The sequence below is a fragment of the Watersipora subatra genome, chromosome 8 (assembly GCF_963576615.1).
Source record: "Watersipora subatra chromosome 8, tzWatSuba1.1, whole genome shotgun sequence".
NCBI classification, from domain to species: domain Eukaryota; kingdom Metazoa; phylum Bryozoa; class Gymnolaemata; order Cheilostomatida; family Watersiporidae; genus Watersipora; species Watersipora subatra.
In genome coordinates, this window is record NC_088715.1 from 26554601 (window position 1) to 26626689 (window position 72089).

At 38.5% G+C, this 72089-nt stretch overlaps 9 non-coding genes across 9 annotated transcripts; all 9 read right to left on the bottom strand.

Annotated features, from left to right (window-relative positions):
• Positions 1–3837: 3837 nt before the first annotated feature.
• Trnan-guu (transfer RNA asparagine (anticodon GUU)) lies at positions 3838–3911 on the bottom strand. The gene has a single exon. It is a non-coding gene; the product is annotated as a tRNA-Asn (tRNA).
• A 10753-nt stretch (positions 3912–14664) lies between these two features.
• Positions 14665–14738, bottom strand: Trnan-guu (transfer RNA asparagine (anticodon GUU)). Its single transcript has one exon. It is a non-coding gene; the product is annotated as a tRNA-Asn (tRNA).
• A 581-nt stretch (positions 14739–15319) lies between these two features.
• Trnan-guu (transfer RNA asparagine (anticodon GUU)) lies at positions 15320–15393 on the bottom strand. Its single transcript has one exon. It is a non-coding gene; the product is annotated as a tRNA-Asn (tRNA).
• A 9763-nt stretch (positions 15394–25156) lies between these two features.
• On the bottom strand, positions 25157–25229 carry Trnan-auu (transfer RNA asparagine (anticodon AUU)). Its single transcript has one exon. It is a non-coding gene; the product is annotated as a tRNA-Asn (tRNA).
• A 2551-nt stretch (positions 25230–27780) lies between these two features.
• Positions 27781–27854, bottom strand: Trnan-guu (transfer RNA asparagine (anticodon GUU)). Its single transcript has one exon. It is a non-coding gene; the product is annotated as a tRNA-Asn (tRNA).
• A 3534-nt stretch (positions 27855–31388) lies between these two features.
• Trnan-guu (transfer RNA asparagine (anticodon GUU)) lies at positions 31389–31462 on the bottom strand. The gene has a single exon. It is a non-coding gene; the product is annotated as a tRNA-Asn (tRNA).
• Positions 31463–39913: 8451 nt separating this feature from the next.
• Trnan-guu (transfer RNA asparagine (anticodon GUU)) lies at positions 39914–39987 on the bottom strand. Its single transcript has one exon. It is a non-coding gene; the product is annotated as a tRNA-Asn (tRNA).
• A 9437-nt stretch (positions 39988–49424) lies between these two features.
• On the bottom strand, positions 49425–49497 carry Trnan-auu (transfer RNA asparagine (anticodon AUU)). Its single transcript has one exon. It is a non-coding gene; the product is annotated as a tRNA-Asn (tRNA).
• Positions 49498–67118: 17621 nt separating this feature from the next.
• Positions 67119–67192, bottom strand: Trnas-gcu (transfer RNA serine (anticodon GCU)). The gene has a single exon. It is a non-coding gene; the product is annotated as a tRNA-Ser (tRNA).
• Between the last annotated feature and the right edge of the window lie 4897 nt (positions 67193–72089).

Sequence of the window (72089 nt, forward strand, 5' to 3'; positions counted from 1 at the left end):
AAACGAGCATGACACCTAATCATTTGCTGGTTTTTAAAATTGTGTGTATTAAAATTAAAAACAATCGTCTATGCGAGAACTTGAACCAACAACTGTTTAGTGACCAACCGAACATGCTACCAGAATGTGCCACAAAGAAAACATGTCAAAATATCTAACCTGTGAAACGAGCAAAACAAAAAATCATTTTCAAGTTTCGAAATTGATTGTGTCAAAATTTACAAAGGCTCGTCTCTGGGTGGGCTTGAACCACCAACCTTTCGGTTAACAGCCAAACGCGATAACCAATTGCGCCACAGAGACAACATAACAGGTTTTTTAATCTGTGAAACGAGCATGACACCTAACCATTTGCTGGTTTTTAATACTGTGCGATTTAAAATTACAAACAATGGTCTATGGCAGAAATTGAACTAACAACTGTTCGGTTACCAAAGGAACATGCTACCAGAAGGTGCCACAAAGATAACATGTCAGAATATCTAACCTGTGAAACAAGCAAGACAAAAATTCATTTTCAAGTTTCGAATTTGATTGGTTCAAAATTTACAAGGGCTCGTCCCTGGGTGGGCTTGAACCACCAACTTTTCGGTTAACAGCCAAATGCGGTATCCGTATGCACCACAGAGACAACATAACAGGCTTTTTAATCTGTGAAAAGAGCATGACACCTAATCATTTGCTGGTTTTTAATACTGCGCGTATTAAAATTAAAAACCATCGTCTTTGACAGAAATTGAACTACAAACTGTTCGGTTACCAAAGGAACATGCTACAAGAATGTGCCACGAAGATAACATGTAAAAATATCTAACTTGTGAAATGAACAAGACAAAAAATTCATTTTCGAGTTTCGAAATTGATTGTGTCAAAGTTTATAAGTGCTCATCTTTGGGTGGGCTTGAACCACCAACCTTTCGGTTAACAGCCGAACGCGCTAACCGATTGCACCAGAGAGACAATATAACAGGTTTTTTAATCTGTGAAACGAGCATGACACCTAATCATTTGCTGGTTTTTAAAATTGTGTGTATTAAAATTAATAACAATCGTCTATGCGAGAAATTGAACAAACAACTGTTTGGTGACCAACCGAATGCGCTACCAGAATGTGCCACAAAGAAAACATGTCAAAATATCAAACCTGTGAAACGAGCAAGACAAAAATTCAATTTTAAAATTCGAATTTGATTGTGTCAAAATTTATAAAAGCTCGTCCCTGGGTGGGCTTGAACCACCAACCTTTCGGTTAACAGCCGAACGCGCTAACCGATTGCACCACAGAGACAACATAACAGGTTTTTTAATCTGTGAAACGAGCATGACACCTAATCATTTGCTGGTTTTTAAAATTGTGTGTATTAAAATTATAAACAATCGTCTATGCGAGAAATTGAACAAACAACTGTTTGGTGACCTACCGAACGCGCTACCAGAATGTGCCACAAAGAAAACATGTCAGAATATCTAACCTGTAAAACGAGCAAGACAAAAATTCATTTTCAAGTTTCGAATTGGATTGTGTCAAAATTTATAAATGCTCGTCCCTGGGTGGGCTTGAACCACCAACCTTTCGGTTAACAGCCGAACGCGCTAACCGATTGCACCACAGAGACAACATAACAGGTTTTTTAATCTGTGAAACGAGCATGACACCTAATCATTTGCTGGTTTTAAATACTGTGTGTAATGAAATGAAAAACAATCATCTATGGCAGAAATTGAACTATCAACTCTTTGGTTACTAAACGATTGTGCTGCCAGAATGTGCCACAAAGAAAACATGTCTAAATATCTAACTTGTGAAACGAGCAAAACAAAAATTCATTTTCAAGTTTCGAATTTGATTGTGTCAAGATTTATAAGTGCTCGTCCCCGGGTGGGCTTGAACCACCAACGTTTCGGTTAACAGCCGAACGCACTAACCGATTGCACCACAGAGACAACATAACAGGCTTTTTAATCTGTGAAACGAGCATGACACCTAATCATTTGCTGGTTTTTAATACTGCGCGTATTAAAATTAAAAACCATCGTCTTTGACAGAAATTGAACTACAAACTGTTCGGTTACCAAAGGAACATGCTACAAGATTATGCCGCAAAGAAAACATGTCAAAATATCTAACTTGTGAAACGAGCAAGACAAAAATTCATTTTCAAGTTTCGAATTTGATTGTGTCAAAATTTACAAGGGCTCGTCCCTGGGTTGGCTTGAACCACCAACTTTTCGGTTAACAGCCGAATGCGATAACCGATTGCACCACAGAGAAAACATATCAGGCTTTTTAATCTGTGAAACGAAGATGACACCTAATTATTTGCTGGTTTTAATACTACGCTTACTAAAATTAAAAACAATCATCTATGGCAGAAATTGAACTACCAACTGTTTGGTTACCAAACGAACGCGCTGCAAGAATGTGCCGCAAAGAAAACATGTCAAAATATCTAACTTGTGAAACGAGCAAGACAAAAATTCATTTTCAAGTTTCGAATTTGATTGTGTCAAAATTTATAAATGCTCGTCCCTGGGCGGGCTTGAACCCCCGACCTTTCGGTTAACAGCCAAACGCGCTAACCGATTGCACCACAGAGACAACATAACAGGCTTTTTAATCTGTGAAACGAGCATGACACGTAATTATTTGCTGGTTTTTAATACTGCGCTTACTAAAATTAAAAACAATCATCTATGGCAAAAATTGAAATACCAACTGGTTGGTTACCAAACGAACGTGCTGCCAGAATGTGTCAAAAAGAAAACATGTCAAAATATCCAACCTGTGAAACGAGCAAGACAAAAATTCATTTTTAAGTTTCGAATTTGATTGTGTCAAAATTTATAAATGCTCGTCCCTGGGCGAGCTTGAACCACCGACCTTTCGGTTAACAGCCGAACGCACTAACCGATTGCGCCACAGAGACAACATAACAGGCTTTTTAATCTGTTAAACGAGCATGACACCTAATCGTTTGCTAGTTTTTAATACTGCGCGTATTAAAATTAAAAACCATCGTCTTTGACAGAAATTGAACTACAAACTGTTCGGTTACCAAAGAAACATGCTACAAGATTATGCCACAAAGAAAACATGTCAGAATATATAACCTGTGAAACGAGCAAGACAAAAATTCATTTTCAAGTTTCGAATTTGATTGTGTCAAAATTTACAAATGCTCGTCCCTGGGTGGGCTTGAACCACCAACCTTTCGGTAAACAGCAGAACGCACTAACCGATTGCACCACAGAGACAACATGACAGGTTTTTTAATCTGTGAAACGAGCATGACACCTAAATATTTGCTGGTTTTTAATACTGCGCTTACTAAAATTAAAAACAATCATCTATGGCAAAAATTGAAAAACCAACTGGTTGGTTACCAAACGAACGTGCTGCCAGAATGTGTCACAAAAAAAACATGTCGAAATATCAAACCTGTGAAACGAGCAAAACAAAAATTCATTTTTAAGTTTCGAATTTGATTGTGTCAAAATTTATAAATGCTCGTCCCTCGGTGGGCTTGAACCACCAACTTTTCGGTTAACATCCAAATGCGGTAACCGATTCCACCACAGAGACAACATAACAGGATTTTCAATCTGTGAAACGAAGATGACAACTACTTATTTGCTGGTTTTTAATACTGTGCTTACCAAAATTAAAAACAATCATCTATGGTAGAAATTGAACTACCAACTAATTGGTTACCAAACGAACGCGCTGCCAGAATGTGCCACAAAGAAAACATGTCAAAATATCTAACTTGTGAAACAAGCAAGACAAAAATTCATTTTCAAGTTTCGAATTTGATTGTGTCAAAATTTATAAGTGCTCATCCCTGGGTGGGCTTGAACCACCAACCTTTCGGTTAACAGCCGAACGCGCTAACCGATTGCGCCACAGAGACAACATAACAGGCGTTTTAATCTGTGAAACGAGCATGACACCTAATCATTTGCTGGTTTTTAAAATTGTGTGTATTAAAATTAAAAACAATCGTCTATGCGAGAACTTGAACCAACAACTGTTTAGTGACCAACCGAACATGCTACCAGAATGTGCCACAAAGAAAACATGTCAAAATATCTAACCTGTGAAACGAGCAAAACAAAAAATCATTTTCAAGTTTCGAAATTGATTGTGTCAAAATTTACAAAGGCTCGTCTCTGGGTGGGCTTGAACCACCAACCTTTCGGTTAACAGCCAAACGCGATAACCAATTGCGCCACAGAGACAACATAACAGGTTTTTTAATCTGTGAAACGAGCATGACACCTAACCATTTGCTGGTTTTTAATACTGTGCGATTTAAAATTACAAACAATGGTCTATGGCAGAAATTGAACTAACAACTGTTCGGTTACCAAAGGAACATGCTACCAGAATGTGCCACAAAGATAACATGTCAGAATATCTAACCTGTGAAACAAGCAAGACAAAAATTCATTTTCAAGTTTCGAATTTGATTGGTTCAAAATTTACAAGGGCTCGTCCCTGGGTGGGCTTGAACCACCAACTTTTCGGTTAACAGCCAAATGCGGTATCCGTATGCACCACAGAGACAACATAACAGGCTTTTTAATCTGTGAAAAGAGCATGACACCTAATCATTTGCTGGTTTTTAATACTGCGCGTATTAAAATTAAAAACCATCGTCTTTGACAGAAATTGAACTACAAACTGTTCGGTTACCAAAGGAACATGCTACAAGAATGTGCCACGAAGATAACATGTAAAAATATCTAACTTGTGAAATGAACAAGACAAAAAATTCATTTTCGAGTTTCGAAATTGATTGTGTCAAAGTTTATAAGTGCTCATCTTTGGGTGGGCTTGAACCACCAACCTTTCGGTTAACAGCCGAACGCGCTAACCGATTGCACCAGAGAGACAATATAACAGGTTTTTTAATCTGTGAAACGAGCATGACACCTAATCATTTGCTGGTTTTTAAAATTGTGTGTATTAAAATTAATAACAATCGTCTATGCGAGAAATTGAACAAACAACTGTTTGGTGACCAACCGAATGCGCTACCAGAATGTGCCACAAAGAAAACATGTCAAAATATCAAACCTGTGAAACGAGCAAGACAAAAATTCAATTTTAAAATTCGAATTTGATTGTGTCAAAATTTATAAAAGCTCGTCCCTGGGTGGGCTTGAACCACCAACCTTTCGGTTAACAGCCGAACGCGCTAACCGATTGCACCACAGAGACAACATAACAGGTTTTTTAATCTGTGAAACGAGCATGACACCTAATCATTTGCTGGTTTTTAAAATTGTGTGTATTAAAATTATAAACAATCGTCTATGCGAGAAATTGAACAAACAACTGTTTGGTGACCTACCGAACGCGCTACCAGAATGTGCCACAAAGAAAACATGTCAGAATATCTAACCTGTAAAACGAGCAAGACAAAAATTCATTTTCAAGTTTCGAATTGGATTGTGTCAAAATTTATAAATGCTCGTCCCTGGGTGGGCTTGAACCACCAACCTTTCGGTTAACAGCCGAACGCGCTAACCGATTGCACCACAGAGACAACATAACAGGTTTTTTAATCTGTGAAACGAGCATGACACCTAATCATTTGCTGGTTTTAAATACTGTGTGTAATGAAATGAAAAACAATCATCTATGGCAGAAATTGAACTATCAACTCTTTGGTTACTAAACGATTGTGCTGCCAGAATGTGCCACAAAGAAAACATGTCTAAATATCTAACTTGTGAAACGAGCAAAACAAAAATTCATTTTCAAGTTTCGAATTTGATTGTGTCAAGATTTATAAGTGCTCGTCCCCGGGTGGGCTTGAACCACCAACGTTTCGGTTAACAGCCGAACGCACTAACCGATTGCACCACAGAGACAACATAACAGGCTTTTTAATCTGTGAAACGAGCATGACACCTAATCATTTGCTGGTTTTTAATACTGCGCGTATTAAAATTAAAAACCATCGTCTTTGACAGAAATTGAACTACAAACTGTTCGGTTACCAAAGGAACATGCTACAAGATTATGCCGCAAAGAAAACATGTCAAAATATCTAACTTGTGAAACGAGCAAGACAAAAATTCATTTTCAAGTTTCGAATTTGATTGTGTCAAAATTTACAAGGGCTCGTCCCTGGGTTGGCTTGAACCACCAACTTTTCGGTTAACAGCCGAATGCGATAACCGATTGCACCACAGAGAAAACATATCAGGCTTTTTAATCTGTGAAACGAAGATGACACCTAATTATTTGCTGGTTTTAATACTACGCTTACTAAAATTAAAAACAATCATCTATGGCAGAAATTGAACTACCAACTGTTTGGTTACCAAACGAACGCGCTGCAAGAATGTGCCGCAAAGAAAACATGTCAAAATATCTAACTTGTGAAACGAGCAAGACAAAAATTCATTTTCAAGTTTCGAATTTGATTGTGTCAAAATTTATAAATGCTCGTCCCTGGGCGGGCTTGAACCCCCGACCTTTCGGTTAACAGCCAAACGCGCTAACCGATTGCACCACAGAGACAACATAACAGGCTTTTTAATCTGTGAAACGAGCATGACACGTAATTATTTGCTGGTTTTTAATACTGCGCTTACTAAAATTAAAAACAATCATCTATGGCAAAAATTGAAATACCAACTGGTTGGTTACCAAACGAACGTGCTGCCAGAATGTGTCAAAAAGAAAACATGTCAAAATATCCAACCTGTGAAACGAGCAAGACAAAAATTCATTTTTAAGTTTCGAATTTGATTGTGTCAAAATTTATAAATGCTCGTCCCTGGGCGAGCTTGAACCACCGACCTTTCGGTTAACAGCCGAACGCACTAACCGATTGCGCCACAGAGACAACATAACAGGCTTTTTAATCTGTGAAACGAGCATGACACCTAATCATTTGCTGGTTTTTAAAGTTGTGTGTATTAAAATTAAAAACAATCGTCTATGCGAGAAATTGAACAAACAACTGTTTGGTGACCAACCGAACGCGCTACCAGAATGTGCCACAAAGAAAACATGACAAAATATCTAACCTGTGAAACGAGCAAGACAAAAATTAATTTTCAAATTTCGAAATTGATTGTATCAAAATTTATAAGGGCTCGTCCCTGAGTAGGCTTGAACCACCAACCTTTCGGATAACAGCCGAACGCGCTAACCGATTGTGCCACAGAGACAACATAACAGGCTTTTTAATCTGTGAAACGAGCATGACACCTAATCATTTGCTGGTTTTTAAAATTGTGTGTATTAAAATTAAAAACAACCGTCTATGCGAGAAATTGAACCAACAACTGTTTGGTGACCAACCGAACGTGCTACCAGAATGTGCCACAAAGAAAACATGTCAGAATATCTAACCTGTGAAACGAGCAAGACAAAAATTCATTTTCAAGTTTCGAATTTGATTGTGTCAAAATTTATAAATGCTCGTCCCTGGGTGGGCTTGAACCACCAACTTTTCGGTTAACAGCCAAATGCGGTAACCGATTGCACCACAGAGACAACATAACAGGCTTTTTAATCTGTGAAAAGAGCATGACACCTAATCATTTGCTGGTTTTTATTACTGCGCGTATTAAAATTAAAAACCATCGTCTTTGACAGAAATTGAACTACAAACTGTTCGGTTACCAAAGGAACATGCTACAAGAATGTGCCACGAAGATAACATGTAAAAATATCTAACTTGTGAAATGAACAAGACAAAAAATTCATTTTCGAGTTTCGAAATTGATTGTGTCAAAGTTTATAAGTGCTCATCTTTGGGTGGGCTTGAACCACCAACCTTTCGGTTAACAGCCGAACGCGCTAACCGATTGCACCAGAGAGACAATATAACAGGTTTTTTAATCTGTGAAACGAGCATGACACCTAATCATTTGCTGGTTTTTAAAATTGTGTGTATTAGAATTAATAACAATCGTCTATGCGAGAAATTGAACAAACAACTGTTTGGTGACCAACCGAATGCGCTACCAGATTGTGCCACAAAGAAAATATGTCAAAATATCAAACCTGTGAAACGAGCAAGACAAAAATTCAATTTTAAAATTCGAATTTGATTGTGTCAAAATTTATAAAAGCTCGTCCCTGGGTGGGCTTGAACCACCAACCTTTCGGTTAACAGCCGAACGCGCTAACGGATTGCACCACAGAGACAACATAACAGGTTTTTTAATCTGTGAAACGAGCATGACACCTAATCATTTGCTGGTTTTTAAAATTGTGTGTATTAAAATTAAAAACAATCGTCTATGCGAGAAATTGAACAAACAACTGTTTGGTGACCTATCGAACGCGCTACCAGAATGTGCCACAAAGAAAACATGTCAGAATATCTAACCTGTGAAACGAGCAAGACAAAAATTCATTTTCAAGTTTCGAATTTGATTGTGTCCAAATTTATAAATGCTCGTCCCTGGGTGGGCTTGAACCACCAACCTTTCGGTTAACAGCCGAACGCGCTAACCGATTGCACCACAGAGACAACATAACAGGTTTTTTAATCTGTGAAACGAGCATGACACCTAATCATTTGCTGGTTTTAAATACTTTGTGTAATGAAATGAAAAACAATCATCTATGGCAGAAATTGAACTATCAACTCTTTGGTTACTAAACGATTGTGCTGCCAGAATGTGCCACAAAGAAAACATGTCTAAATATCTAACTTGTGAAACGAGCAAGACAAAAATTCATTTTCAAGTTTCGAATTTGATTGTGTCAAGATTTATAAGTGCTCGTCCCTGGGTGGGCTTGAACCACCAACGTTTCGGTTAACAGCCGAACGCACTAACCGATTGCACCACAGAGACAACATAACAGGCTTTTTAATCTGTGAAACGAGCATGACACCTAATCATTTGCTGGTTTTTAATACTGCGCGTATTAAAATTAAAAACCATCGTCTTTGACAGAAATTGAACTACAAACTGTTCGGTTACCAAAGGAACATGCTACAAGAATGTGCCACGAAGATAACATGTAAAAATATCTAACTTGTGAAATGAACAAGACAAAAAATTCATTTTCGAGTTTCGAAATTGATTGTGTCAAAGTTTATAAGTGCTCATCTTTGGGTGGGCTTGAACCACCAACCTTTCGGTTAACAGCCGAACGCGCTAACCGATTGCACCAGAGAGACAATATAACAGGTTTTTTAATCTGTGAAACGAGCATGACACCTAATCATTTGCTGGTTTTTAAAATTGTGTGTATTAGAACTAATAACAATCGTCTATGCGAGAAATTGAACAAACAACTGTTTGGCGACCAACCGAATGCGCTACCAGAATGTGCCACAAAGAAAACATGTCAAAATATCAAACCTGTGAAACGAGCAAGACAAAAATTCAATTTTAAAATTCGTATTTGATTGTGTCAAAATTTATAAAAGCTCGTCCCTGGGTGGGCTTGAACCACCAACCTTTCGGTTAACAGCCGAACGCGCTAACGGATTGCACCACAGAGACAACATAACAGGTTTTTTAATCTGTGAAACAAGCATGACACCTAATCATTTGCTGGTTTTTAAAATTGTGTGTATTAAAATTAAAAACAATCGTCTATGCGAGAAATTGAACAAACAACTGTTTGGTGACCTACCGAACGCGCTACCAGAATGTGCCACAAAGAAAACATGTCAGAATATCTAACCTGTGAAACGAGCAAGACAAAAATTCATTTTCAAGTTTCGAATTTGATTGTGTCAAAATTTATAAATGCTCGTCCCTGGGTGGGCTTGAACCACCAACCTTTCGGTTAACAGCCGAACGCGCTAACCGATTGCACCACAGAGACAACATAACAGGTTTTTTAATCTGTGAAACGAGCATGACACCTAATCATTTGCTGGTTTTAAATACTGTGTGTAATGAAATGAAAAACAATCATCTATGGCAGAAATTGAACTATCAACTTTTTGGTTACTAAACGATTGTGCTGCCAGAATGTGCCACAAAGAAAACATGTCTAAATATCTAACTTGTGAAACGAGCAAGACAAAAATTCATTTTCAAGTTTCGAATTTGATTGTGTCAAAATTTATAAATGCTCGTCCCTGGGTGGGCTTGAACCACCAACCTTTCGGTTAACAGCCGAACGCGCTAACCGATTGCACCACAGAGACAACATAACAGGTTTTTTAATCTGTGAAACGAGCATGACACCTAATCATTTGCTGGTTTTAAATACTGTGTGTAATGAAATGAAAAACAATCATCTATGGCAGAAATTGAACTATCAACTCTTTGGTTACTAAACGATTGTGCTGCCAGAATGTGCCACAAAGAAAACATGTCTAAATATCTAACTTGTGAAACGAGCAAAACAAAAATTCATTTTCAAGTTTCGAATTTGATTGTGTCAAGATTTATAAGTGCTCGTCCCCGGGTGGGCTTGAACCACCAACGTTTCGGTTAACAGCCGAACGCACTAACCGATTGCACCACAGAGACAACATAACAGGCTTTTTAATCTGTGAAACGAGCATGACACCTAATCATTTGCTGGTTTTTAATACTGCGCGTATTAAAATTAAAAACCATCGTCTTTGACAGAAATTGAACTACAAACTGTTCGGTTACCAAAGGAACATGCTACAAGATTATGCCGCAAAGAAAACATGTCAAAATATCTAACTTGTGAAACGAGCAAGACAAAAATTCATTTTCAAGTTTCGAATTTGATTGTGTCAAAATTTACAAGGGCTCGTCCCTGGGTTGGCTTGAACCACCAACTTTTCGGTTAACAGCCGAATGCGATAACCGATTGCACCACAGAGAAAACATATCAGGCTTTTTAATCTGTGAAACGAAGATGACACCTAATTATTTGCTGGTTTTAATACTACGCTTACTAAAATTAAAAACAATCATCTATGGCAGAAATTGAACTACCAACTGTTTGGTTACCAAACGAACGCGCTGCAAGAATGTGCCGCAAAGAAAACATGTCAAAATATCTAACTTGTGAAACGAGCAAGACAAAAATTCATTTTCAAGTTTCGAATTTGATTGTGTCAAAATTTATAAATGCTCGTCCCTGGGCGGGCTTGAACCCCCGACCTTTCGGTTAACAGCCAAACGCGCTAACCGATTGCACCACAGAGACAACATAACAGGCTTTTTAATCTGTGAAACGAGCATGACACGTAATTATTTGCTGGTTTTTAATACTGCGCTTACTAAAATTAAAAACAATCATCTATGGCAAAAATTGAAATACCAACTGGTTGGTTACCAAACGAACGTGCTGCCAGAATGTGTCAAAAAGAAAACATGTCAAAATATCCAACCTGTGAAACGAGCAAGACAAAAATTCATTTTTAAGTTTCGAATTTGATTGTGTCAAAATTTATAAATGCTCGTCCCTGGGCGAGCTTGAACCACCGACCTTTCGGTTAACAGCCGAACGCACTAACCGATTGCGCCACAGAGACAACATAACAGGCTTTTTAATCTGTGAAACGAGCATGACACCTAATCATTTGCTGGTTTTTAAAGTTGTGTGTATTAAAATTAAAAACAATCGTCTATGCGAGAAATTGAACAAACAACTGTTTGGTGACCAACCGAACGCGCTACCAGAATGTGCCACAAAGAAAACATGACAAAATATCTAACCTGTGAAACGAGCAAGACAAAAATTAATTTTCAAATTTCGAAATTGATTGTATCAAAATTTATAAGGGCTCGTCCCTGAGTAGGCTTGAACCACCAACCTTTCGGATAACAGCCGAACGCGCTAACCGATTGTGCCACAGAGACAACATAACAGGCTTTTTAATCTGTGAAACGAGCATGACACCTAATCATTTGCTGGTTTTTAAAATTGTGTGTATTAAAATTAAAAACAACCGTCTATGCGAGAAATTGAACCAACAACTGTTTGGTGACCAACCGAACGTGCTACCAGAATGTGCCACAAAGAAAACATGTCAGAATATCTAACCTGTGAAACGAGCAAGACAAAAATTCATTTTCAAGTTTCGAATTTGATTGTGTCAAAATTTATAAATGCTCGTCCCTGGGTGGGCTTGAACCACCAACTTTTCGGTTAACAGCCAAATGCGGTAACCGATTGCACCACAGAGACAACATAACAGGCTTTTTAATCTGTGAAAAGAGCATGACACCTAATCATTTGCTGGTTTTTATTACTGCGCGTATTAAAATTAAAAACCATCGTCTTTGACAGAAATTGAACTACAAACTGTTCGGTTACCAAAGGAACATGCTACAAGAATGTGCCACGAAGATAACATGTAAAAATATCTAACTTGTGAAATGAACAAGACAAAAAATTCATTTTCGAGTTTCGAAATTGATTGTGTCAAAGTTTATAAGTGCTCATCTTTGGGTGGGCTTGAACCACCAACCTTTCGGTTAACAGCCGAACGCGCTAACCGATTGCACCAGAGAGACAATATAACAGGTTTTTTAATCTGTGAAACGAGCATGACACCTAATCATTTGCTGGTTTTTAAAATTGTGTGTATTAGAATTAATAACAATCGTCTATGCGAGAAATTGAACAAACAACTGTTTGGTGACCAACCGAATGCGCTACCAGATTGTGCCACAAAGAAAATATGTCAAAATATCAAACCTGTGAAACGAGCAAGACAAAAATTCAATTTTAAAATTCGAATTTGATTGTGTCAAAATTTATAAAAGCTCGTCCCTGGGTGGGCTTGAACCACCAACCTTTCGGTTAACAGCCGAACGCGCTAACGGATTGCACCACAGAGACAACATAACAGGTTTTTTAATCTGTGAAACGAGCATGACACCTAATCATTTGCTGGTTTTTAAAATTGTGTGTATTAAAATTAAAAACAATCGTCTATGCGAGAAATTGAACAAACAACTGTTTGGTGACCTATCGAACGCGCTACCAGAATGTGCCACAAAGAAAACATGTCAGAATATCTAACCTGTGAAACGAGCAAGACAAAAATTCATTTTCAAGTTTCGAATTTGATTGTGTCCAAATTTATAAATGCTCGTCCCTGGGTGGGCTTGAACCACCAACCTTTCGGTTAACAGCCGAACGCGCTAACCGATTGCACCACAGAGACAACATAACAGGTTTTTTAATCTGTGAAACGAGCATGACACCTAATCATTTGCTGGTTTTAAATACTTTGTGTAATGAAATGAAAAACAATCATCTATGGCAGAAATTGAACTATCAACTCTTTGGTTACTAAACGATTGTGCTGCCAGAATGTGCCACAAAGAAAACATGTCTAAATATCTAACTTGTGAAACGAGCAAGACAAAAATTCATTTTCAAGTTTCGAATTTGATTGTGTCAAGATTTATAAGTGCTCGTCCCTGGGTGGGCTTGAACCACCAACGTTTCGGTTAACAGCCGAACGCACTAACCGATTGCACCACAGAGACAACATAACAGGCTTTTTAATCTGTGAAACGAGCATGACACCTAATCATTTGCTGGTTTTTAATACTGCGCGTATTAAAATTAAAAACCATCGTCTTTGACAGAAATTGAACTACAAACTGTTCGGTTACCAAAGGAACATGCTACAAGAATGTGCCACGAAGATAACATGTAAAAATATCTAACTTGTGAAATGAACAAGACAAAAAATTCATTTTCGAGTTTCGAAATTGATTGTGTCAAAGTTTATAAGTGCTCATCTTTGGGTGGGCTTGAACCACCAACCTTTCGGTTAACAGCCGAACGCGCTAACCGATTGCACCAGAGAGACAATATAACAGGTTTTTTAATCTGTGAAACGAGCATGACACCTAATCATTTGCTGGTTTTTAAAATTGTGTGTATTAGAACTAATAACAATCGTCTATGCGAGAAATTGAACAAACAACTGTTTGGCGACCAACCGAATGCGCTACCAGAATGTGCCACAAAGAAAACATGTCAAAATATCAAACCTGTGAAACGAGCAAGACAAAAATTCAATTTTAAAATTCGTATTTGATTGTGTCAAAATTTATAAAAGCTCGTCCCTGGGTGGGCTTGAACCACCAACCTTTCGGTTAACAGCCGAACGCGCTAACGGATTGCACCACAGAGACAACATAACAGGTTTTTTAATCTGTGAAACAAGCATGACACCTAATCATTTGCTGGTTTTTAAAATTGTGTGTATTAAAATTAAAAACAATCGTCTATGCGAGAAATTGAACAAACAACTGTTTGGTGACCTACCGAACGCGCTACCAGAATGTGCCACAAAGAAAACATGTCAGAATATCTAACCTGTGAAACGAGCAAGACAAAAATTCATTTTCAAGTTTCGAATTTGATTGTGTCAAAATTTATAAATGCTCGTCCCTGGGTGGGCTTGAACCACCAACCTTTCGGTTAACAGCCGAACGCGCTAACCGATTGCACCACAGAGACAACATAACAGGTTTTTTAATCTGTGAAACGAGCATGACACCTAATCATTTGCTGGTTTTAAATACTGTGTGTAATGAAATGAAAAACAATCATCTATGGCAGAAATTGAACTATCAACTTTTTGGTTACTAAACGATTGTGCTGCCAGAATGTGCCACAAAGAAAACATGTCTAAATATCTAACTTGTGAAACGAGCAAGACAAAAATTCATTTTCAAGTTTCGAATTTGATTGTGTCAAAATTTATAAATGCTCGTCCCTGGGTGGGCTTGAACCACCAACCTTTCGGTTAACAGCCGAACGCGCTAACCGATTGCGCCACAGAGACAACATAACAGGTTTTTTAATCTGTGAAACGAAGATGACAACTACTTATTTGCTGGTTTTTAATACTGTGCTTACCAAAATTAAAAATAATACTCTATAGAGGAAATTGAACTACCAACTGTTTGGTTACCTAACGAACGCGCTGCCAGAATGTGCCACAAGGAAAACATGTCAAAATATCTAACTTGTGAAATGAGCAAGACAAAAATTCATTTTCAAGTTTCGAATTTGATTGTGTCAAAATTTATAAGTGCTCGTCCCTGGGTGGGCTTGAACCACCAACCTTTCGGTTAACAGCCGAACGCGCTAACCGATTGCACCACAGAGACAACAGAACAGGTTTTTTAATCTGTGAAACGAGCATGACACCTAATCATTTGCTGGTTTTAATACTGCCCGTATTAAAATTAAAAACCATCGTCTTTGACAGAAATTGAACTGCAAACTGTTCGGTTACCAAAGGAACATGCTACAAGATTATGCCACAAAGAAAACATGTCAGAATATCTAACCTGTGAAATGAGCAGGACAAAAATTCATTTTCAAGTTTTGAATTGGATTGTGTCAAAATTTATAAATGCTCGTCCCTGGGTGGGCTTGAACCACCAACCTTTCGGTTAACAGCCGAACGCGCTAACCGATTGCGCCACAGAGACAACATAACAGGTTTTTAAATCTGTGAAACGAGCATGACACCTAATCATTTGCTGGTTTTTAATACTGTGCGATTTAAAATTACAAACAATGGTCTATGGCAGAAATTGAACAAACAACTGTTCGGTTACCAAAGGAACATGCTACAAGAATGTGCCACAAAGAAAACATGTCAAAATATCTAACTTGTGAAACGAGCAAGACAAAAATTCATTTTCAAGTTTCGAATTTGATTGTGTCAAAATTTATAAGTGCTCGTCCCAGGGTAGTCTTGAACCACCAACCTTTCAGTTAACAGCCGAACGCACTAACCGATTGCACCGCAGAGACAACATAACAGGCTTTTTAATCTGTGAAACGAGCATGACACCTAAATATTTGCAGGTTTTTAATACTGCGCTTACTAAAATTAAAAACAATTATCTTTGGCAAAAATTGAACTACCAACTGGTTGGTTACCAAACAAACGTGCTGCCAGAATGTGTCACAAAAAAAACATGTCAAAATATCAAACCTGTGAAACGAGCAAGACAAAAATTCATTTTTAAGTTTCAAATTTGATTGTGTCAAAATTTATAAATGCTCGTCCCTGGGTGGGCTTGAACCACCAACTTTTCGGTTAACAGCCAAATGCGGTAACCGATTGCACCACAGAGACAACATAACAGGCTTTTTAATCTGTGAAACGAAGATGACAACTACTTATTTGCTGGTTTTTAATACTGTGCTTACCAAAATTAAAAACAATCATCTACGGCAGAAATTGAACTACCACTTGTTTGGTTACCAAACGAACGCGCTGCCAGAATGTGCCACAAAGAAAACATGTCAGAATATCTAACCTGTGAAACGAGCAAGACAAAAATTCATTTTCATGTTTCGAATTTGATTGTGTCAAAATTTACAAATGCTCGTCCCTGGGTGGGCTTGAACCACCAACCTTTTGGTTAACAGCCGAACGCAGTAACCGATTGCACCACAGAGACAACATGACAGGTTTTTTAATCTGTGAAACGAGCATGACACCTAAATATTTGCTGGTTTTTAATACTGCGCTTACTAAAATTAAAAACAATCATCTATGGCAAAAATTGAAAAACCAACTGGTTGGTTACCAAACGAACGTGCTGCCAGAATGTGTCACAAAAAAAAGATGTCAAAATATCAAACCTGTGAAACGAGCAAAACAAAAATTCATTTTTAAGTTTCGAATTTGATTGTGTCAAAATTTATAAATGCTCGTCCCTGGGTGGGCTTGAACCACCAACTTTTCGGTTAACATCCAAATGCGGTAACCGATTGCACCGCAGAGACAACATAACAGGCTTTTTAATCTGTGAAACGAAGATGACAACTACTTATTTGCTGGTTTTTAATACTGTGCTTACCAAAATTAAAAACAATCATCTATGGAAGAAATTGAACTACCAACTGTTTGGTTACCAAACGAACGCGCTGCCAGAATGTGCCACAAAGAAAACATGTCAAAATATCTAACTTGTGAAACAAGCAAGACAAAAATTCATTTTCAAGTTTCGAATTTGATTGTGTCAAAATTTATAAGTGCTCGTCCCTGGGTGGGCTTGAACCACCAACCTTTCGGTTAACAGCCGAACGCGCTAACCGATTGCACCACAGAGACAACATAACAGGCGTTTTAATCTGTGAAACGAGCATGACACCTAATCATTTGCTGGTTTTTAAAATTGTGTGTATTAAAATTAAAAACAATCGTCTATGCGAGAAATTGAACCAACAACTGTTTAGTGACCAACCGAACATGCTACCAGAATGTGCCACAAAGAAAACATGTCAAAATATCTAACCTGTGAAACGAGCAAAACAAAAAATCATTTTCAAGTTTCGAAATTGATTGTGTCAAAATTTACAAAGGCTCGTCTTTGGGTGGGCTTGAACCACCAACCTTTCGGTTAACAGCCAAACGCGATAACCAATTGCGCCACAGAGACAACATAACAGGTTTTTTAATCTGTGAAACGAGCATGACACCTAACCATTTGCTGGTTTTTAATACTGTGCGATTTAAAATTACAAACAATGGTCTATGGCAGAAACTGAACTAACAACTGTTTGGTTACCAAAGGAACATGCTACAAGAATGTGCCACAAAGATAACATGTCAGAATATCTAACCTGTGAAACAAGCAAGACAAAAATTCATTTTCAAGTTTCGAATTTATTGGTTCAAAATTTACAAGGGCTCGTCCCTGGGTGGGCTTGAACCACCAACTTTTCGGTTAACAGCCAAATGCGATAACCGATTGCACCACAGAGAAAACATATCAGGCTTTTTAATCTGTGAAACGAAGATGACACCTAATTATTTGCTGGTTTTTAATACTACGCTTACTAAAATTAAAAACAATCATCTATGGCAGAAATTGAACTACCAACTGTTTGGTTACCAAACGAACGCGCTGCAAGAATGTGCCACAAAGAAAACATGTCAAAATTCCTAACTTGTGAAACGAGCAAGACAAAAATTCATTTTCAAGTTTCGAATTTGATTGTGTCAAAATTTATAAATGCTCATTCCTGGGCGGGCTTGAACCACCGACCTTTCAGTTAACAGCCGAACGCGCTAACTGATTGCACCACAGAGACAACATAACGGGCTTTTTAATCTGTGAAAAGAGCATGACACGTAATTATTTGCTGGTTTTTAATACTGCGCTTACTAAAATTAAAAACAATCATCTATGGCAGAAATTGAACTACCAACTGTTTGGTTACCAAACGAACGCGCTGCAAGAATGTGCCACAAAGAAAACATGTCAAAATTCCTAACTTGTGAAACGAGCAAGACAAAAATTCATTTTCAAGTTTCGAATTTGATTGTGTCAAAATTTATAAATGCTCATCCCTGGGCGGGCTTGAACCACCGACCTTTCAGTTAACAGCCGAACGCGCTAACTGATTGCACCACAGAGACAACATAACGGGCTTTTTAATCTGTGAAAAGAGCATGACACGTAATTATTTGCTGGTTTTTAATACTGCGCGTATTAAAATTAAAAACCATCGTCTTTAACAGAAATTGAACTACAAACTGTTCGGTTACCAAAGGAACATGCTACAAGATTGTGCCACAAAGATAACATGTCAGAATATCTAACCTGTGAAACGAACAAGACCAAAAATTCATTTTCAAATTTCGAAATTGATTGTATCAAAATTTACAAAGGCTCGTCCCTGGGTGGGCTTAAACCACCAACCTTTCGGTTGACAGCCGAACCCTCTAACCGATTGCACCGCAGATACAACATAATAGGCTTTTGTATCTGTGAAACGAGCGTGACACCTAATCTTTTGCTGGTTTTTAATACTGTGCTTACCAAAATTAAAAACAATCGTCTATGGCAGAAATTGAACTACCAACTGTTTGGTTACCAAACAAACGCACTGCCAGAATGTGTCACAAAGAAAACATGTCAAAATACCAAACCTGTGAAACGAACAAGACAAAAAATTCATTTTCAAATTTCGAAATTGATTGTATCAAAATTTATAAGGGCTCGTCCCTGAGTAGGCTTGAACCACCAACCTTTCGGATAACAGCCGAACGCGCTAACCGATTGTGCCACAGAGACAACATAACAGGCTTTTTAATCTGTGAAACGAGCATGACACCTAATCTTTTGCTGGTTTTTAAAGTTGTGTGTATTAAAATTAAAAACAACCGTCTATGCGAGAAATTGAACCAACAACTGTTTGGTGACCAACCGAACGTGCTACCAGAATGTGCCACAAAGAAAACATGTCAGAATATCTAACCTGTGAAACGAGCAAGACAAAAATTCATTTTCAAGTTTCGAATTTGATTGTGTCAAAATTTATAAATGCTCGTCCCTGGGTGGGCTTGAACCACCAACTTTCGGTTAACAGCCGAACGCACTAACCGATTGCGCCACAGAGACAACATGACAGGTTTTTTAATCTGTGAAACGAGCATGACACCTAAATATTTGCTGGTTTTTAATACTGCGCTTACTAAAATTAAAAACAATCATCTATGGCAGAAATTGAACTACCAACTGTTTGGTTACCAAACGAACGTGCTGCCAGAATGTGTCACAAAAAAAACATGTCCAAATATCAAACCTGTGAAACGAGCAAGACAAAAATTCATTTTTAATTTTCGAATTTGATTGTGTCAAAATTTATAAATGCTCGTCCCTGGGTGGGCTTGAACCACCAACCTTTCGGTTAACAGCCAAATGCGCTAACCGATTGCACCACAGAGACAACATGACAGGCTTTTTAATCAGTGAAACGAGCGTGACACCTAATCATTTGCTGGTTTTTAATACTGTGCGATTTAAAATTAAAAACAATCGTCTATGGCATAAATTGAACTAACAACTGTTCGGTTACCAAAGGAACATGCTACAAGAATGTGCCATGAAGATAACATTTAAAAATATCTAACTTGTGAAATGAACAAGACAAAAAATTCATTTTCAAGTTTCGAAATTGATTGTGTCAAAGTTTGTAAGTGCTCATCTTTGGGTGGGCTTGAACCACCAACCTTTCGGTTAACAGCCGAACGCACTAACCGATTGCGCCACAGAGACAACATAACAGGTTTTTTAATCTGTGAAACGAGCATGACACCTAATCATTTGCTGGTTTTTAAAATTGTGTGTATTAAAATTTAAAACAATCGTCTATGCGAGAAATTGAACCAACAACTGTTTAGTGACCAACCGAACGCGCTACCAGAATGTGCCACAAAGAAAACATGTCAAAATATCTAACCTGTGAAACGAGCAAGACAAAAGTTCATTTTCAAGTTTCGAATTTGATTGTGTCAAAATTTATAAGTGTTCGTCCCTGGGTGGGCTTGAACCACCAACCTTTCGGTTAACAGCCAAATGCGCTAACCGATTGCACCACAGAGACAACATAACAGGCTTTTTAATCAGTGAAACGAGCGTGACACCTAATCATTTGCTGGTTTTTAATACTGTGCGATTTAAAATTAAAAACAATCGTCTATGGCATAAATTGAACTAACAACTGTTCGGTTACCAAAGGAACATGCTACAAGAATGCGCCACAAAGAAAACATGCAAGAGTATCTAACCAGTGAAACGAGCAAGAAAGAAATTCAATTTCAAGTTTCGAATTTGATTGTGTCAGAAATTATAAATGCTCGTCCCTGGGTGGGCTTGAACCACCAACGTTTCGGTTAACAGCCGAACGCGCTAACCGATTGCACCACAGAGACAACATAACAGGATTTTTAATCTGTGAAACGAGCATGACACCTAATCATTTGCTGGTTTATAAAATTGTGTGTATTAAAATTAAAAACAATCGTCTTTGCGAGAAATTGAACCAACAACTGTTTAGTGACTAACCGAACGTGCTACCAGAATGTGCCCCAAAGAAAACATGTCAAAATATCTAACCTGTGAAACGAGCAGGACAAAAATTCATTTTCAATTTTCGAAATTGATTGTGTCAAAATTTACAAAGGCTCGTCCCTGGGTGGGCTTGAACCACCAACCTTTCGGTTAACAGCCAAATGCGATAACCGATTGCACCACAGAGACAACATAACAGGCTTTTTAATCTGTGAAACGAAGATGACAACTACTTATTTGCTGGTTTTTAGTACTGTGCTTACCAAAATTAAAAACAATCATCTATGGCAAAAATTGAACTACCAAGTGTTTGGTTACCAAACGAACGCGCTGCCAGAATGTGCCACAAAAAAAACATGTCAAAATATCTAACTTGTGAAACGAGCAAGACAAAAATTCATTTTCAAGTTTCGAACTTGATTGTGTCAAAATTTATAAGTGCTCGTCCCTGGGTGGGCTTGAACCACCAACCCTTCGGTTAACAGCCAAACGCACTAACCGATTGTGCCACAGAGACAACATAACAGGCTTTTTAATCTGTGAAACGAGCATGACACCTAATCATTTGCTGGTTTTTAATACTGCGCGTATTAAAATTAAAAACCATCGTCTTTGTCAGAAATTGAACTACAAACTGTTCGGTTACCAAAGGAACATGCTACAAGATTGTGCCACAAAGAAAACATATCAGAATATCTAACCTGCGAAACGAGCAAGACAAAAATTCATTTTCAAGTTTCGAAATTGATTGTGTCAAAATTTATAAATGCTCGTCCCTGGGTGGGCTTGAACCACCAACATTTCGGTTAACAGCCAAACGCGCTAACCGATTGCACCACAGAGACAACATAACAGGTTTTTTAATCTGTGAAACGAGCATGACACCTAATCATTTGATGGTTTTTAAAAGTTTGTGTATTAAAATTAAAAACAATCGTCTATGGCAGAAATTGAACTAACAACTGTTTGGTTACGAATGGAACGCGCTACCAGAATGTGCCACAACGAAAACATGTCAAAATATCTAACCTGTGAAACGAGCAAAACAAAAATTCATTTTTAAGTTTCGAATTTGATTGTGTCAAAATTATAAAGGCTCATCCCTGGGTGGGGTTGAACCACCAACCTTTCGGTTAACAGCCAAGTGCACTAACCGATTGCGCCACAGAGACAACATATCAAGCTTTTTAACCTGTGAAACGATGATGACCTTTACTTACTTGCTAGTTTTTAATACTGTGCTTGCTAAAATTAAAAACAATCATCTTTGGCAGAAATTGAACTAACAACTGTTCGGTTACGAATGGAACGTGCTACCGGAATGTGCCACAAAGATAATGTGTCAGAATATCAAACCTGTGAAACCAGCAAGACAAAATCTCATTTTCAAATTTTGAATTGGATTGTATTGAAATTATAAAATCTCATCTATGAGTGGGATTAAACCAGCAACCTTTCGGTTAACAGCTGAACCCTCTAACCGATTGCACCACAGAGACAACATAACAGGTTTTTTAATCGGTGCAACGAGCATGACACTTAATCATTTGCTGGTTTTTAATACTATGTGCATTAAAATTAAAAAAAATTGCCTATGAGAGAAATTGAACCAACAACTGTTTGGTGACCAGCCGAACGTGCTACCAGAATGTGCCACAAGAAAACATATCAAAATATCTAACCTGTGAAACGAGCAAGAACAAAATTCATTTTCAAGTTTCAAAATTGATTGTGTCAAAGTTTATAAGGGCTCGTCTCTTGGTGGGCTTGAACCACCAACCTTTTGGATAACAACCAAACGCACTAACCGATTGCGCCACGGAGACAACATAACAGGCTTTTTAATCTGTGAAATGAGCATGACACCTAATCATTTGCTGGTTTTTAATACTGCGCATAATAAAATTAAAAACAATCGTCTATGGCAGAAATTGAACTAACAACTGTTCGGTTACAAATGGAACGTGCTACCAGAATGTGCCACAAAGATAATGTGTCAGAATATCAAACCTGTAAAACGAGCAAGACAAAATATCATTTTCAAATTTCGAATTTGATTGTGTCAAAAAGTATCAGGGCTCGTGCCAGGGTGGGCTTGAACCACCAACCATTTGGTTAACAGCCAATGTGATAACCGATTGCACCACAGAGACAACATATCAGGCTTTTTAATCTGTGAAACGAGCATGACACCTAATTATTTGCTGGTTTTTAATACTGTGCTTACTAAAATTAAAAACAATCGTCTATGGAGGAAATTGAACTACCAACTGTTTGGTTACCAAACGAACGTGCTACAAGAATGTGCCACAAAGAAAAGATGTCAGAATATCAAACCTGTGAAACGAGCAAGAAAGAAATTCATTTTCAAGTTTCGAACTTGATTGTGTCAAAATTTATAAGGGCTCAATCCTGGGTTGGCTTGAACCACCAACCTTTCGGATAACAGCCGAACGCACTAACTGATTGCACCACGGAGACAACATAACAGGCTTTTTAATCTGTGAAACCAGCATGACACCTAATCATTTGCTGGTTTTTAACACTATGCGTATTAAATTTAAAAACAATCGTCTATGACAGAAATTGAACTACCAACTGTTCGGTTACCAAAGGAACATGCTACAAGAAGGTGCCACAAAGAAAACATGTCAAAGTATCCAACTTGTGAAACGAGCAAAACAAAAGTTCATTTTCAAGTTTCGAATTTGATTGTGTCAAAATTTACAAGGGCTCGACCCGGAGTGGGCTTGAACCACCAACCTTTCGGATAACAGCCGAACGCACTAACCGATTGCACCACAGAGACAACATAACAGGCTTTTTAATCTGTGAACCGAGCATGACACCTAATCATTTGCAGGTTTTTAATACTGAGCGTAGTAAAAATAAAAACAATCGTCTATGGCAGAAATTGAACTACCAACTTTTCGGTTACGAATGGAACGTGCTACCAGAATGTGCCACAAAGATAATGTGTCAGAATATCAAAGTTGTAAAACGAGCAAGACAAAATATCATTTTCAAATTTCGAATTTGATTTTGTCAAAAATTATAAGGGCTCGTCCCTGGGTGGGCTTGAAACATCAACCATTTGGTTAACAGCCGAGTGCGATAACCGATTGCACCACAGAGACAACATAACAGGCTTTTTAATCTGTGAAACGAAGATGACATTTACTTACTTGCTGATTTTTAGTACTGTGCTTACTAAAATTAAAAACAATCGTCTATGACAGAAATTGAACTACCAACTGTTCGGTTACCAAACGAACAAGGTACAAGAATGTGCCAGAAAGAAAACATGTCAGAATATCTAACCTGTGAAACGAGAAAGACAACAATTCAATTTTAAGTTTTGAATTTGATTGTGTCAAAATTTTCAAGGGCTCGTCCCTGAGTAGGCTTGAACCACCAACCTTTCGGATAACAGCCGTGCGCGACAACCGATTGCACCACAGAGACAACATAACAGGCTTTTTATTCTGTGAAACGAAGATGACAACTACTTATTTGCTGGTTTTTAATACTGTACTTACTAAAATTAAAAACAATCGTCTATGACAGAAATTGAACTACCAACTGTTCGGTTACCAAAGGAACATGCTACAAGAATGTACCACAAAGAAAACATGTGAGATTATCTAACCTGGGAAACGAGCAAGAAAGAAATTCATTTTCAAGTTTCGAATTTGATTGTGTCAAAAATTACAAGGGCTCATCCCTGAGTAGGCTTGAACCACCAACCTTTCGGATAACAGCCAAAGGCGCTAACCGATTGCACCACCGAGACAACATTGCAGGCTTTTTAATCTGTGAAACGAGCATGACACCTAATCATTTGCTGGTTTTTAAAGTTGTGTGTATTAAAATTAAAAACAATCGTCTTTGACAGAAGTTGAACTACCAACTGTTCGGTCACCAAAGGAACATGCTACAAGAATGTCCCACAAAGAAAACGTGTCAAAATATCTAACTTGTGAAACGAGCAAGAAAAAAATTCACTTTCAAGTTTTGAATTTGATTGTGTCAAAATTTACAAGGGCTCATCCCTGAGTAGGCTTGAACCACCAACCTTTCGGATAACAGCCAAAGGCGCTAACCGATTGCACCACCGAGACAACATTGCAGGCTTTTTAATCTGTGAAACGAGCATGACACCTAATCATTTGCTGGTTTTTAAAGTTGTGTGTATTAAAATTAAAAACAACCGTCTATGCGAGAAATTGAACCAACAACTGTTTGGTGACCAACCGAACGTGCTACCAGAATGTGCCACAAAGAAAACATGTCAGAATATCTAACCTGTGAAACGAGCAAGACAAAAATTCATTTTCAAGTTTCGAATTTGATTGTGTCAAAATTTATAAATGCTCGTCCCTGGGTGGGCTTGAACCACCAACTTTCGGTTAATAGCCGAACGCACTAACCGATTGCGCCACAGAGACAACATGACAGGTTTTTTAATCTGTGAAACGAGCATGACACCTAAATATTTGCTGGTTTTTAATACTGCGCTTACTAAAATTAAAAACAATCATCTATGGCAGAAATTGAACTACCAACTGTTCGGTTACCAAAGGAACATGCTACAAGAATGTGCCACGAAGATAACATGTAAAAATATCTAACTTGTGAAATGAACAAGGCAAAAAATTCATTTTCAAGTTTCGAAATTGATTGTGTCAAAGTTTATAAGTGCTCATCTTTGGGTGGGCTTGAACCACCAACCTTTCGGTTAACAGCCGAACGCGCTAACCGATTGCACCAGAGAGACAATATAACAGGTTTTTTAATCTGTGAAACGAGCATGACACCTAATCATTTGCTGGTTTTTAAAATTGTGTGTATTAAAATTAATAACAATCGTCTATGCGAGAAATTGAACAAACAACTGTTTGGTGACCAACCGAACGCGCTACCAGAATGTGCCACAAAGAAAACATGTCAAAATATCAAACCTGTGAAACGAGCAAGACAAAAATTCAATTTTAATATTCGAATTTGATTGTGTCAAAATTTATAAAAGCTCGTCCCTGGGTGGGCTTGAACCACCAACCTTTCGGTTAACAGCCGAACGCGCTAACCGATTGCACCACAGAGACAACATAACAGGTTTTTTAATCTGTGAAACGAGCATGACACCTAATCATTTGCTGGTTTTAAATACTGTGTGTAATGAAATTAAAAACAATCATCTATGGCAGAAATTGAACTATCAACTCTTTGGTTACTAAACGATTGTGCTGCCAGAATGTGCCACAAAGAAAACATGTCTAAATATCTAACTTTTGAAACGAGCAAGACAAAAGTTCATTTTCAAGTTTCGAAATTGATTGTGTCAAAATTTATAAATGCTCGTCCTTGGGTGGGCTTGAACCACCAACCTTTCGCTTAACAGCCAAACGCGCTAACCGATTGCACCACAGAGACAACAGAACAGGTTTTTTAATCTGTGAAACGAGCATGACACCTAATCATTTGCTGGTTTTTAATACTGCGCGTATTAAAATTAAAAACCATCGTTTTTGACAGAAATTGAACTACAAACTGTTCGGTTACCAAAGGAACATGCTACAAGATTATGCCACAAAGAAAACATGTCAGAATATCTAACCTGTGAAACGAGCAAGACAAAAATTCATTTTCAAGTTTCGAATTTGATTGTGTCAAAATTTATAAATGCTCGTCCCTGGGTGGGCTTGACCCAACAACCTTTCGGTTAACAGCCGAACGCGCCAACTGATTGCGCCACAGAGACAACATAACAGGTTTTTTGATCTGTGAAACGAGCATGACACCTAATCATTTGCTGGTTTTAAATACTGTGTGTAATGAAATTAAAAACAATCATCTATGGCAGAAATTGAACTATCAACTCTTTGGTTACTAAACGATTGTGCTGCCAGAATGTGCCACAAAGAAAACATGTCTAAATATCTAACTTTTGAAACGAGCAAGACAAAAGTTCATTTTCAAGTTTCGAAACTGATTGTGTCAAAATTTATAAATGCTCGGCCTTGGGTGGGCTTGAACCACCAACCTTTCGGTTAACAGCCAAACGCGCTAACCGATTGCACCACAGAGACAACATAACAGGTTTTTTAATCTGTGAAACGAGCATGACACCTAATCATTTGCTGGTTTTTAATACTGCGCGTATTAAAATTAAAAACCATCGTTTTTGACAGAAATTGAACTACAAACTGTTCGGTTACCAAAGGAACATGCTACAAGATTATGCCACAAAGAAAACATGTCAGAATATCTAACCTGTGAAACGAGCAAGACAAAAATTCATTTTCAAGTTTCGAATTTGATTGTGTCAAAATTTATAAATGCTCGTCCCTGGGTGGGCTTGAACCACCAACCTTTCGGTTAACAGCAGAACGCACTAACCGATTGCACCACAGAGACAACATGACAGGTTTTTTAATCTGTGAAACGAGCATGACACCTAAATATTTGCTGGTTTTTAATACTGCGCTTACTAAAATTAAAAACAATCATCTATGGCAAAAATTGAAAAACCAACTGGTTGGTTACCAAACGAACGTGCTGCCAGAATGTGTCACAAAAAAAACATGTCGAAATATCAAACCTGTGAAACGAGCAAAACAAAAATTCATTTTTAAGTTTCGAATTTGATTGTGTCAAAATTTATAAATGCTCGTCCCTCGGTGGGCTTGAACCACCAACTTTTCGGTTAACATCCAAATGCGGTAACCGATTCCACCACAGAGACAACATAACAGGATTTTCAATCTGTGAAACGAAGATGACAACTACTTATTTGCTGGTTTTTAATACTGTGCTTACCAAAATTAAAAACAATCATCTATGGTAGAAATTGAACTACCAACTAATTGGTTACCAAACGAACGCGCTGCCAGAATGTGCCACAAAGAAAACATGTCAAAATATCTAACTTGTGAAACAAGCAAGACAAAAATTCATTTTCAAGTTTCGAATTTGATTGTGTCAAAATTTATAAGTGCTCATCCCTGGGTGGGCTTGAACCACCAACCTTTCGGTTAACAGCCGAACGCGCTAACCGATTGCGCCACAGAGACAACATAACAGGCGTTTTAATCTGTGAAACGAGCATGACACCTAATCATTTGCTGGTTTTTAAAATTGTGTGTATTAAAATTAAAAACAATCGTCTATGCGAGAACTTGAACCAACAACTGTTTAGTGACCAACCGAACATGCTACCAGAATGTGCCACAAAGAAAACATGTCAAAATATCTAACCTGTGAAACGAGCAAAACAAAAAATCATTTTCAAGTTTCGAAATTGATTGTGTCAAAATTTACAAAGGCTCGTCTCTGGGTGGGCTTGAACCACCAACCTTTCGGTTAACAGCCAAACGCGATAACCAATTGCGCCACAGAGACAACATAACAGGTTTTTTAATCTGTGAAACGAGCATGACACCTAACCATTTGCTGGTTTTTAATACTGTGCGATTATAATTACAAACAATGGTCTATGGCAGAAATTGAACTAACAACTGTTCGGTTACCAAAGGAACATGCTACCAGAATGTGCCACAAAGATAACATGTCAGAATATCTAACCTGTGAAACAAGCAAGACAAAAATTCATTTTCAAGTTTCGAATTTGATTGGTTCAAAATTTACAAGGGCTCGTCCCTGGGTGGGCTTGAACCACCAACTTTTCGGTTAACAGCCAAATGTGGTAACCGTATGCACCACAGAGACAACATAACAGGCTTTTTAATCTGTGAAAAGAGCATGACACCTAATCATTTGCTGGTTTTTAATACTGCGCGTATTAAAATTAAAAACCATCGTCTTTGACAGAAATTGAACTACAAACTGTTCGGTTACCAAAGGAACATGCTACAAGAATGTGCCACGAAGATAACATGTAAAAATATCTAACTTGTGAAATGAACAAGACGAAAAATTCATTTTCGAGTTTCGAAATTGATTGTGTCAAAGTTTATAAGTGCTCATCTTTGGGTGGGCTTGAACCACCAACCTTTCGGTTAACAGCCGAACGCGCTAACCGATTGCACCAGAGAGACAATATAACAGGTTTTTTAATCTGTGAAACGAGCATGACACCTAATCATTTGCTGGTTTTTAAAATTGTGTGTATTAAAATTAATAACAATCGTCTATGCGAGAAATTGAACAAACAACTGTTTGGTGACCAACCGAATGCGCTACCAGAATGTGCCACAAAGAAAACATGTCAAAATATCAAACCTGTGAAACGAGCAAGACAAAAATTCAATTTTAAAATTCGAATTTGATTGTGTCAAAATTTATAAAAGCTCGTCCCTGGGTGGGCTTGAACCACCAACCTTTCGGTTAACAGCCGAACGCGCTAACCGATTGCACCACAGAGACAACATAACAGGTTTTTTAATCTGTGAAACGAGCATGACACCTAATCATTTGCTGGTTTTTAAAATTGTGTGTATTAAAATTATAAACAATCGTCTATGCGAGAAATTGAACAAACAACTGTTTGGTGACCTACCGAACGCGCTACCAGAATGTGCCACAAAGAAAACATGTCAGAATATCTAACCTGTGAAACGAGCAAGACAAAAATTCATTTTCAAGTTTCGAATTGGATTGTGTCAAAATTTATAAATGCTCGTCCCTGGGTGGGCTTGAACCACCAACCTTTCGGTTAACAGCCGAACGCGCTAACCGATTGCACCACAGAGACAACATAACAGGTTTTTTAATCTGTGAAACGAGCATGACACCTAATCATTTGCTGGTTTTAAATACTGTGTGTAATGAAATTAAAAACAATCATCTATGGCAGAAATTGAACTATCAACTCTTTGGTTACTAAACGATTGTGCTGCCAGAATGTGCCACAAAGAAAACATGTCTAAATATCTAACTTTTGAAACGAGCAAGACAAAAGTTCATTTTCAAGTTTCGAAATTGATTGTGTCAAAATTTATAAATGCTCGTCCTTGGGTGGGCTTGAACCACCAACCTTTCGGTTAACAGCCAAACGCGCTAACCGATTGCACCACAGAGACAACAGAACAGGTTTTTTAATCTGTGAAACGAGCATGACACCTAATCATTTGCTGGTTTTTAATACTGCGCGTATTAAAATTAAAAACCATCGTTTTTGACAGAAATTGAACTACAAACTGTTCGGTTACCAAAGGAACATGCTACAAGATTATGCCACAAAGAAAACATGTCAGAATATCTAACCTGTGAAACGAGCAAGACAAAAATTCATTTTCAAGTTTCGAATTTGATTGTGTCAAAATTTATAAATGCTCGTCCCTGGGTGGGCTTGACCCAACAACCTTTCGGTTAACAGCCGAACGCGCCAACTGATTGCGCCACAGAGACAACATAACAGGTTTTTTGATCTGTGAAACGAGCATGACACCTAATCATTTGCTGGTTTTAAATACTGTGTGTAATGAAATTAAAAACAATCATCTATGGCAGAAATTGAACTATCAACTCTTTGGTTACTAAACGATTGTGCTGCCAGAATGTGCCACAAAGAAAACATGTCTAAATATCTAACTTTTGAAACGAGCAAGACAAAAGTTCATTTTCAAGTTTCGAAACTGATTGTGTCAAAATTTATAAATGCTCGGCCTTGGGTGGGCTTGAACCACCAACCTTTCGGTTAACAGCCAAACGCGCTAACCGATTGCACCACAGAGACAACAGAACAGGTTTTTTAATCTGTGAAACGAGCATGACACCTAATCATTTGCTGGTTTTTAATACTGCGCGTATTAAAATTAAAAACCATCGTTTTTGACAGAAATTGAACTACAAACTGTTCGGTTACCAAAGGAACATGCTACAAGATTATGCCACAAAGAAAACATGTCAGAATATCTAACCTGTGAAACGAGCAAGACAAAAATTCATTTTCAAGTTTCGAATTTGATTGTGTCAAAATTTATAAATGCTCGTCCCTGGGTGGGCTTGAACCACCAACCTTTCGGTTAACAGCAGAACGCACTAACCGATTGCACCACAGAGACAACATGACAGGTTTTTTAATCTGTGAAACGAGCATGACACCTAAATATTTGCTGGTTTTTAATACTGCGCTTACTAAAATTAAAAACAATCATCTATGGCAAAAATTGAAAAACCAACTGGTTGGTTACCAAACGAACGTGCTGCCAGAATGTGTCACAAAAAAAACATGTCGAAATATCAAACCTGTGAAACGAGCAAAACAAAAATTCATTTTTAAGTTTCGAATTTGATTGTGTCAAAATTTATAAATGCTCGTCCCTCGGTGGGCTTGAACCACCAACTTTTCGGTTAACATCCAAATGCGGTAACCGATTCCACCACAGAGACAACATAACAGGATTTTCAATCTGTGAAACGAAGATGACAACTACTTATTTGCTGGTTTTTAATACTGTGCTTACCAAAATTAAAAACAATCATCTATGGTAGAAATTGAACTACCAACTAATTGGTTACCAAACGAACGCGCTGCCAGAATGTGCCACAAAGAAAACATGTCAAAATATCTAACTTGTGAAACAAGCAAGACAAAAATTCATTTTCAAGTTTCGAATTTGATTGTGTCAAAATTTATAAGTGCTCATCCCTGGGTGGGCTTGAACCACCAACCTTTCGGTTAACAGCCGAACGCGCTAACCGATTGCGCCACAGAGACAACATAACAGGCGTTTTAATCTGTGAAACGAGCATGACACCTAATCATTTGCTGGTTTTTAAAATTGTGTGTATTAAAATTAAAAACAATCGTCTATGCGAGAACTTGAACCAACAACTGTTTAGTGACCAACCGAACATGCTACCAGAATGTGCCACAAAGAAAACATGTCAAAATATCTAACCTGTGAAACGAGCAAAACAAAAAATCATTTTCAAGTTTCGAAATTGATTGTGTCAAAATTTACAAAGGCTCGTCTCTGGGTGGGCTTGAACCACCAACCTTTCGGTTAACAGCCAAACGCGATAACCAATTGCGCCACAGAGACAACATAACAGGTTTTTTAATCTGTGAAACGAGCATGACACCTAACCATTTGCTGGTTTTTAATACTGTGCGATTATAATTACAAACAATGGTCTATGGCAGAAATTGAACTAACAACTGTTCGGTTACCAAAGGAACATGCTACCAGAATGTGCCACAAAGATAACATGTCAGAATATCTAACCTGTGAAACAAGCAAGACAAAAATTCATTTTCAAGTTTCGAATTTGATTGGTTCAAAATTTACAAGGGCTCGTCCCTGGGTGGGCTTGAACCACCAACTTTTCGGTTAACAGCCAAATGTGGTAACCGTATGCACCACAGAGACAACATAACAGGCTTTTTAATCTGTGAAAAGAGCATGACACCTAATCATTTGCTGGTTTTTAATACTGCGCGTATTAAAATTAAAAACCATCGTCTTTGACAGAAATTGAACTACAAACTGTTCGGTTACCAAAGGAACATGCTACAAGAATGTGCCACGAAGATAACATGTAAAAATATCTAACTTGTGAAATGAACAAGACGAAAAATTCATTTTCGAGTTTCGAAATTGATTGTGTCAAAGTTTATAAGTGCTCATCTTTGGGTGGGCTTGAACCACCAACCTTTCGGTTAACAGCCGAACGCGCTAACCGATTGCACCAGAGAGACAATATAACAGGTTTTTTAATCTGTGAAACGAGCATGACACCTAATCATTTGCTGGTTTTTAAAATTGTGTGTATTAAAATTAATAACAATCGTCTATGCGAGAAATTGAACAAACAACTGTTTGGTGACCAACCGAATGCGCTACCAGAATGTGCCACAAAGAAAACATGTCAAAATATCAAACCTGTGAAACGAGCAAGACAAAAATTCAATTTTAAAATTCGAATTTGATTGTGTCAAAATTTATAAAAGCTCGTCCCTGGGTGGGCTTGAACCACCAACCTTTCGGTTAACAGCCGAACGCGCTAACCGATTGCACCACAGAGACAACATAACAGGTTTTTTAATCTGTGAAACGAGCATGACACCTAATCATTTGCTGGTTTTTAAAATTGTGTGTATTAAAATTATAAACAATCGTCTATGCGAGAAATTGAACAAACAACTGTTTGGTGACCTACCGAACGCGCTACCAGAATGTGCCACAAAGAAAACATGTCAGAATATCTAACCTGTGAAACGAGCAAGACAAAAATTCATTTTCAAGTTTCGAATTGGATTGTGTCAAAATTTATAAATGCTCGTCCCTGGGTGGGCTTGAACCACCAACCTTTCGGTTAACAGCCGAACGCGCTAACCGATTGCACCACAGAGACAACATAACAGGTTTTTTAATCTGTGAAACGAGCATGACACCTAATCATTTGCTGGTTTTAAATACTGTGTGTAATGAAATGAAAAACAATCATCTATGGCAGAAATTGAACTATCAACTCTTTGGTTACTAAACGATTGTGCTGCCAGAATGTGCCACAAAGAAAACATGTCTAAATATCTAACTTGTGAAACGAGCAAGACAAAAATTCATTTTCAAGTTTCGAATTTGATTGTGTCAAGATTTATAAGTGCTCGTCCCTGGGTGGGCTTGAACCACCAACGTTTCGGTTAACAGCCGAACGCACTAACCGATTGCACCACAGAGACAACATAACAGGCTTTTTAATCTGTGAAACGAGCATGACACCTAATCATTTGCTGGTTTTTAATACTGCGCGTATTAAAATTAAAAACCATCGTCTTTGACAGAAATTGAACTACAAACTGTTCGGTTACCAAAGGAACATGCTACAAGATTATGCCGCAAAGAAAACATGTCAAAATATCTAACTTGTGAAACGAGCAAGACAAAAATTCATTTTCAAGTTTCGAATTTGATTGTGTCAAAATTTACAAGGGCTCGTCCCTGGGTTGGCTTGAACCACCAACTTTTCGGTTAACAGCCGAATGCGATAACCGATTGCACCACAGAGAAAACATATCAGGCTTTTTAATCTGTGAAACGAAGATGACACCTAATTATTTGCTGGTTTTAATACTACGCTTACTAAAATTAAAAACAATCATCTATGGCAGAAATTGAACTACCAACTGTTTGGTTACCAAACGAACGCGCTGCAAGAATGTGCCGCAAAGAAAACATGTCAAAATATCTAACTTGTGAAACGAGCAAGACAAAAATTCATTTTCAAGTTTCGAATTTGATTGTGTCAAAATTTATAAATGCTCGTCTCTGGGCGGGCTTGAACCCCCGACCTTTCGGTTAACAGCCAAACGCGCTAACCGATTGCACCACAGAGACAACATAACAGGTTTTTTAATCTGTGAAACGAGCATGACACCTAATCATTTGCTGGTTTTTAAAATTGTGTGTATTAAAATTATAAACAATCGTCTATGCGAGAAATTGAACAAACAACTGTTTGGTGACCTACCGAACGCGCTACCAGAATGTGCCACAAAGAAAACATGTCAGAATATCTAACCTGTGAAACGAGCAAGACAAAAATTCATTTTCAAGTTTCGAATTGGATTGTGTCAAAATTTATAAATGCTCGTCCCTGGGTGGGCTTGAACCACCAACCTTTCGGTTAACAGCCGAACGCGCTAACCGATTGCACCACAGAGACAACATAACAGGTTTTTTAATCTGTGAAACGAGCATGACACCTAATCATTTGCTGGTTTTAAATACTGTGTGTAATGAAATGAAAAACAATCATCTATGGCAGAAATTGAACTATCAACTCTTTGGTTACTAAACGATTGTGCTGCCAGAATGTGCCACAAAGAAAACATGTCTAAATATCTAACTTGTGAAACGAGCAAGACAAAAATTCATTTTCAAGTTTCGAATTTGATTGTGTCAAGATTTATAAGTGCTCGTCCCTGGGTGGGCTTGAACCACCAACGTTTCGGTTAACAGCCGAACGCACTAACCGATTGCACCACAGAGACAACATAACAGGCTTTTTAATCTGTGAAACGAGCATGACACCTAATCATTTGCTGGTTTTTAATACTGCGCGTATTAAAATTAAAAACCATCGTCTTTGACAGAAATTGAACTACAAACTGTTCGGTTACCAAAGGAACATGCTACAAGATTATGCCGCAAAGAAAACATGTCAAAATATCTAACTTGTGAAACGAGCAAGACAAAAATTCATTTTCAAGTTTCGAATTTGATTGTGTCAAAATTTACAAAGGCTCGTCCCTGGGTTGGCTTGAACCACCAACTTTTCGGTTAACAGCCGAATGCGATAACCGATTGCACCACAGAGAAAACATATCAGGCTTTTTAATCTGTGAAACGAAGATGACACCTAATTATTTGCTGGTTTTAATACTACGCTTACTAAAATTAAAAACAATCATCTATGGCAGAAATTGAACTACCAACTGTTTGGTTACCAAACGAACGCGCTGCAAGAATGTGCCGCAAAGAAAACATGTCAAAATAACTAACTTGTGAAACGAGCAAGACAAAAATTCATTTTCAAGTTTCGAATTTGATTGTGTCAAAATTTATAAATGCTCGTCTCTGGGCGGGCTTGAACCCCCGACCTTTCGGTTAACAGCCAAACGCGCTAACCGATTGCACCACAGAGACAACATAACAGGCTTTTTAATCTGTGAAACGAGCATGACACGTAATTATTTGCTGGTTTTTAATACTGCGCTTACTAAGATTAAAAACAATCATCTATGGCAAAAATTGAAATACCAACTGGTTGGTTACCAAACGAACGTGCTGCCAGAATGTGTCAAAAAGAAAACATGTCAAAATATCAAACCTGTGAAACGAGCAAGACAAAAATTCATTTTTAAGTTTCGAATTTGATTGTGTCAAAATTTATAAATGCTCGTCCCTGGGCGAGCTTGAACCACCGACCTTTCGGTTAACAGCCGAACGCACTAACCGATTGCGCCACAGAGACAACATAACAGGCTTTTTAATCTGTGAAACGAGCATGACACCTAATCATTTGCTGGTTTTTAAAGTTGTGTGTATTAAAATTAAAAACAATCGTCTATGCGAGAAATTGAACAAACAACTGTTTGGTGACCAACCGAACGCGCTACCAGAATGTGCCACAAAGAAAACATGACAAAATATCTAACCTGTGAAACGAGCAAGACAAAAATTAATTTTCAAATTTCGAAATTGATTGTATCAAAATTTATAAGGGCTCGTCCCTGAGTAGGCTTGAACCACCAACCTTTCGGATAACAGCCGAACGCGCTAACCGATTGTGCCACAGAGACAACATAACAGGCTTTTTAATCTGTGAAACGAGCATGACACCTAATCATTTGCTGGTTTTTAAAACTGTGTGTATTAAAATTAAAAACAACCGTCTATGCGAGAAATTGAACCAACAACTGTTTGGTGACCAACCGAACGTGCTACCAGAATGTGCCACAAAGAAAACATGTCAGAATATCTAACCTGTGAAACGAGCAAGACAAAAATTCATTTTCAAGTTTCGAATTTGATTGTGCCAAAATTTATAAATGCTCGTCCCTGGGTGGGCTTGAACCACCAACTTTTCGGTTAACAGCCAAATGCGGTAACCGATTGCACCACAGAGACAACATAACAGGCTTTTTAATCTGTGAAAAGAGCATGACACCTAATCATTTGCTGGTTTTTATTACTGCGCGTATTAAAATTAAAAACCATCGTCTTTGACAGAAATTGAACTACAAACTGTTCGGTTACCAAAGGAACATGCTACAAGAATGTGCCACGAAGATAACATGTAAAAATATCTAACTTGTGAAATGAACAAGACAAAAAATTCATTTTCGAGTTTCGAAATTGATTGTGTCAAAGTTTATAAGTGCTCATCTTTGGGTGGGCTTGAACCACCAACCTTTCGGTTAACAGCCGAACGCGCTAACCGATTGCACCAGAGAGACAATATAACAGGTTTTTTAATCTGTGAAACGAGCATGACACCTAATCATTTGCTGGTTTTTAAAATTGTGTGTATTAGAATTAATAACAATCGTCTATGCGAGAAATTGAACAAACAACTGTTTGGTGACCAACCGAATGCGCTACCAGATTGTGCCACAAAGAAAATATGTCAAAATATCAAACCTGTGAAACGAGCAAGACAAAAATTCAATTTTAAAATTCGAATTTGATTGTGTCAAAATTTATAAAAGCTCGTCCCTGGGTGGGCTTGAACCACCAACCTTTCGGTTAACAGCCGAACGCGCTAACGGATTGCACCACAGAGACAACATAACAGGTTTTTTAATCTGTGAAACGAGCATGACACCTAATCATTTGCTGGTTTTTAAAATTGTGTGTATTAAAATTAAAAACAATCGTCTATGCGAGAAATTGAACAAACAACTGTTTGGTGACCTATCGAACGCGCTACCAGAATGTGCCACAAAGAAAACATGTCAGAATATCTAACCTGTGAAACGAGCAAGACAAAAATTCATTTTCAAGTTTCGAATTTGATTGTGTCCAAATTTATAAATGCTCGTCCCTGGGTGGGCTTGAACCACCAACCTTTCGGTTAACAGCTGAACGCGCTAACCGATTGCACCACAGAGACAACATAACAGGTTTTTTAATCTGTGAAACGAGCATGACACCTAATCATTTGCTGGTTTTAAATACTTTGTGTAATGAAATGAAAAACAATCATCTATGGCAGAAATTGAACTATCAACTCTTTGGTTACTAAACGATTGTGCTGCCAGAATGTGCCACAAAGAAAACATGTCTAAATATCTAACTTGTGAAACGAGCAAGACAAAAATTCATTTTCAAGTTTCGAATTTGATTGTGTCAAGATTTATAAGTGCTCGTCCCTGGGTGGGCTTGAACCACCAACGTTTCGGTTAACAGCCGAACGCACTAACCGATTGCACCACAGAGACAACATAACAGGCTTTTTAATCTGTGAAACGAGCATGACACCTAATCATTTGCTGGTTTTTAATACTGCGCGTATTAAAATTAAAAACCATCGTCTTTGACAGAAATTGAACTACAAACTGTTCGGTTACCAAAGGAACATGCTACAAGAATGTGCCACGAAGATAACATGTAAAAATATCTAACTTGTGAAATGAACAAGACAAAAAATTCATTTTCGAGTTTCGAAATTGATTGTGTCAAAGTTTATAAGTGCTCATCTTTGGGTGGGCTTGAACCACCAACCTTTCGGTTAACAGCCGAACGCGCTAACCGATTGCACCAGAGAGACAATATAACAGGTTTTTTAATCTGTGCAACGAGCATGACACCTAATCATTTGCTGGTTTTTAAAATTGTGTGTATTAGAACTAATAACAATCGTCTATGCGAGAAATTGAACAAACAACTGCTTGGCGACCAACCGAATGCGCTACCAGAATGTGCCACAAAGAAAACATGTCAAAATATCAAACCTGTGAAACGAGCAAGACAAAAATTCAATTTTAAAATTCGTATTTGATTGTGTCAAAATTTATAAAAGCTCGTCCCTGGGTGGGCTTGAACCACCAACCTTTCGGTTAACAGCCGAACGCGCTAACGGATTGCACCACAGAGACAACATAACAGGTTTTTTAATCTGTGAAACGAGCATGACACCTAATCATTTGCTGGTTTTTAAAATTGTGTGTATTAAAATTAAAAACAATCGTCTATGCGAGAAATTGAACAAACAACTGTTTGGTGACCTACCGAACGCGCTACCAGAATGTGCCACAAAGAAAACATGTCAGAATATCTAACCTGTGAAACGAGCAAGACAAAAATTCATTTTCAAGTTTCGAATTTGATCGTGTCAAAATTTATAAATGCTCGTCCCTGGGTGGGCTTGAACCACCAACCTTTCGGTTAACAGCCGAACGCGCTAACCGATTGCACCACAGAGACAACATAACAGGTTTTTTAATCTGTGAAACGAGCATGACACCTAATCATTTGCTGGTTTTAAATACTGTGTGTAATGAAATGAAAAACAATCATCTATGGCAGAAATTGAACTATCAACTTTTTGGTTACTAAACGATTGTGCTGCCAGAATGTGCCACAAAGAAAACATGTCTTAATATCTAACTTGTGAAACGAGCAAGACAAAAATTCATTTTCAAGTTTCGAATTTGATTGTGTCAAGATTTATAAGTGCTCGTCCCTGGGTGGGCTTGAACCACCAACGTTTCGGTTAACAGCCGAACGCACTAACCGATTGCACCACAGAGACAACATAACAGGCTTTTTAATCTGTGAAACGAGCATGACACCTAATCATTTGCTGGTTTTTAATACTGCGTATTAAAATTAAAAACCATCGTCTTTGACAGAAATTGAACTACAAACTGTTCGGTTACCAAAGGAACATGTTACAAGATTATGCCTCAAAGAAAAGATGTCAGAATATCTAACCTGTGAAATGAGCAGGACAAAAATTCATTTTCAAGTTTTGAATTGGATTGTGTCAAAATTTATAAATGCTCGTCCCTGGGTGGGCTTGAACCACCAACCTTTCGGTTAACAGCCGAACGCGCTAACCGATTGCGCCACACAGACAACATAACAGGTTTTTTAATCTGTGAAACGAAGATGACAACTACTTATTTGCTGGTTTTTAATACTGTGCTTACCAAAATTAAAAACAATACTCTATAGAGGAAATTGAACTACCAACTGTTTGGTTACCAAACGAACGCGCTGCCAGAATGTGCCACAAGGAAAACATGTCAAAATATCTAACTTGTGAAACGAGCAAGACAAAAATTCATTTTCAAGTTTCGAATTTGATTGTGTCAAAATTTATAAGTGCTCGTCCCTGGGTGGGCTTGAACCACCAACCTTTCGGTTAACAGCCGAACGCGCTAACCGATTGCACCACAGAGACAACAGAACAGGTTTTTTAATCTGTGAAACGAGCATGACACCTAATCATTTGCTGGTTTTAATACTGCCCGTATTAAAATTAAAAACCATCGTCTTTGACAGAAATTGAACTGCAAACTGTTCGGTTACCAAAGGAACATGCTACAAGATTATGCCACAAAGAAAACATGTCAGAATATCTAACCTGTTAAATGAGCAGGACAAAAATTCATTTTCAAGTTTTGAATTGGATTGTGTCAAAATTTATAAATGCTCGTCCCTGGGTGGGCTTGAACCACCAACCTTTCGGTTAACAGCCGAACGCGCTAACCGATTGCGCCACAGAGACAACATAACAGGTTTTTAAATCTGTGAAACGAGCATGACACCTAATCATTTGCTGGTTTTTAATACTGTGCGATTTAAAATTACAAACAATGGTCTATGGCAGAAATTGAACAAACAACTGTTCGGTTACCAAAGGAACATGCTACAAGAATGTGCCACAAAGAAAACATGTCAAAATATCTAACTTGTGAAACGAGCAAGACAAAAATTCATTTTCAAGTTTCGAATTTGATTGTGTCAAAATTTATAAGTGCTCGTCCCAGGGTAGTCTTGAACCACCAACCTTTCAGTTAACAGCCGAACGCACTAACCGATTGCACCGCAGAGACAACATAACAGGCTTTTTAATCTGTGAAACGAGCATGACACCTAAATATTTGCAGGTTTTTAATACTGCGCTTACTAAAATTAAAAACAATTATCTTTGGCAAAAATTGAACTACCAACTGGTTGGTTACCAAACAAACGTGCTGCCAGAATGTGTCACAAAAAAAACATGTCAAAATATCAAACCTGTGAAACGAGCAAGACAAAAATTCATTTTTAAGTTTCAAATTTGATTGTGTCAAAATTTATAAATGCTCGTCCCTGGGTGGGCTTGAACCACCAACTTTTCGGTTAACAGCCAAATGCGGTAACCGATTGCACCACAGAGACAACATAACAGGCTTTTTAATCTGTGAAACGAAGATGACAACTACTTATTTGCTGGTTTTTAATACTGTGCTTACCAAAATTAAAAACAATCATCTACGGCAGAAATTGAACTACCACTTGTTTGGTTACCAAACGAACGCGCTGCCAGAATGTGCCACAAAGAAAACATGTCAGAATATCTAACCTGTGAAACGAGCAAGACAAAAATTCATTTTCATGTTTCGAATTTGATTGTGTCAAAATTTACAAATGCTCGTCCCTGGGTGGGCTTGAACCACCAACCTTTTGGTTAACAGCCGAACGCAGTAACCGATTGCACCACAGAGACAACATGACAGGTTTTTTAATCTGAGAAACGAGCATGACACCTAAATATTTGCTGGTTTTTAATACTGCGCTTACTAAAATTAAAAACAATCATCTATGGCAAAAATTGAACTACCAACTGGTTGGTTACCAAACGAACGCGCTGCCAGAATGTGCCACAAAGAAAACATGTCAAAATATCTAACTTGTGAAACAAGCAAGACAAAAATTCATTTTCAAGTTTCGAATTTGATTGTGTCAAAATTTATAAGTGCTCGTCCCTGGGTGGGCTTGAACCACCAACCTTTCGGTTAACAGCCGAACGCACTAACCGATTGCGCCACAGAGACAACATAACAGGCGTTTTAATCTGTGAAACGAGCATGACACCTAATCATTTGCTGGTTTTTAAAATTGTGTGTATTAAAATTAAAAACAATCGTCTATGCGAGAAATTGAACCAACAACTGTTTAGTGACCAACCGAACATGCTACCAGAATGTGCCACAAAGAAAACATGTCAAAATATCTAACCTGTGAAACGAGCAAAACAAAAAATCATTTTCAAGTTTCGAAATTGATTGTGTCAAAATTTACAAAGGCTCGTCTTTGGGTGGGCTTGAACCACCAACCTTTCGGTTAACAGCCAAACGCGATAACCAATTGCGCCACAGAGACAACATAACAGGTTTTTTAATCTGTGAAACGAGCATGACACCTAACCATTTGCTGGTTTTTAATACTGTGCGATTTAAAATTACAAACAATGGTCTATGGCAGAAACTGAACTAACAACTGTTTGGTTACCAAAGGAACATGCTACAAGAATGTGCCACAAAGATAACATGTCAGAATATCTAACCTGTGAAACAAGCAAGACAAAAATTCATTTTCAAGTTTCGAATTTATTGGTTCAAAATTTACAAGGGCTCGTCCCTGGGTGGGCTTGAACCACCAACTTTTCGGTTAACAGCCGAATGCGATAACCAATTGCACCACAGAGAAAACATATCAGGCTTTTTAATCTGTGAAACGAAGATGACACCTAATTATTTGCTGGTTTTTAATACTACGCTTACTAAAATTAAAAACAATCATCTATGGCAGAAATTGAACTACCAACTGTTTGGTTACCAAACGAACGCGCTGCAAGAATGTGCCACAAAGAAAACATGTCAAAATTCCTAACTTGTGAAACGAGCAAGACAAAAATTCATTTTCAAGTTTCGAATTTGATTGTGTCAAAATTTATAAATGCTCATCCCTGGGCGGGCTTGAACCACCGACCTTTCAGTTAACAGCCGAACGCGCTAACTGATTGCACCACAGAGACAACATAACGGGCTTTTTAATCTGTGAAAAGAGCATGACACGTAATTATTTGCTGGTTTTTAATACTGCGCTTACTAAAATTAAAAACAATCATCTATGGCAGAAATTGAACTACCAACTGTTTGGTTACCAAACGAACGCGCTGCAAGAATGTGCCACAAAGAAAACATGTCAAAATTCCTAACTTGTGAAACGAGCAAGACAAAAATTCATTTTCAAGTTTCGAATTTGATTGTGTCAAAATTTATAAATGCTCATCCCTGGGCGGGCTTGAACCACCGACCTTTCAGTTAACAGCCGAACGCGCTAACTGATTGCACCACAGAGACAACATAACGGGCTTTTTAATCTGTGAAAAGAGCATGACACGTAATTATTTGCTGGTTTTTAATACTGCGCGTATTAAAATTAAAAACCATCGTCTTTAACAGAAATTGAACTACAAACTGTTCGGTTACCAAAGGAACATGCTACAAGATTGTGCCACAAAGATAACATGTCAGAATATCTAACCTGTGAAACGAACAAGACAAAAAATTCATTTTCAAATTTCGAAATTGATTGTATCAAAATTTACAAAGGCTCGTCCCTGGGTGGGCTTGAACCACCAACGTTTCGGTTGACAGCCGAACCCTCTAACCGATTGCACCGCAGATACAACATAATAGGCTTTTGTATCTGTGAAACGAGCGTGACACCTAATCTTTTGCTGGTTTTTAATACTGTGCTTACCAAAATTAAAAACAATCGTCTATGGCAGAAATTGAACTACCAACTGTTTGGTTACCAAACAAACGCACTGCCAGAATTTGCCACAAAGAAAACATGCCAATATATCCAACCTGTGAAACGAGCAAGACAAAAATTCATTTTCAAGTTTCGAAATTGATTGTGTCAAAATTTATAAATGCTCGTCCCTGGGTGGGCTTGAACCACCAACCTTTCGGTTAACAGCCAAACGCGCTAACCGATTGCACCACAGAGGCAACATAACAGGCTTTTTAAAATGTGAAACGAAGATGACCACAACTTATTTGCTGGTTTTTAATACTGTGCTTACTATAATTAAAAACAAGAATCTATGGCAGAAGTTAAACTACCAACTGTTTTGTTACCAAACGGACGTGCTGCCAGAATGTGCCACAAAGAAAACATGCCAATATATCCAACCTGTGAAACGAGCAAGACAAAAATTCATTTTCAAGTTTCGAAATTGATTGTGTCAAAATTTATAAATGCTCGTCCCTGGGTGGGCTTGAACAACCAACCTTTTGGTTAACAGCTGAACCCTCTAACCGATTGCACCACAGAGACAACATAACAGGCTTTTTAATCTGTGAAACAAGCATGACACCTCATCATTTGCTGGTTTTTAATACTGTGCGATTCAAAATTAAAAACAATTGTCAATGGCAAAAATTGAAATACCAACTGGTTGGTTACCAAACGAACGTGCTGCCAGAATGTGTCACAAAGAAAACATGTCAAAATACCAAACCTGTGAAACGAACAAGACAAAAAATTCATTTTCAAATTTCGAAATTGATTGTATCAAAATTTATAAGGGCTCGTCCCTGAGTAGGCTTGAACCACCAACCTTTCGGATAACAGCCGAACGCGCTAACCGATTGTGCCACAGAGACAACATAACAGGCTTTTTAATCTGTGAAACGAGCATGACACCTAATCTTTTGCTGGTTTTTAAAGTTGTGTGTATTAAAATTAAAAACAACTGTCTATGCGAGAAATTGAACCAACAACTGTTTGGTGACCAACCGAACGTGCTACCAGAATGTGCCACAAAGAAAACATGTCAGAATATCTAACCTGTGAAACGAGCAAGACAAAAATTCATTTTCAAGTTTCGAATTTGATTGTGTCAAAATTTATAAATGCTCGTCTTTGGGTGGGCTTGAACCACCAACTTTCGGTTAACAGCCGAACGCACTAACCGATTGCGCCACAGAGACAACATGACAGGTTTTTTAATCTGTGAAACGAGCATGACACCTAAATATTTGCTGGTTTTTAATACTGCGCTTACTAAAATTAAAAACAATCATCTATGGCAGAAATTGAACTACCAACTGTTTGGTTACCAAACGAACGTGCTGCCAGAATGTGTCACAAAAAAAAACATGTCCAAATATCAAACCTGTGAAACGAGCAAGACAAAAATTCATTTTTAATTTTCGAATTTGATTGTGTCAAAATTTATAAATGCTCGTCCCTGGGTGGGCTTGAACCACCAACCTTTCGGTTAACAGCCAAATGCGCTAACCGATTGCACCACAGAGACAACATGACAGGCTTTTTAATCAGTGAAACGAGCGTGACACCTAATCATTTGCTGGTTTTTAATACTGTGCGATTTAAAATTAAAAACAATCGTCTATGGCATAAATTGAACTAACAACTGTTCGGTTACCAAAGGAACATGCTACAAGAATGTGCCACGAAGATAACATTTAAAAATATCTAACTTGTGAAATGAACAAGACAAAAAATTCATTTTCAAGTTTCGAAATTGATTGTGTCAAAGTTTGTAAGTGCTCATCTTTGGGTGGGCTTGAACCACCAACCTTTCGGTTAACAGCCGAACGCACTAACTGATTGCGCCACAGAGACAACATAACAGGTTTTTTAATCTGTGAAACGAGCATGACACCTAATCATTTGCTGGTTTTTAAAATTGTGTGTATTAAAATGTAAAACAATCGTCTATGCGAGAAATTGAACCAACAACTGTTTAGTGACCAACCGAACGCGCTACCAGAATGTGCCACAAAGAAAACATGTCAAAATATCTAACCTGTGAAACGAGCAAGACAAAAGTTCATTTTCAAGTTTCGAATTTGATTGTGTCAAAATTTATAAGTGTTCGTCCCTGGGTGGGCTTGAACCACCAACCTTTCGGTTAACAGCCAAATGCGATAACCGATTGCACCACAGAGACAACATAACAGGCTTTTTAATCTGTGAAACGAAGATGACAACTACTTATTTGCTGGTTTTTAGTACTGTGCTTACCAAAATTAAAAACAATCATCTATGGCAAAAATTGAACTACCAAGTGTTTGGTTACCAAACGAACGCGCTGCCAGAATGTGCCACAAAAAAAACATGTCAAAATATCTAACTTGTGAAACGAGCAAGACAAAAATTCATTTTCAAGTTTCGAACTTGATTGTGTCAAAATTTATAAGTGCTCGTCCCTGGGTGGGCTTGAACCACCAACCCTTCGGTTAACAGCCAAACGCACTAACCGATTGTGCCACAGAGACAACATAACAGGCTTTTTAATCTGTGAAACGAGCATGACACCTAATCATTTGCTGGTTTTTAATACTGCGCTTACTAAAATTAAAAACAATCATCTATGGCAGAAATTGAACTACCAACTGTTTGGTTACCAAACGAACGTGCTGCCATAATGTGTCACAAAAAAAAACATGTCCAAATATCAAACCTGCGAAACGAGCAAGACAAAAATTCATTTTCAAGTTTCGAAATTGATTGTGTCAAAATTTATAAATGCTCGTCCCTGGGTGGGCTTGAACCACCAACATTTCGGTTAACAGCCAAACGCGCTAACCGATTGCACCACAGAGACAACATAACAGGTTTTTTAATCTGTGAAACGAGCATGACACCTAATCATTTGATGGTTTTTAAAAGTTTGTGTATTAAAATTAAAAACAATCGTCTATGGCAGAAATTGAACTAACAACTGTTTGGTTACGAATGGAACGCGCTACCAGAATGTGCCACAACGAAAACATGTCAAAATATCTAACCTGTGAAACGAGCAAAACAAAAATTCATTTTTAAGTTTCGAATTTGATTGTGTCAAAATTATAAAGGCTCATCCCTGGGTGGGGTTGAACCACCAACCTTTCGGTTAACAGCCAAGTGCACTAACCGATTGCGCCACAGAGACAACATATCAAGCTTTTTAACCTGTGAAACGATGATGACCTTTACTTACTTGCTAGTTTTTAATACTGTGCTTGCTAAAATTAAAAACAATCATCTTTGGCAGAAATTGAACTAACAACTGTTCGGTTACGAATGGAACGTGCTACCGGAATGTGCCACAAAGATAATGTGTCAGAATATCAAACCTGTGAAACCAGCAAGACAAAATCTCATTTTCAAATTTCGAATTGGATTGTATTGAAATTATAAAATCTCATCTATGAGTGGGATTAAACCAGCAACCTTTCGGTTAACAGCTGAACCCTCTAACCGATTGCACCACAGAGACAACATAACAGGTTTTTTAATCGGTGCAACGAGCATGACACTTAATCATTTGCTGGTTTTTAATACTATGTGCATTAAAATTAAAAAAAATTGCCTATGAGAGAAATTGAACCAACAACTGTTTGGTGACCAGCCGAACGTGCTACCAGAATGTGCCACAAGAAAACATATCAAAATATCTAACCTGTGAAACGAGCAAGAACAAAATTCATTTTCAAGTTTCAAAATTGATTGTGTCAAAGTTTATAAGGGCTCATCTCTTGGTGGGCTTGAACCACCAACCTTTTGGATAACAACCAAACGCACTAACCGATTGCGCCACGGAGACAACATAACAGGCTTTTTAATCTGTGAAATGAGCATGACACCTAATCATTTGCTGGTTTTTAATACTGCGCATAATAAAATTAAAAACAATCGTCTATGGCAGAAATTGAACTAACAACTGTTCGGTTACAAATGGAACGTGCTACCAGAATGTGCCACAAAGATAATGTGTCAGAATATCAAACCTGTAAAACGAGCAAGACAAAATATCATTTTCAAATTTCGAATTTGATTGTGTCAAAAAGTATCAGGGCTCGTGCCAGGGTGGGCTTGAACCACCAACCATTTGGTTAACAGCCAATGTGATAACCGATTGCACCACAGAGACAACATATCAGGCTTTTTAATCTGTGAAACGAGCATGACACCTAATTATTTGCTGGTTTTTAATACTGTGCTTACTAAAATTAAAAACAATCGTCTATGGAGGAAATTGAACTACCAACTGTTTGGTTACCAAACGAACGTGCTACAAGAATGTGCCACAAAGAAAAGATGTCAGAATATCAAACCTGTGAAACGAGCAAGAAAGAAATTCATTTTCAAGTTTCGAATTTGATTGTGTCAAAATTTATAAGGGCTCAATCCTGGGTTGGCTTGAACCACCAACCTTTCGGATAACAGCCGAACGCACTAACTGATTGCACCACGGAGACAACATAACAGGCTTTTTAATCTGTGAAACCAGCATGACACCTAATCATTTGCTGGTTTTTAACACTATGCGTATTAAATTTAAAAACAATCGTCTATGACAGAAATTGAACTACCAACTGTTCGGTTACCAAAGGAACATGCTACAAGAAGGTGCCACAAAGAAAACATGTCAAAGTATCCAACTTGTGAAACGAGCAAAACAAAAGTTCATTTTCAAGTTTCGAATTTGATTGTGTCAAAATTTACAAGGGCTCGACCCGGAGTGGGCTTGAACCACCAACCTTTCGGATAACAGCCGAACGCACTAACCGATTGCACCACAGAGACAACATAACAGGCTTTTTAATCTGTGAACCGAGCATGACACCTAATCATTTGCAGGTTTTTAATACTGAGCGTAGTAAAAATAAAAACAATCGTCTATGGCAGAAATTGAACTACCAACTTTTCGGTTACGAATGGAACGTGCTACCAGAATGTGCCACAAAGATAATGTGTCAGAATATCAAAGTTGTAAAACGAGCAAGACAAAATATCATTTTCAAATTTCGAATTTGATTTTGTCAAAAATTATAAGGGCTCGTCCCTGGGTGGGCTTGAAACATCAACCATTTGGTTAACAGCCGAGTGCGATAACCGATTGCACCACAGAGACAACATAACAGGCTTTTTAATCTGTGAAACGAAGATGACATTTACTTACTTGCTGATTTTTAGTACTGTGCTTACTAAAATTAAAAACAATCGTCTATGACAGAAATTGAACTACCAACTGTTCGGTTACCAAACGAACAAGGTACAAGAATGTGCCAGAAAGAAAACATGTCAGAATATCTAACCTGTAAAACGAGAAAGACAACAATTCAATTTCAAGTTTTGAATTTGATTGCGTCAAAATTTTCAAGGGCTCGTCCCTGAGTAGGCTTGAACCACCAACCTTTCGGATAACAGCCGTGCGCGACAACCGATTGCACCACAGAGACAACATAACAGGCTTTTTATTCTGTGAAACGAAGATGACAACTACTTATTTGCTGGTTTTTAATACTGTACTTACTAAAATTAAAAACAATCGTCTATGACAGAAATTGAACTACCAACTGTTCGGTTACCAAAGGAACATGCTACAAGAATGTACCACAAAGAAAACATGTGAGATTATCTAACCTGTGAAACGAGCAAGAAAGAAATTCATTTTCAAGTTTCGAATTTGATTGTGTCAAAAATTACAAGGGCTCATCCCTGAGTAGGCTTGAACCACCAACCTTTCGGATAACAGCCAAAGGCGCTAACCGATTGCACCACCGAGACAACATTGCAGGCTTTTTAATCTGTGAAACGAGCATGACACCTAATCATTTGCTGGTTTTTAAAGTTGTGTGTATTAAAATTAAAAACAATCGTCTTTGACAGAAGTTGAACTACCAACTGTTCGGTCACCAAAGGAACATGCTACAAGAATGTCCCACAAAGAAAACGTGTCAAAATATCTAACTTGTGAAACGAGCAAGAAAAAAATTCACTTTCAAGTTTTGAATTTGATTGTGTCAAAATTTACAAGGGCTCATCCCTGAGTAGGCTTGAACCACCAACCTTTCGGATAACAGCCAAAGGCGCTAACCGATTGCACCACCGAGACAACATTGCAGGCTTTTTAATCTGTGAAACGAGCATGACACCTAATCATTTGCTGGTTTTTAAAGTTGTGTGTATTAAAATTAAAAACAACCGTCTATGCGAGAAATTGAACCAACAACTGTTTGGTGACCAACCGAACGTGCTACCAGAATGTGCCACAAAGAAAACATGTCAGAATATCTAACCTGTGAAACGAGCAAGACAAAAATTCATTTTCAAGTTTCGAATTTGATTGTGTCAAAATTCATAAATGCTCGTCCCTGGGTGGGCTTGAACCACCAACTTTCGGTTAATAGCCGAACGCACTAACCGATTGCGCCACAGAGACAACATGACAGGTTTTTTAATCTGTGAAACGAGCATGACACCTAAATATTTGCTGGTTTTTAATACTGCGCTTACTAAAATTAAAAACAATCATCTATGGCAGAAATTGAACTACCAACTGTTCGGTTACCAAAGGAACATGCTACAAGAATGTGCCACGAAGATAACATGTAAAAATATCTAACTTGTGAAATGAACAAGACAAAAAATTCATTTTCAAGTTTCGAAATTGATTGTGTCAAAGTTTATAAGTGCTCATCTTTGGGTGGGCTTGAACCACCAACCTTTCGGTTAACAGCCGAACGCGCTAACCGATTGCACCAGAGAGACAACATAACAGATTTTTTAATCTGTGAAACGAGCATGACACCTAATCATTTGCTGGTTTTTAAAATTGTGTGTATTAAAATTAATAACAATCGTCTATGCGAGAAATTGAACAAACAACTGTTTGGTGACCAACCGAACGCGCTACCAGAATGTGCCACAAAGAAAACATGTCAAAATATCAAACCTGTGAAACGAGCAAGACAAAAATTCAATTTTAATATTCGAATTTGATTGTGTCAAAATTTATAAAAGCTCGTCCCTGGGTGGGCTTGAACCACCAACCTTTCGGTTAACAGCCGAACGCGCTAACCGATTGCACCACAGAGACAACATAACAGGTTTTTTAATCTGTGAAACGAGCATGACACCTAATCATTTGCTGGTTTTAAATACTGTGTGTAATGAAATTAAAAACAATCATCTATGGCAGAAATTGAACTATCAACTCTTTGGTTACTAAACGATTGTGCTGCCAGAATGTGCCACAAAGAAAACATGTCTAAATATCTAACTTTTGAAACGAGCAAGACAAAAGTTCATTTTCAAGTTTCGAAATTGATTGTCTCAAAATTTATAAGGGCTCGTCCCTGAGTAGGCTTGAACCACCAACCTTTCGGATAACAGCCGAACGCGCTAACCGATCGCACCACAAAGACAACATAACAGGCTTTTTAATCTGTGAAACGAACGTGACACCTAATCATTTGTTGGCTTTTGATACTGCGCATATTAAAATTAAAAACAATCGTCTATGGCAGAAATTGAACTAACAACTGTTTGGTTACGAATGGAACGTGCTACCAGAATGTGCCACAAAGATAATGTGTCAGAATATCAAACCTATAAAACGAGCAAGACAAAATCTCATTTTCAAATTTCGAAATTGATTGTGTCAAAATTTATAAGGGCTCGTCCCAGGGTGGGCTTGAACCACCAACCTTTCGGTTAACAGCCAAATGCGATAACCGATTGCACCGCAGAGACAACATAACAGGCTTTTTAATCTGTGAAACGAGCATGACACCTAATCATTTGTTGGCTTTTGATACTGCGCATATTAAAATTTAAAATAATCGTCTATGACAGAAACTGAACTACCAACTGTTTGGTTACCAAACGAACGCGCTACCAGAATGTGCCACAAAGAACACTTGTCAAAATATCTAACTTGTGAAACGAGCAAGACAAAAGTTCATTTTCAAGTTTCGAATTTGATTGTGTCAAAATTTATAAGTGTTCGTCCCTGGGTGGGCTTGAACCACCAACCTTTCGGTTAACAGCCAATTGCGCTAACCGAATGCGCCACAGAGACAACATAACAGGCTTTTTAATCAGTGAATCGAGCGTGACACCTAATCATTTGCTGGTTTTTAATACTGTGCGATTTAAAATTAAAAACAATCGTCTATGGCATATATTGAACTAACAACTGTTCGGTTACCAAAGGAACATGCTACAAGAATGTGCCACGAAGATAACATTTAAAAATATCTAACTTGTGAAATGAACAAGACAAAAAATTCATTTTCAAGTTTCGAAATTGATTGTGTCAAAGTTTATAAGTGCTCATCTTTGGGTGGGCTTGAACCACCAACCTTTCGGTTAACAGCCGAACGCGCTAACCGATTGCACCACAGAGACAACATAAAAGGCTTTTTAATCTGTGAAACGAAGATGACAACTACTTATTTGCTGGTTTTTAATACTGCGCTTACCAAAATTAAAAACAATCATCTATGGCAAAAATTGAACTACCAAGTGTATGGTTACCAAACGAACGCGCTGCCAGAATGTGCCACAAAAAAAACATGTCAGAATATCTAACTTGTGAAACGAGCAAGACAAAAGTTCATTTTCAAGTTTCGAATTTGATTGTGTCAAAATTTATAAGTGTTCGTCCCTGGGTGGGCTTGAACCACCAACCTTTCGGTTAACAGCCAAATGCGCTAACCGATTGCACCACAGAGACAACATAACAGGCTTTTTAATCAGTGAAACGAAGATGACAACTACTTATTTGCTGGTTTTTAATACTGCGCGTATTAAAATTAAAAACCATCGTCTTTGACAGAAATTGAACTACCAACTGTTTGGTTACCAAACGAACGCGCTGCCAGAATGTGCCACAAAGAACACTTGTCAAAATATCTAACTTGTGAAACGAGCAAGACAAAAGTTCATTTTCAAGTTTCGATTTTGATTGTGTCAAAATTTATAAGTGTTCGTCCCTGGGTGGGCTTGAACCACCAACCTTTCGGTTAACAGCCAAATGCGCTAACCGATTGCACCACAGAGACAACATAACAGGCTTTTTAATCAGTGAAACGAGCGTGACACCTAATCATTTGCTGGTTTTTAATACTGTGCGATTTAAAATTAAAAACAATCGTCTATGGCATAAATTGAACTAACAACTGTTCGGTTACCAAAGGAACATGCTACAAGAATGTGCCACGAAGATAACATTTAAAAATATCTAACTTCTGAAATGAACAAGACAAAAAATTCATTTTCAAGTTTCGAAATTGATTGTGTCAAAGTTTATAAGTGCTCATCTTTGGGTGGGCTTGAACCACCAACCTTTCGGTTAACAGCCGAAGGCGCTAACCGATTGCGCCACAGAGACAACATAACAGGTTTTTTAATCTGTGAAACGAGCGTGACACCTAATCATTTGCTGGTTTTTAAAATTGTGTGTATTAAAATTTAAAACAATCGTCTATGCGAGAAATTGAACCAACAACTGTTTAGTGACCAACCGAACGCGCTGCCAGAATGTGCCGCAAAAAAAACATGTCAAAATATCTAACTTGTGAAACGAGCAGGACAAAAATTCATTTTCAAGTTTCGAACTTGATTGTGTCAAAATTTATAAGTGCTCGTCCCTGGGTGGGCTTGAACCACCAACCCTTCGGTTAACAGCCAAACGCACTAACCGATTGTGCCACAGAGACAACATAACAGGCTTTTTAATCTGTGAAACGAGCATGACACCTAATCATTTGCTGGTTTTTAATACTGCGCGTATTAAAATTAAAAACCATCGTCTTTGACAGAAATTGAACTACAAACTGTTCGGCTACCAAAGGAACATGCTACAAGATTGTGCCACAAAGAAAACATATCAGAATATCTAACCTGCGAAACGAGCAAGACAAAAATTCATTTTCAAGTTTCGAATTTGATTGTGTCAAAATTTATAAATGCTCGTCCCTGGGTGGGCTTGAACCACCAACATTTCGGTTAACAGCCAAACGCGCTAACCGATTGCACCACAGAGACAACATAACAGGTTTTTTAATCTGTGAAACGAGCATGACACCTAATCATTTGCTGGTTTTTAAAAGTTTGTGTATTAAAATTAAAAACAATCGTCTATGGCAGAAATTGAACTAACAACTGTTTGGTTACGAATGGAACGCGCTACCAGAATGTGCCACAACGAAAACATGTCAAAATATCTAACCTGTGAAACGAGCAAAACAAAAATTCATTTTTAAGTTTCGAATTTGATTGTGTCAAAATTATAAAGGCTCATCCCTGTGTGGGGTTGAACCAACAACCTTTCGGTTAACAGCCAAGTGCACTAACCGATTGCGCCACAGAGACAACATATCAAGCTTTTTAACCTGTGAAACGATGATGACCTTTACTTACTTGCTAGTTTTTAATACTGTGCTTGCTAAAATTAAAAACAATCATCTTTGGCAGAAATTGAACTAACAACTGTTCGGTTACGAATGGAACGTGCTACCGGAATGTGCCACAAAGATAATGTGTCAGAATATCAAACCTGTGAAACCAGCAAGACAAAATCTCATTTTCAAATTTCGAATTGGATTGTATTGAAATTATAAATTCTCATCTATGAGTGGGATTAAACCAGCAACCTTTCGGTTAACAGCTGAACCCTCTAACCGATTGCACCACAGAGACAACATAACAGGTTTTTTAATCGGTGCAACGAGCATGACACTTAATCATTTGCTGGTTTTTAATACTATGTGCATTAAAATTAAAAAAAATTGCCTATGAGAGAAATTGAACCAACAACTGTTTGGTGACCAGCCGAACGTGCTACCAGAATGTGCCACAAGAAAACATATCAAAATATCTAACCTGTGAAACGAGCAAGAACAAAATTCATTTTCAAGTTTCAAAATTGATTGTGTCAAAGTTTATAAGGGCTCGTCTCTTGGTGGGCTTGAACCACCAACCTTTTGGATAACAGCCAAACGCACTAACCGATTGCACCACGGAGACAACATAACAGGCTTTTTAATCTGTGAAATGAGCATGACACCTAATCATTTGCTGGTTTTTAATACTGCGCATAATAAAATTAAAAACAATCGTCTATGGCAGAAATTGAACTAACAACTGTTCGGTTACAAATGGAACGTGCTACCAGAATGTGCCACAAAGATAATGTGTCAGAATATCAAACCTGTAAAACGAGCAAGACAAAATATCATTTTCAAATTTCGAATTTGATTGTGTCAAAAAGTATCAGGGCTCGTGCCAGGGTGGGCTTGAACCACCAACCATTTGGTTAACAGCCAATGTGATAACCGATTGCACCACAGAGACAACATATCAGGCTTTTTAATCTGTGAAACGAGCATGACACCTAATTATTTGCTGGTTTTTAATACTGTGCTTACTAAAATTAAAAACAATCGTCTATGGAGGAAATTGAACTACCAACTGTTTGGTTACCAAATGAACGTGCTACAAGAATGTGCCACAAAGAAAATATGTCAGAATATCACACCTGTGAAACGAGCAAGAAAGAAATTCATTTTCAAGTTTCGAATTTGATTGTGTCAAAATTTATAAGGGCTCAATCCTGGGTTGGCTTGAACCACCAACCTTTCGGATAACAGCCGAACGCACTAACTGATTGCACCACGGAGACAACATAACAGGCTTTTTAATCTGTGAAACCAGCATGACACCTAATCATTTGCTGGTTTTTAATACTATGCGTATTAAATTTAAAAACAATCGTCTATGACAGAAATTGAACTACCAACTGTTCGGTTACCAAAGGAACATGCTACAAGAAGGTGCCACAAAGAAAACATGTCAAAGTATCCAACTTGTGAAACGAGCAAAACAAAAATTCATTTTCAAGTTTCGAATTTGATTGTGTCAAAATTTACAAGGGCTCGACCCTGAGTGGGCTTGAACCACCAACCTTTCGGATAACAGCCGAACGCACTATCCGATTGCACCACAGAGACAACATAACAGGCTTTTTAATCTGTGAAACGAGCATGACACCTAATCATTTGCAGGTTTTTAATACTGAGCGTAGTAAAAATAAAAACAATCGTCTATGGCAGAAATTGAACTACCAACTGTTCGGTTACGAATGGAACGTGCTACCAGAATGTGCCACAAAGATAATGTGTCAGAATATCAAAGTTGTAAAACGAGCAAGACAAAATATCATTTTCAAATTTCGAATTTGATTTTGTCAAAAATTATAAGGGCTCGTCCCTGGGTGGGCTTGAAACATCAACCATTTGGTTAACAGCCGAGTGCGATAACCGATTGCACCACAGAGACAACATAACAGGCTTTTTAATCTGTGAAACGAAGATGACATTTACTTACTTGCTGATTTTTAGTACTGTGCTTACTAAAATTAAAAACAATCGTCTATGACAGAAATTGAACTACCAACTGTTCGGTTACCAAACGAACAAGGTACAAGAATGTGCCAGAAAGAAAACATGTCAGAATATCTAACCTGTGAAACGAGAAAGACAACAATTCAATTTCAAGTTTTGAATTTGATTGTGTCAAAATTTCCAAGGGCTCGTCCCTGAGTAGGCTTGAACCACCAACCTTTCGGATAACAGCCGTGCGCGACAACCGATTGCACCACAGAGACAGCATAACAGGCTTTTTATTCTGTGAAACGAAGATGACAACTACTTATTTGCTGGTTTTTAATACTGTACTTACTAAAATTAAAAACAATCGTCTATGACAGAAATTGAACTACCAACTGTTCGGTTACCAAAGGAACATGCTACAAGAATGTACCACAAAGAAAACATGTGAGATTATCTAACCTGTGAAACGAGCAAGAAAGAAATTCATTTTCAAGTTTCGAATTTGATTGTGTCAAAAATTACAAGGGCTCGTCCCTGAGTAGGCTTGAACCACCAACCTTTCGGTTAACAGCCGAACGCACTAACCGATTGCGCCACAGAGACAACATAACAGGCTTTTTAATCTGTGAAACGAGCAGGACACCCCATCATTTGCTGGTTTTTAATACTGTGTATATTAAAATTAAAAACAATCGTCTTTGACAGAAGTTGAACTACCAACTGTTCGGTCACCAAATGAAAATGCTACAAGAATGTGCCACAAAGAAAACATGTCAGATTATCTAACCTGTGAAACGCGCAAGAAAGAAATTCATTTTCAAGTTTCGAATTTGATTGTGTCAAAATTTATAACGGCTCGTTTCTGGGTGGGCTTGAACCACCAATCTTTCGGTTAACAGCCAATCGCACTAACCGATTGCACCTCAGAGACAACATAAGAGGCTTTTTAATCCGTGAAACGAGCATGACAACTAATCATTTGCTGGTTATTAAAACTGCGCATATTAAAATTAAAAACAATCGTCTTTGGCAGAAATTGAACTACTAACTGTTTGGTTACCAAACGAACGTGCTGCCAGAATGTGCCAAAAAGAAAACATGTCAAAATATCTAACTTGTGAAACGAGCGGGACAAAAATTCACTTTCAAGTTTCGAATTTGTTTGTGTCAAAATTTATAAGGGCTCATCTCTGGGTGGGCTTGAACCACAAATTTTTCGGTTAACAGCCGAACGCGCTAACCGATTGCACCACAGAAACAACGTAACAGGCTTTTTAATCTGTGAAACGAGCATGACACCAAATCAGTTGCTGGTTATGATTGTTGTGTGTATCAAAATTAAAACCAATCGTCTATGACAGAAATTGAACTACCAACTGTTCGGTTACGAATGGAACGTGCCACCGAAATATGCCATAAAGAAAACATGTCAAAATATCTAACTTGTGAAACGAGCGGGACAAAAATTCACTTTCAAGTTTCGAATTTGTTTGTGTCAAAGTTTACAAAGGCTCGGCCCTGAGTAGGCTTGAACCACGAACCTTTCGGATAACAGCCAAACGCACTAACCGATTGCACCACAGACACAACATAACAGGCTTTTTAATCTGTGAAACACGCATGACACCTAATCATTTGCTGGTTTTTAATACTGAACATAGTAAAAATATAAACAATCGTCTATGGCAGAAATTGAACTAACAACTGTTTGGTGACCAACCGAACGTGCTACCGAAATATGCCATAAAGAAAACATGTCAAAATATCTAACCTGTGAAACGAGCAAGACAACAATTCATTTTCAAGTTTTGAATTTGATTGTGTCAAAAATTATAATGGCTCATCCCAGGGTAGGCTTGAACCACCAACCGCTTGATTAACAGCCGAGTGCGATAACCGATTGCACCACAGAGACAACATATCAGACTTTTTAATCTGTGAAACGAAGATGACAACTACTTATTTGGTGGTTTTTAATACTATGCGTATTAAAATTAAAAACAATCGTCTATGGCAGAAATTGAACTACCAACTGTTCGGTTACGAATGGAACGTGCTACCAGAATGTGCCACAAAATTAATGTGTCAGAATATCAAACCTGTGAAACGAGCAAGACAAAATATCATTTTCAAATTTGGAATTTGATTTTGTCAAAAATTATAAGGGCTCGTCCCTGGGTGGGCTTGACCCACCAACCACTTGGTTAACAGCCGAGCGCGATAACCGATTGCACCGCAGAGACAACATATCAGGTTTTTTAATCTGTGAAACGAGCATGACACCTAATCATTTGCTGGTTTTTAATACTGCGAGTATTAAAATTAAAAACCATCGTCTTTGACAGAAATTGAACTACCAACTGTTCGGTTACCAAACAAACAGGGTACAAGAATGTGCCACAAAGAAAACATGTCAGAATATCTAACCTGTGAAACGAGAATGACAAAAATTCGTTTTCAAGTTTTGAATTTGATTGTGTCAAATTTTCCAAGGGCTCATCCCTGAGTAGGCTTGAACCACCAACCTTTCGGATAACAGCCGTGTGCGACAACCGATTGCACCACAGAGACAACATAACAGGCTTTTTAATCTTTGAAACAAGCATGGCAACTACATATTTGCTGGTTTTGAATACTGTGTCTATTAAAATTAAAAACTATCGTCTTTGACAGAAATTGAACTACCAACTGTTCGGTTACCAAACGAACAGGGTACAAGAATGTGCCATAAAGAAAACATGTCAGAATATCTAACCTGTGAAACGAGCAAGAAAGAAATTCATTTTCAAGTTTCGAATTTGATTGTGTCAAAATTTATAAGGGCTCGTCCCTGGATGGGCTTGAACCACCAACCTTTCGGTTAACAGCCAAACGCGCTAACCGATTGCGCTACAGAGACAACATAAGAGGCTTTTTAATCCGTGAAACGAGCATGACACCTAATCATTTGCTGGTTTTTAATACTGCGCATATTAAAATTAAAAACAATAGTCTTTGGCAGAAATTGAACTACTAACTGTTTGGTTACCAAACGACTGTGCTGCCAGAATGTGCCAAAAAGAAAACATGTCAAAATATCTAACTTGTGAAACGAGCGGGACAAAAATTCACTTTCAAGTTTCGATTTTGATTGTGTCAAAATTTATAAGGGCTCATCCCTGGGTGGGCTTGAACCACAAACCTTTTGGTTAACAGCCGAACGCACTAACCGATTGCACCACAGAGACAACATAACACGCTTTTTAATTTGTGAAACCAGCATGACACCTAATCATTTGCTGGTTATTAATACTGTGCGTATTAAAATTAAAAGCAATCGTCTATGCGAGAAGTTGAACCAACAACTGTTTGGTGACCATTTGAACATGCTACCAGAATGTGCCACAAAGCAAACATGTCAAAATGTGCACCTTGTGAAACGAGAAGAACAAAAATTCATTTTCAAGTTTCGAATTTGATCGTATCGAAATTATAAAAACTCATCTCTGATTGGGATTGAACCACCAACCTTTCGGTTAACAGCCGAATGCGCTAACCGATTGCACCACAGAGACAACATAACAGGCTTTTTAATCTGTGCAACAAGCATGACACCTAATCATTTGCTGGTTTTTAACACTATGCGTATTGAAATTAAAAACAGTCGTCTATGACAGAAATTGAACTACCAACTGTTCGGTTTCCAAAGGAACATGCTACAAAAATGTGCCACAAAGAAAACAAGTCAAAATATCTAACCTGTGAAACGAGCAAGAAACAAATTCATTTTCAAGTTTCAAATTTCATTGTGTCAAAATTTATAAGGGTTTGTCCCTGGGTGGGCTTGAACCAACAACCTTTCGGCTAACAGCCGAACGCGCTAACCGATTGCACCACAGAGACAACATAACAGGCTTTTTAATCTGTGAAACGCGCATGACACCTAATCATTTGCTGGTTTTTAATACTGAGCGTAGTAAAAATAAAAACAATCGTCTATGGCAAAAATTGAACTAACAGCTGTTCGGGTTCGAATGGAACGTGCCATCAGAATGTGCCACAAAGATAATGTGTCAGAATATCAAACTTGTAAAACGAGCAAGACAAAATATCATTTTCAAATTTCGAAATTGATATTGTCAAAAATTATAACGGCTCGTCCCTGGGTGGGCTTGAACCATCAACCATTTGGTTAACAGCCGAGTGCGATAACCGATTGCACCACAGAGACAACATATCAGACTTTTTAATCTGTGAAACGAAGATGACAACTACTTATTTGGTGGTTTTTAATACTATGCGTATTAAAATTAAAAACAATCGTCTATGGCAGAAATTGAACTACCAACTGTTCGGTTACGAATGGAACGTGCTACCAGAATGTGCCACAAAATTAATGTGTCAGAATATCAAACCTGTGAAACGAGCAAGACAAAATATCATTTTCAAATTTGGAATTTGATTTTGTCAAAAATTATAAGGGCTCGTCCCTGGGTGGGCTTGACCCACCAACCACTTGGTTAACAGCCGAGCGCGATAACCGATTGCACCGCAGAGACAACATATCAGGCTTTTTAATCTGTGAAACGAAGATGACAACTACTTACTTGTTGGTTTTTAATACCGTGCTTACTAAAATTAAAAACAATCTTCTATGACAGAAATTGAACTACCAACTGTTCGGTTACCAAACAAACAGGGTACAAGAATGTGCCACAAAGAAAACATGTCAGAATATCTAACCTGTGAAACGAGAATGACAAAAATTCATTTTCAAGTTTTGAATTTGATTGTGTCAATATTTCCAAGGGCTCGTCCCTGAATAGGCTTGAACCACCAACCTTTCGGATAACAGCCAAAGGCACTAACCGATTGCACCACCGAGACAACATAACAGGCCTTTTAATATGTGAAACGAGCATGACAACTAATCATTTGCTGGTTATGAATACTGCGCGTATTAAAAATAAAAACAATCGTTTATGACAGAAATTGAACTAACAACTTTTCGGTTACCAAAGGAACATGCTACAATAATGTGCCACAAAGAAAACATGTCAGATTATCTAACCTGTGAAACGAGCAAGAAAGAAATTCATTTTCAAGTTTCGAATTTGATTGTGTCAAAATTTACAAGGGCTCGTCCCTGAGTAGGCTTGAACCACCAACCTTACGGATAACAGCCGTGTGCGACAACCGATTGCACCACAGAGACAACATAACAGGCTTTTTAATCTGTGAAACGAAGATGACAACTACTTATTTGCTGGTTTTTAATACTGTGCTTACTATAATTAAAAACAATCTTCTATGACAGAAGTTGAACTACCAACTGTTCGGTTACCAAAGGAACATGCTACAAGAATGTGCCACAAAGAAAACATGTCAGAATATCTAACCTGTGAAACCAGCAAAAAAGAAATTCGTTTTCAAGTTTCGAATTTGATTGTGTCAACAATTATAAGGGCTCGTCCCTGGGTGGGCTTGACCCACCAACCACTTGGTTAACAGCCGAGTGCGATAACCGATTGCACCACAGAGACAACATATCAGGCTTTTTAATCTGTGAAACGAAGATGACACCTAATCATTTGCTGGTTTTTAATACTGCGCTTACTAAAATTAAAAACAATCGCTAATGACAGAAATTGAACTACCAACTTTTCGGTTATGAAACGAACATGCTACAAGAATGTGCCACAAAAAAAACATGTCAGAATATCTAACCTGTGAAACCAGCAAAAAAGAAATTCATTTTCAAGTTTCGAATTTGATTGTGTCAAAATTTATAAGGGCTCATCCTTGGGTGGGCTTGAACCACCAACCTTTCGGTTAACAGCCGAACGCGCTAACCGATTGCACCACGGAAATAACATAACAGGCTTTTTAATCTGTGAAACCTGCATGACACCTAATCATTTGCTGGTTTTTAATACTATGCGTATTAAAATTAAAAACAATCAACTATGACAGAAATTGAACTACCAACTGTTCGGTTACCAAAGGAACATGCTACAAGAAGGTGCCACAAAGAAAACATGTCAGAATATCCAACTTGTTAAACGAGCAAGACAAAAATTCATTTTAAGTTTCGAATTTGATTGTGTCAGAATTTACAAGGGCTCGGCCCTGAGTAGGCTTGAACCACGAACCTTTCGGATAACAGCCGAACGCACTAACCGATTGCACCACAGAGACAACATCACACGCTTTTTAATTTGTGAAACCAGCATCACACCTAATCATTTGCTGGTTATTAATACTGTGCGTATTAAAATTAAAAGCAATCGTCTATGCGAGAAATTGAACCAACAACTGTTTGGTGACCATCCGAACATGCTACCAGAATGTGCCACAAAGCAAACATGTCAAAATATCTAACTTGAGAAGCGAGAAAAACAAAAATTCATTTTCAAGTTTCGAATTTGATTGTGTCAAAATTTATAAGGGTTGGTCCCTGGGTGGGCTTGAACCACCAACCTTTCGGTTAACAGCCGATCGTGCTAACCGATTGCACCACAGAGACAACATAACAGGCTTTTTAATCTGTGAAACGAGCATGACAACTACTTATTTGCTGGTTTTGAATACTGTGTCTATTAAAATTAAAACCCATCGTCTATGACAGAAATTGAACTAACAACTGTTCGGTTACGAATGGAACGTGCTACCAGAATGTGTCACAAAGATAATGTGTCAGAATATCAAACCTGTGAAACCAGCAAAACAAAATCTCATTTTCAAATTTCGAATGGGATTGTATTGAAATTATGAAAGCTCATCTCTGAGTGGGGTTGAACCACCAACCTTTCGGTTAACAGGTGAACGTGCTAACCGATTGCACCCCAGAAACAACATAACAGGCTTTTTAATCTGTGCAACGAGCATGACACCTGATCATTTGCCGGTTTTTAATACTATGTGTATTAAAAATAAAAACAATCGTTTATGGCAGAAATTGAACTACCAACTGTTCGGTTACGAATGGAACGTGCTACCAGAATGTGCCACAAAAATAATGTGTCAGAATATCAAACCTGTGAAACGAGCAAGACAAAATATCATTTTTCAAATTTCGAATTTGATTTTGTCAAAAATTATAAGGGCTCGTCCCTGGGTGGGCTTTACCCACCAACCACTTGGTTAACAGCCGAGTGCGATAACCGATTGCACCACAGAGACAACATATCAGGTTTTTTAATCTGTGAAACGAGCATGACACCTAATCATTTGCTGGTTTTTAATACTGCGAGTATTAAAATTAAAAACCATCGTCTTTGACAGAAATTGAACTACCAACTGTTCGGTTACCAAACAAACAGGGTACAAGAATGTGCCACAAAGAAAACATGTCAGAATATCTAACCTGTGAAACGAGAATGACAAAAATTCGTTTTCAAGTTTTGAATTTGATTGTGTCAAATTTTCCAAGGGCTCATCCCTGAGTAGGCTTGAACCACCAACCTTTCGGATAACAGCCGTGTGCGACAACCGATTGCACCACAGAGACAACATAACAGGCTTTTTAATCTTTGAAACAAGCATGACAACTACATATTTGCTGGTTTTGAATACTGTGTCTATTAAAATTAAAAACTATCGTCTTTGACAGAAATTGAACTACCAACTGTTCGGTTACCAAACGAACAGGGTACAAGAATGTGCCATAAAGAAAACATGTCAGAATATCTAACCTGTGAAACGAGCAAGAAAGAAATTCATTTTCAAGTTTCGAATTTGATTGTGTCAAAATTTATAAGGGCTCGTCCCTGGATGGGCTTGAACCACCAACCTTTCGGTTAACAGCCAAACGCGCTAACCGATTGCGCTACAGAGACAACATAAGAGGCTTTTTAATCCGTGAAACGAGCATGACACCTAATCATTTGCTGGTTTTTAATACTGCGCATATTAAAATTAAAAAAAATAGTCTTTGGCAGAAATTGAACTACTAACTGTTTGGTTACCAAACGACTGTGCTGCCAGAATGTGCCAAAAAGAAAACATGTCAAAATATCTAACTTGTGAAACGAGCGGGACAAAAATTCGCTTTCAAGTTTCGATTTTGATTGTGTCAAAATTTATAAGGGCTCATCCCTGGGTGGGCTTGAACCACAAACCTTTTGGTTAACAGCCGAACGCACTAACCGATTGCACCACAGAGACAACATAACACGCTTTTTAATTTGTGAAACCAGCATGACACCTAATCATTTGCTGGTTATTAATACTGTGCGTATTAAAATTAAAAGCAATCGTCTATGCGAGAAGTTGAACCAACAACTGTTTGGTGACCAGTTGAACATGCTACCAGAATGTGCCACAAAGCAAACATGTCAAAATGTGCACCTTGTGAAACGAGAAGAACAAAAATTCATTTTCAAGTTTCGAATTTGATCGTATCGAAATTATAAAAACTCATCTCTGATTGGGATTGAACCACCAACCTTTCGGTTAACAGCCGAATGCGCTAACCGATTGCACCACAGAGACAACATAACAGGCTTTTTAATCTGTGCAACAAGCATGACACCTAATCATTTGCTGGTTTTTAACACTATGCGTATTGAAATTAAAAACAGTCGTCTATGACAGAAATTGAACTACCAACTGTTCGGTTTCCAAAGGAACATGCTACAAAAATGTGCCACAAAGAAAACAAGTCAAAATATCTAACCTGTGAAACGAGCAAGAAACAAATTCATTTTCAAGTTTCAAATTTCATTGTGTCAAAATTTATAAGGGTTTGTCCCTGGGTGGGCTTGAACCAACAACCTTTCGGCTAACAGCCGAACGCGCTAACCGATTGCACCACAGATACAACATAACAGGGTTTTTAATCTTTGAAACGAGCATGACAACAACTTATTAGCTGGTTTTTAATACTATGCATAATAAAATTAAAAACAATCGTCTATGACAGAATTTGAACTACCAACTGTTCGGTTACCAAAGGAACATGCTACAAGAATGCGCCACAAAGAAAACATGCAAGAGTATCTAACCTGTGAAACGAGCAAGAAAGAAATTCATTTTCAAGTTTCGAATTTGATTGTGTCAAAAATTATAACGGCTCGTCCCTGGGTGGGCTTGAACCACTAACCTTTTGGTTAACAGCCGAATTCGCTTACCGATTGCACCACAGAGACAACATAACAGGCTTTTTAACCTTTGAAACGAGCCTGATACCTAATCATTTGCTGGTTTTTATTACTATGCGTATTAAAATTAAAAACAGTCGTCTATGACAGAATATGAACTACCAACTGTTCGCTTACCAAAGGAACATGCTACAAGAATGTGCCACAAAGAAAACATGTCAGATTATCTAACCTGTGAAACGAGCAAGAAAAAAGTTTATTTTCAAGTTTCGAATTTGATTGTGTCAAAATTTATAAGGGCTCATCCCTGGGTGGGCTTGAACCACCAACCTTTCGGTTAACAGCCGAACGCACTAACCGATTGCACCACAGAGACAACATAACAGGCTTTTTAACCTTTGAAACGAGCCTGATACCTAATCATTTGCTGGTTTTTATTACTATGCGTATTAAAATTAAAAACAGTCGTCTATGACAGAATATGAACTACCAACTGTTTGGTTACCAAACAAACGTGCTGCCAGAATGTGCTACAAAAAAACATGTCAAAATATCTAACCTGTGAAACGAGCAGGACAAAAATTCACTTTCAAGTTTCGAATTTGATTGTGTCAAAATTTATAAGGGCTCGTCCCTGGGTGGGCTTGAACCACCAACCTTTTGGTTAACAGCCGAACGCACTAACCGATTCACCACAGAGACAACATAACAGGCTTTTTTAATTTGTGAAACCAGCATGACGCATAATCATTTGCTGGTTTTTAATACTGTGCGTATTAAAATTAAAAACAATCGTCTATGAGAGAAATTGAACCAACAATTGTTTTGTGACCAACCAAACGTGCTACCAGAATGTGCAACAAAGATCATGTGTCAAATAAGATAATCTATAAAACAAATGTCACAACATTTTACTTTCGAATTTTAATGCTGATTGTGTCAAAATGATAAAAGCTCGTCCTTTGCAGGGCTTGAACCACCAACTTTTCGGTTAACAGCCAAACGAGTTAACCGATTACGCAACAGAGACCACATGTCGGTCTATTCAATCTGTGAAACGAGCGTGACAACCAAGTTTTTGCTGGTTGTTAATACTGTGCGCATTAAAAATAAAAACAATCGTCTATGGCAGAAATTGAACTAACAACTGTTCGGTTACGAATTATACGTGCTACCAGAATGGGCCACAAAGATAACATATCAGAATATCCCATCTGTGAAGCGAGCGTGACAAAATATTGTTTTCAAGAGTTTTAATACTGATTGTATCAAAACTATAAAGGCTTGTCGCTCGGACGGCTTGAACCGCAAACCTTTCGGTTAACAGCTAAACGAGTTAACTTATTACACCACAGAGACCATATGTCGAACTATTCAATCTGTGAAACGAGCGTGACAACAAGTTATATGCTGATTTTTAATAGTGTGTGTTTAAAAAGTAAAAACAATCGTCTATGGTAGAAATTGAACTAACAACTGTTCGGTTACGAATGGAACGTGCCACAAAGGAAACGTGTCAAATTATCTAATTTGTGAAGCGAGCATGACAACAGCTGGTTTTCAAGAGTTTTAAGACAGATGGTATTAAATTTATTGAGGCTCGTCCTTGGGTGGTCTTGAACAACCATCCTTTCGGTTACCAGCCAAACGCGATAACCAATTGCACCACAGAGACAACATATCAGGCTTTTTAAGCTGTGAAACGAGCATGACACATAATCATTTGCTGGTTTTTAATACTATGCGTATTAAAATTAAAAACAATCGTCTATGACAGAAATTGAACTACAAACTGTTCGGTTACCAAACGAACACGCTACTAGAATGTGCCACAAAGAAAACATGTCAGAAAATCTAACCTGTGAAACAAGCAAGACAAAAATTTTATTTCAAGTTTTGACTCTGATTGTGTCAAAAACTATAAGGGCTCATCCCTGGGTGGGCTTGAACCACCAAACTTTCGGTTAACAGCCGAACGCGCTAACCAATTGCACTACAGAGACAACATAACAGGCTTTTTAATCTGTGAAACGAGCATGACACCTAATCATTTGCTGGTTTTTAATACTGTGTGTATTAAAATTGAAAACCATTGTCTGTGGCAAAAATTGAACTAAAAACTATTCGGTTACAAATGGAACGTGCTACCAAAATGTGCCAAAAAGATAACATGTCAGAATATCTAACCTGTCAAGCGAGCATTACAAAATATTGTTTTCAAGCGTTTTAATGCCGATTGTATCAAAATTATAAAGGCTCGTCCCTGGGTGGAATTGAACCACCAACCTTTCATTAACAGCCAAACGCGCTAACCGATTGCACCGCAATGACAACATATCAGGCTATTTAATATGTGAAACGAGCGTGACAACAAAATATTTGCTGATTTTAAATATTGTGTGTTTAAAAAGTAAAAACAATCGTCTTTGGCAGAAATTGAACTACCAACTGTACGGTTACCAAACGAACATGCTACCAGAATGCGCGACAAAGAAAACATGTCAGAATATCTAACTTGTGAAACGAGCAAGACAAAAATTCTATTTCACGTTTCAAATTTGATTTTGTCAAAATTTGTAAGGGCTCGCCCCTGGGTTGGTTTGAACCACCAACCTTTCGGTTAGCAGCGGAAAGCGCTAACCGATTGCGCCACAGAGACAACATAACAGGCCTTTTAATCTGTGAAACGAGCATGACACCTAATCATTTGCTGGTTTTTAATACTGTGTGTATTAAAATTAAAACAATCGTCTATGAGAGAAGTTTACCCACCAACTATTTGGTGACCAACCGAACATGCTATCAAAATGTGCCTCAAAGAAAACATGTGGGAATATCTAACCTGTGAAGCAAGCTAGAAAAAAATAATGCACCACAGAGACAACATATCAGGCTTTTTAAAAAGTGAAACGTGCATGACAACTACCTTTTTACTGGTTTTCAATACTGTGCGTATTAAATTTAAAACTAATCCTTTAGAAGAGAAATTGAAGTATCAACTGTTTGGCTACCAACTAAACGTGCTACAGGAATGTGCCACAAAGACAACAAGCCAGAATATCTAACCTGTGAAATGAGCATGACAAAAATTTTTTTTCACGTTTTAATACTGATTGTGTCAAAATATTAAAAGCTTGTCCCTGGGTGGGACTGAACCACCAACATTTCGGTTAACAGCCGAACACGCTAACCGATTGCTCCAGAAAAACAACATATCAGACTACTTAGTCTGTGAAACGAGCATGAGAACAAATCATTTGCTGGCTTTTACTAATGTGTGTATTAAAATAAAAAACAATCATCTATGAGAGAATTTTAACTACCAGCTGTTTGGTTACCAACCAGACGTGCTACAGGAATGTGCCACAAAGAAAACATGTCAGAATATCTAACCCGTGAAACCAACATGATAACAATTTATTTTCGAGAGTTTTATGACTTATCGTATGTAAATTACAAACGATCGTCCCTGGGTAACCTTGAAACACCAACCTTTCATTAACAGCCGGACGCGCTAACCGATTGCACCGCAGAGACAACATATCAGATTATTTAATCTGTGAAACGAGTGTTACAACAAACTATTTGCTGGTTTTTAATAATTTGTGTTTAAAAAGTAAAAACAATCGTCTATCGCAGAAATTGAACTACCAACTGTTCGGTTACCAATTGAACGTGCTACCAGAATGTGCCACAAAGATAACATGTCATGTAATCTAATATGTAAAGCGAGCATGACAACCAATCATTTCTTGGTTTTTGATACTGTGTGTATTAAAATTAAAAACAATCGTCTATGAGAGAAATTGAACCACCAAAAATGCTACCAGAATGTGTCACAAAGATAACATGTCAGGTAAGATAATCTATAAAAACAAATTTGACAACATTTTATGTTCGAGTTTTAATACTGATTGTGTCAAAATGATAAAGGCTCATCCCTGGGAGGGCTTGAACCAACAACCTTTTGGTTAACAGCCAAACGAGTTAACCGATTGCACCACAGAGACAACATATCAGACTTTTTTATCTGTGAAACGAGTGTGACAATAAATCGTTTGCTGGTTTTAAATAATGTGTGTATAAAAAGTAAAAACAATCATCTATGGCAGAAATTGAACTAACAACTGTTTGGTTACTAATGGAACCTGCTACCAGAATGTGCCACAAAGATAACATGTCAGACCATCTAATCTGTGAAGCAAGCATGACAACAATTGGTTTTCAAGTGTTTTAATACAGATTTTACCAAAATTATAAAGGCTCGTCCTTGAGTGGGCTTGAACCACTAACCATTTGGTTAACAGCTGCTTGTTAACGTTTGCACCACTGAGACAACTTATCAGACTATTTAGTCTGTGAACTGATCGTGACAACAAATCCCGGCTTGTCCAAATTCTCACGGACACGGTGGAACGGCTCCAGGAGCAGGTTCGCACTCCAACCGAGAGGAGGAGCCTGCCAGCTACCCTTTACTGGGGATGTGAGCAACCGGGGCACACACGAAAGAATTGCTCTCACTACACTAAACCGCCTTCGAGAAACAAGAATGACCACAGCCGTAGCTCCAACTACTGGCTATACCAAGGCCAAACAACTCCGTAACACAATAGGACCACACAGGATTTAGTGACAGCCGCCGATTGGTCTCAACCAGTAAGGACTAGGCCAGAGAAAATTCATGCACAGGAAAGGACTGTGGAGACACAAAACCACTACCAGTCTTTGATAAAGAGGCCAATCTGAACATTGCCACTGTCCCAAATACCGCCTATGCCCTTCCGTGCGAATGGCAGGGGTGTAGCTCGAATTGAAAGATGGTGACCTCCAAATCCCCTCCACCCCAAACAGCGAGAACCACCCTCTACTAGACCAGATGGTTGAAAGCCTGCTTTGAAGGCGGCAAGACCGACCTCTTTTCAGCCTTGAGGATGGCAATCACTGGAGCCATGGGTCTACCCCGGTCGTAGGACAGCCCGATGGACCGATCCCGCTACACCGCAGAAAAGAAGGTTCCCAGAACTCCCGGAATATGTCTTGAAAGGCACCTCTAGGGCGCAAGCTTTCAGCTGACGTCACTCCACCAGCTATTTCTTCCCTGGAAGACTGGTTGGGTGGCCCATCCAGTTTCTTTTAGACACATGATGCACCACAAACCTGATCAATAAGCAGGTCTTTGACCGAATACCAGGAGCCGTACAGGACCAACTCGAGGAGAGTGACAGCCATGTACTATTGGCTGATAGAACATGACTCCCCTTCTACGGGATAATCCGTCTGGCCATCTGCCTGAGGGATGTAAAGACAGAGGAAGTATTTTTGGTTAGCCGTCTGAGCGAGGATGCCATACTCGGAATGCCATTTTTTATGGCCCATCAGTGCTCTCTCGAAGTTGAGCAGCCAGTGGTCCGAGTGGATGGCAGACTGCTAGCCTACACAGATTGACATAAGTGGCTGCTACAGAGCAAGGTACAGGTGATAAGGGGGTAGTGGTTCTTGCCTGGACAGAGATGACAATACATCGTTGCATCACCACGCAAAATTGCTGCTCCATACAACTGATCGAAGGATTTCCTGACGGACCTCCGATAGCAAGTAGCTTGAATCAGCCGGGATCCAAGGCACTATTCATCACCCACTGCATGAATGCTACAGAGCGGTCATTGACTTTCTGGTCCGGAGCCATGATCGGTACTTACACGGGAGTAGAAACCCCCAGGTCGAAGAGGACGATCCCTTACTGTGTGATGCTGGTACGACTTCAATCAATGGAGTGCCGGCTCACCTTGAGAGATTGTTCCAGGCAGCCTGGCCAAACTGTGAGGGGACAGATCAAACGGCGAGGTTGGCTTCCTTGCTGAGTCGATATGCCACCGTGTTCAGTACGGTGAAGACGAAGTAGAAAGGACCACCGAGGTGGAACATTCTACTCTACTTAAGGAGGGCACCTGGCCAATCTGCTAACCCTCCCACAGACTCAGACCGGAGAAGGAGTCCGAGGCCAAAAGGCAGGTCTAGGATCTGCTCAAGCGGAGCTTATCGAGCAAGCCGGAGAAGCTTGAAGCTCCCCTGTGGCGTTGGTTCAGAAAAAGGACGGGAAATGGTGCTTCTGCATCGACTACCTGCGCCTAAATGCCTTCATCGAGCAGGACGACTACTCTCTACCCAGGATCAACAACAGCCTGGATGTCCTGTTTAGCAGCCGCTATTTCAGCACGCTCGACCTGGTGAGCGTGTACTGGCAGGTACCCCTAGATGCAGAAGTGCAGGAGAATTTGTCCTTCTCGACACTGTCTGAACTGTGGAAATGGAAAGTGTTGCCTTTCAGACTGACGTCCGCCCCCACCTCCTTCCAAAGAATCATGGAACGTGTGCTACACTGCTTCTGCTAGAGAACGCTGCTACTATATTTAGATGATATTATAGTCATCGCCCCAAACTTTGATACGCATCTGCATTGGCTGGACGAAGTCTTCCACGGACTCCACAAAGCTGGACTGAAGTTAAAGCCATCCAAGTGCAAACTATTGCAATCCCAGGTCTGCTACCTGGGCCAAATAGTAAGCCAGAACTGCATCTCTACAGAACCCGACAAAGTGAAAGCAGTCACGGAATGGTCGCACCCGCTCGGAGTGAAAGAACTCCAAGGAATCCTCAGGATGGTCGACTACTACCGACAATATATCCCGGAGTATGCCACTATAGCGCATCCTTTTCACTGACTGATTGCAAAAGGAGACCTCTGGAGATAGATGGAAGGGGAACAGATCGCCATCAACGCACTGAAGGATAGTATCAGCACCGCCCTGATCTTGGGCTTGCCGGATCCCCAAAGGCAGTACATCCTGGACACAGACGCCAGCGGATGTGGAGTGTGGGCCGTGCTGTTCCAAGTACAGGAGGGCTGCGAGAGAGTCATTGCCTACTACCGCAAGACCCTCACTTCTTTGGAACACAATTACTGGGTCACTCAACGGGAGCTGCTTGTGGTGGTAAATGCAGTGAAGCACTTTCGGCCGTATTTGTATGGCCAGGGGTTCCCTTTATGGACGGACCACGCGTCACTCCGGTGGCTACGCAGGAGGAGGGAACCCTCGAACCAGGTAGCCCGGTGGCTAAAGATCCTGGCTGAGTTCCGCTACGTCCTGGAGCATTGGTCAGGGACTCGCCATGGGAACGCAGATGGGTTGAGCAGGCAAACCTGCAAAGACTGCCGGCAATGCGTGAGCATTGAGCAGAGGGATGGGGGCCCCTCACGGAAGGAGTTGGCAAGTGAACAAGGGACGTTAGCCGCGTGGGTACCGACCAGTTGCCTGCATGGGACTCCGGCTTTCGACAGGGCGATATCGACTCTCGGCAACATCACATACCCCGGATGGCTAGCCAGCAACTCGCATGGGACTCCCACTCCAACAGTGACGGGATTGAACTTGGGTGCCGGAGGTTCCTCCGAGGGGCTACCAGCCACACCAGGAATAACAGGACCAAAAGACAAGCTGGCAAAGACACAGGCCACCGGACAAGGCTCTGTGGCCATCATGTATCGTGCCCTTGCC